This window comes from Schistocerca americana, chromosome 1 (assembly GCF_021461395.2).
Source record: "Schistocerca americana isolate TAMUIC-IGC-003095 chromosome 1, iqSchAmer2.1, whole genome shotgun sequence".
Lineage (NCBI taxonomy): Eukaryota > Metazoa > Arthropoda > Insecta > Orthoptera > Acrididae > Schistocerca > Schistocerca americana.
This window is the reverse complement of record NC_060119.1, coordinates 1,144,951,645-1,145,023,733: the sequence shown is the minus strand read 5'-3', so window position 1 is coordinate 1,145,023,733 and position 72,089 is coordinate 1,144,951,645.

Genomic DNA, 72,089 nt, shown 5'->3' with positions numbered 1-72,089 from the left:
GACAGCAGCTAAAACACCTACTTGGACATCATCATTTGTTGCAGGTCGTGGTTGACGTTTCACATGTGGAACACTTCCTGTTTCCTTAAATAACGTAACTATCCGGCGAGTGGTCCGTACACTTGGATAATGTAATCCAGGATACCGAGCAGCATACATAGCACACGCCCGCTGGGCATGTTGATCACAACAGCCATACATCAACACGATATCGACCTTTTCCGCATTTGGTAAACGGTCCATTTTAGCATGGGTAATGTATCACGAAGCAGATAACGTCCGCATTGGCGGAATGTTACGTGATACCACGTACTTATGGGTTTGTGACTATTACAGCGCCATCTATCACAAAGCGTAAAAAGTGGTCCAACTGAAACATTCATATTTCTTTACTTACTACACGAATATGTAATAAAAAATGGGGATTCCTATTTTAAAAAACGCAGTTGATATCCGTTTGACCTATGGCAGCGCCATCAAGCGGGCCAACCACAGCGCCATCTGGTTTCCCCCTTCAAGCCAGGCGAGTTTCGTTCTTTGTAGTTTTTTCGTTTGATGCTTGTTTCGTGAGATATTTGGCCCGGTCACTATCAATGGACCACCCTGTATATTTGCTGTGCCTTTTGAAATCATATTGTATGATTAACTACAGTTAATAGCAAGGCATATGACTACGTAAATACTCGTATGCACATACACACTGTTTGTACGCGTTACCGTAATACATGTAGTTCGGAATTTCCAGATTGTGGTTTGAAAATGGGCATGCCAGGCCGCAAGCGTTAGCACTGTAGCTGAATTTTGTTTCTATAGATCTGACACGGACGAAATAAATTATCAACTTCCCTCACAACTGGCAGTGGTGCTGTAACTCTTTTCTTCCAATGGTGTAAACGCCATTTGTACACTGAGATGACGAAAGTTATGGGGCAGCGGCATTCACGGATACACGAGGCTATAGTACAGCGTACACAAGGTAGAAACGTGCTGTACAGTGGCACAAATGTAATTTGTACACAGTTGATTCATGTTAAAAGATTTCCGACGTGATTATAGCCGCACGACGAGAATTACCAGAGTTTGAATACGGGATTTTCATTCGAGCCAGATGCATGGGACATCGAATTTCAGAAATGGTTAGTGAATTCAATATCCCAACATCGACAGTGTCAAAGGGGGGCCGATTTCAGGAATTGGCTCTCACCACGGACAACGCCGTGGTCGACGGTCTTCACATAACGAGCGAGGGCAGTGGCGTTTGCGTAGAGTTGTCAGTGCTAACAGTCATGTAACGCTGTGTGAAATAACCACAGAAATCAATGTGGAGCGTAAGACGAACGTATCTGTTAGAACGGTACGGCGAAATCTGACGTTAATGAGCTATGGCAGCAGACGACTGACGCGAGTGGCTTTGCTAAGAGCTCGACATCGCTTGCAGTGTGTCTCTTGCACTCGTGAACATATCGGTTGGACCCTATACGACTGGTTAACCGTGGCCTGGTCAGGTGAGTCGCGAGTTCAGTTGGCAAGAGCTGACGGTAGGATTCGATTGTGGGACAGGCCCCAGGAAGCCGTGGACACAAATTGCCAACAAGACAATGTACAAGCTGGTCGTGGCTCCATAGTGGAGTGGGCTGTGTCTAGAATGGTCCACCTGAAATGATTTCAGCTACTTATAGACCATTCGCAGCTATTCATGTACTTGAGGTCCACGGTGACGACGGAATTTTTATTGGTTCAAATGGCTCTGAGCACTATGGCACTATGGGACTTAACATCTGAGGTCATCAGTCCCCTAGAAAAAAATGGTTCAAATGGCTCTGAGCACTATGGGACTTAACATCTGAGGTCATCAGTCCCCTAGAACTTAGAACTTCTTAAACCTAACTAACCTAAGGACATCACACACATCCATGCCCGAGGCAGGATTCGAACCTGCGACCGTAGCAGTCGCGCGGTTTCGGACTGTAGCGCCTAGAACCGCTCGGCCACCGAGGCCGGCTTTTATTGGTGGGAATGCGCTATGTCTTTGGCCCAAAGTTGTTTACAGTTGGTTTGAACATCATTCTGGACAACTGAAGGGTCTGATTTGGCCACCCACGCGGCCCAACGAAAATCCCATCGAACATTTATGGAACATCATCCAGTGGTCAGTTCGTGCACAAAATTCTGTACCGGCAGCAATTTTGACATTATGGACGGCTATAAAGGCAACAAGGCTCAGTATCGAGAGTGAAATTTTCACTCTGCAGCGTAGTGTGCGCTGATATGAAACTTTCTGGCAGATTAAAACTGTGTGCCGGACCGAGACTCGAACTCGGGACCTTTGCCTTTTGCGGGTAAGTGCTCTACCAACTAAGCTACCCAAGTACGACTCACGCCCCGTCTCCTGCAAGGTATGCAGGAGAGCTTCTGCGAAGTATGGAAGGTAGGACTCGAGGTACTGGTGGAATTAAAGCTGTGAGGATGGGGCGTGAGTCGTGCTTGGGTAGCTCAGTTGGTAGAGCACTTGCCCGCTAAAGGCAAAGGTCCCGAGTTTGAGTCTAGTTCTGGCACACAGTTTTAATCTGCCAGGAAGTTTCATATAAGGCACAGTATTCTTGCAGGGGACTTCCAATGACGTGTTGAGTCCATGCCACGTCGAGTGACTGTACTGTGCTGAGCAATAGGAAGTCGGACACGATGTTAGGACGTATTCCATGACATTTGTCTCCTCAGTGTCCTTCAGCTATTGATGACAGTGTTTGTGCGTTTATTTGGTATGAAGCATATTTGTTCTTACTAACAACACGGTAAACATTCTGCAGTTTTGTAATACTGTGTTAGTTTTTTGCTGGTGATCTAGTAAACGTAGATATATCCACATAAAATAAAAACTAAAAATTCTGCCCAAACTGTCCTTGAAGGCTCAATGGTACCGACCGGCCGCCCTGTCATCCTCAGCCCACAGGCGTCACCGGATGCGGTTGTGGACGGGTATGTGTTCAGCACAACACTCTCCCGGCTGTATGTCAGTTTACAAGACAGGAGTCGCTACTTCTCAATCAAGTAGCTCCTTAGTTTGCCTCAAAAGGGCTGAGTGTACCCTTCAACTTTTATAGTCCTGTCTTCCTCAGTTGCGTGTAATATTACGGTATATTAATAATTTTTACTTACGGACCGTTTGACAGCAACTGAATAAAACACAATTTTAGTGCCATACGCGTTTCGCCTTTATTTTCTGCAAGGTATCATCAGTGGCAGGTTGCGTGGACAGTTTGCTACATATTACCCTCCTGTTGCATTTTTGGTGTTGTTCTTCTTCTTATGAACGCCAATTTGCGGTTTTTTTCCCCATTCCACAACACTATGCACTGAACGCCAAGCGTTCAGCCAAGCGTGTTTAAAACAAGCATTCAGCGCATAGTGTTGTGGAATGGGGAAAAAACCGCAAATTGGCGTTCATAAGAAGAAGAACAACACCAAAAATGCAACAGGATCGTAATATGTAGGAAATTATCCACGCAACCTGCCACTGATGATGCCTTGCAGAAAATAAAGGCGAAACGCGTATGGCACTAAAATTGTGTTTTATTCAGTTGCTGTTAGATGGTCCATAAGTAAAAATTATTAATATACCGTAATGAGTGCACCCTGTTTGCCAACAGCGCTCCGCTGACTGGGTGGTCACCCATCCGAGTGCTAGCCCAGGCCGACAGCGCTTAACTACACTGATCTGACGGGAACCGGTTTTACCACTGCGGCAAGGCCGTTGGCATATACATAAACTGGCTAAAGAAAATAAAGCACCCTGAAGAAATGTTCAGATGTAAATGTAACTTCGTGCAGGTACACACCATCAGTTTGTATGTACGTTATCAGAGCTGCAAGTATCTGTGATATGTGGAATGACCACATTAGTGTTAGTAATAGGCTGGGTAGGGTATATCAGTGGCATGAACAGAGTCAGATGCTGAGTGATCGATGTGAAGGATGCGGAGGTATCGCATACAGCGTTATCAGCACCTGACAGCGTTTTGAAGGGGCCTTCTTGTGAGTCTCCATTTGGTCAGCTGGCTGAATGATGCGGTTATCAATTTTGTGCGGCATTCAGATGTTCCAGTGGCCCCAAGTCGACCTGCATGGAGATGTGACGCCAGGCATACTCGCTGTTAAGGTTCCAGCCAAACAGTGCGCAGCTCGTGGTCTCGCAGTCGCGTTCTCTCTTCCCGAGAACGGGGTCTTGGGTTCGATTCCCGGCGGGGCCAGGGATTTTCACCAGCCTCGAGACGACTGGGTGTTTGTGTTGTCCTCATAATTTCATCTTCATTCATGAAAGTAGCGAAGTTGGACAGAGCAAAGTTTGGGAATTTGAACAGGCGCTGATAACTGCGCAGTTGAGCGCTCCACAAATCAAACATCATCATCATCATCATCATCATCATCATCCAGCCAAACACGTCTGACCACTATCAGGGAGGATCGCCATATTGTGCACCAAGCGCATTGTAACTCTTTACATCTAAGCCTGTAACATTCTGTGTCATTCCACATCAACGATCGGAGACTAGCAGCAGTAGAACTAGGGAATAACCATCCTATGAACAGACTGCCGCTGTTAATACCACAACATTAATGGCTGTGTTTGGAGTGGTGATGTGACTGGGAAGCAAGGACTGCTGATGAGTGTTGTCACATTGTTGGTCAGTGTAATGTTTCGTATATTTTCAAGGTGCGCTCATCAGCCACCTAGAAGTGCTACGAGGTAAGAAGTAGTTGATGTATGGCTGAACGCTAGCAGCCTTGGGGCTCGGGGAAGACCACAGCATACACTCTAGTCCAGCCTTCGGCCAAGACTGAATGTATGTAAATCTATACAGAGTGGAGCTGGACAAAGGTCACTTGCTTAGCAGAATGCGGAATGACCAGCAATGATTGGCTCTGAGACAAACTGAGAGATGGCTTCTTACTGCTCTTCAAGAGTCTATAAGAACTTACAACCAAATGTTACTGTAAATCTGAATACATCAGTAATCCCAGAAAAATGAAGAGCATCCAATGAAAAAACACTATTACAATATCTTAAAAACTACAAAAGTTCATATTTCACAGTAAACAATCATTTAGGCAAGCCGATATGGCCGAGCGCTTCTAGTCGCTTCAGTCTGGAACCGTGCGAGCGCTACGGTCGCAGGTCCGACTCCTGCCTCGGACATGGATGTGTGTGATGTCCTTAGGTTAGTTAGGTTTAAGTAGTTCTAAGTGCTAGGGGACTGATGACTCTGATGTTAAGTCCCATAGTGCTCAGAGCCATTTGAACCGTTTACACAATGAACCTCTGAATTAACAACTTTTAAACGCTTCATGCGACATCAACATACAATATCTCGGTGATAGCGTTAGACTATAGTTATTATCCCTGAAAGCTACGTATCAGTGTCTATTTTATTTATTGATTTACGATGTCTTTTATTGCTTTTTCATTATGCTAATATTTGTCACAAGATCATATTATCCACATTTACACAGCTAACGAATACAGTATGAATACCTCACATATTGTTACACTTCTCTTTTTATTTAATGGACAGTTTACTATTTTCCCAGTAAATGTATTTAAATGTTGACTGCAGATGCTATTAAACAAAAGTGTGATAATTTAAAAGTGGTGAATTGCATATGTAAGCTGACGCCACAGTTGAAAAGAGAGCTAGAAGACACTTCTGTCAAGAAGGTATAAATAATTGTTTGGATAATATATAACGGCATCTGTTGCCATTTATCGTGAGTGCACGTGCGCAAAAATACTGGCTTATTTATGGACAAATCTTTATTTAAAAATACTGTAAATTATCTGAGTGTGAGAGAATGTTTATAACAGTTTTATTTACATATTGTTCTAATAGTTCAGTACAGGAGAGTAGTCAAGTTTAAATAAATCCTATCTGCAGAGCTTAAGAACGATTAATTTTTGGTGGGGACAGCATTCAACCAATGGAGAATCAGGCAGTAGCACAAATCTACGGGAGTCAAGTGGAGACTGGTTCTTTTCGAGTGAAGAGCTGAAGGTGCTCCTTTACGATTGTTCTTGAAGAAGGCAGACCTGCCTGTGATATAGTGCTTTATTCAGTTGTGTGGCTGATAGATTCTGGGTGGTGAACAGCCACTACGAGACTGTAACTTTTACATTACATCTCGAGGATGTAGGGAACTTTATGTTGAGTTACTGAAGAAGGCAGACCGGCCTGAGGTAACGTGTTTGATTCAGTCATATAGTTGTTGGATTGTCGTTGGTAACTGGCCATTTCCATACCTTAGCTTCTGAAGGGACTGTATTTCGAGACGTCTGAAAGTGCTCCAGAGTAGGACTAGCTTTTTCCGCTTGTACTACAGAACTGGGGATAGAAACAGTATGGGTGATTATTCTTTGCATTGTGTAGGTTAATTTGTAAATCATCATGTTGAACTCAGAAGTATTGTGCGCTGGTGAATACTACGTGTCTTGTGATTGGGAAATGATCCAAATTCTTGCGTATCTTTGATGACTATTTAATTTGGGGATTTTTCTACCTTTCTCTTAAAGCTCACAGCGTAACTTAATTGCATTTCATAAGGGTATTTCCTGTGTGTATTTTAAATCAATTTCATAGGACCACTTTCTGTTTATTCGAGATGTTCTTTTTTGTTTATTCGGGATGTCCTTTTTTGAATGAGCATTATTCGACACAGTTCTCTGTCGCCTATGTCAAATACAGGTGTTAGAGTAGAGCCCTTGTTATTAAATTATTCATTCAAGTTTTATTTTGTGTTTTTATGTATTTTATTAATTCGCAATTCTAGCCAATGCATAGACTATTTGACCACAGGATCACAGCTAGTGGTAATTATTCGCAGTAAATTAGCTGCAAGGCATGAAAGCGGGCACGTGTGGCTCAACCCTATGACTACATGGAGCTATTCTTTTTACAGTGCCATGCATAGCCAAAGTACCTAAAGTACGAGTAACTTGTGTGCGTGTATTGGATGCTGGATGGAAGAGCAACTAAACCTGCCGTAACCGTTAGGTACCGTCACATCAGGGATTACTAACTGAGCTACAGTCAGGGGCAGCCCAAGTCGTAATGTCTGTTAATAACGTGTCACATTGTGCCCAGTGATGAATGCTGGTTCTACATTATCCGACAAGCCCGTCGGCGACGGTTATGGCGGCGACCTGGGCGTATATCCCACTCTTCCTATGTTTTGGAGAGACACAGCGATGTTATTCTTGGCGTCATGACGTGACGAGGCATGAGGTATGACTTCAGGTGGTGATGATAGTGGTTCGGGGCCCAACAATACATCACCGGCATCATGCATCCACATCTGCAACAGTGTAATGTGCTGCGAATACATAGAAAGATAGATCCCTTATCATTTAGCTACAAAATAGCGGGTCAGCAAATGGAAGCAGTTAATTCCATAAATTATCTGGGAGTACGCATTAGGAGTGATTTAAAATGGAATGATCATATAAAGTTGATCGTCGGTAAAGCAGATGCCAGACTGAGATTCATTGGAAGAATCCTAAGGATATGCAATCCGAAAACAAATGAAGTAGGTTACAGTACGCTTTTTCGCCCACTGCTTGAATACTGCTCAGCAGTGTGGGATCCGTACCAGATAGGGTTGATAGAAGAGATAGAGAAGATCCAACGGAGAGCAACGCGCTTCGTTACAGGATCATTTAGTAATCGCGAAAGCGTTACGGAGATGATAGATAAACTCCAGTGGAAGACTCTGCAGGAGAGACGCTCAGTAGCTCGGTACGGGCTTTTGTTAAAGTTTCGAGAACATACCTTCACCGAAGAGTCAAGCAGTATATTTCTCCCTCCTACGTATATCTCGCGAAGAGACCATGAGGATAAAATCAGAGAGATTAGAGCCCACACAGAAGCATACCGACAATCCTTCTTTCCACGAACAATTCGAGACTGGAATAAAAGGGAGAACCGATAGAGGTACTCAGGGTACCCTCCGCCACACACCGACAGATGGCTTGAGGAGTATGGATGTAGATGTAGATCATTCGATATTATTATGGCGCAATTTTTCAACTGGATAATGCTCGACCACACAGCCAAGTGTGTGTATATGAACTGTCTGCGTGTTGTTGAGGTACTCCTAAGAACTGCAAGATTCCCAGATCTCTCCTCAGTAGAACATGTGTGAGAGGTGCTGTCCTTTTACCAGTATCCAGGATATCAAGAACCAGTTATAACAGTTGTGGTGGATCTGGCCTTAGGAGAGGATTTTTTTTTTGAATAATCAGTCTTCTGACTGGTTTGATGCGGCTGGCCACGAATTTTTCTTTTGCGCCCTTAAAACACACGTCATAAACAATTTAGTGGATGTATTCCAATCTCTGTCTTCCTCTACAGTTTTTTTTTGCCCTCTACAGCTCCCTTTAGTACCATGGAAGTCAGTCCCTGATCTTTTAACACATGTCCTATCATCCTGTCCCTTCTCCTTGTCAGTGTTTTCCACATATTTCTTTCTTCTCTGATTCTGCGCAGAACCTCCTCATTACAATGTTGTGCTCCAAACGTACACCCTCAGAAGCTTCTTCCTCAAATTAAGGCCTATGATTGATACTAGTAGACTTTTCTTGGCCAGGAATGCTCATTTTCCCAGTGCTAGTCTGCTTTTAATGGCTTCCTTGCTCCGTCCGTCATTGGTTATGTTGCTGTCTAGGTAGCAGAATTCCTTGACTTCATCTACTTCGTAACCTTCAATACTGATGTTAAGTTTATCGCTGTTCTCATTTCTACTACTTCCCATTACTCTCGTTTTTCTCCGATTCACTCTTGCCTGTGCGATAATTCTCCCACTTGTCAGCTGTTGCAGCCTTCGGAATTGGGCGCATGATACTTTTCCGAAAGTCAGATACTATGTGGCCAGAGTCATACATTCTACACACCAAAGTAAATAGTAGTTTTGCTGCCACTTCCCCCAATGATTTTAGAAATTCTGATGGAATGTTATCTATTCTTTCTGCCTTATTTTAAGTCCTCCAAAGCTCTATTAAATTCTAATTCTAATACTGGATTCCCTGTATCTTCCTCTACAGTACCAGACAAATCTTCCCCTTTGTAGAAGTCTTCAATGTGCTATTTCCACCTATCCTCTCTCTCCTCTGGATTTAACAGTGAGATTTCCATTGCACTCTTAATGTTACCATTCTTGCTCTTAATTTCACTGAAGGTTGTTTTCAATTTCCTATATGCTGAGTCAGTTCATTTCACAATCATTTATTTTGCAGTTTTTTCAGATTTTACATGCAGCCATTTCACCTTAGCTAATTATTTCATTCCTCAATGACTAGTATTTCTGTACTTCTGAATTTCGCGGAACATTTCTGTAGGATGCGTCGACTTTATGAAAGTCTTCGCAAATGAATGAATGCATCCAGGGGGGCAGCTAACAGGGACACTTTGCACCGAGGTATCAATCTGTCCACGTCAGTCAAACGCCTGCGTGCACTGTGCCTGGGATGACGTCAGAGCTAGGCACCTATCAAAAGCGTTTTCAATGAAAGTAGGAAGAGAACTCTAAAGGACTTAACACCGTGCTGGATCGCTTAGATTTCATGAACTAGCTGTCTGTGTGCCGACCGTAATATCGACAACACCGTGAGCACGTGAAGAGATTATTTTTCATTTTCAAGGAAAGCAATTAGCTTATGGTGATTTGAAGTCAGGGAGATTGACCATTTTACCTGGAACTTCCCGTAGAGGTCGCCTCTGTACTGTTAATAGTGCTGTTTCTGTCTATTAGGAATAATATTGTATTTTGTGCGTGTGAACATTTACTGTATATACCAAGGAATGAAAACTCAAAACTTTTATTCATACTCATTGTTCCTGATCCCGCCGATAAAACAGAAAGTATTAACATTTTCTTTCGCTGAGCATGATGAGTAATGTGGATTTGCAGGCTGAAAATTATGGTCAGTATGTAATCCATCGCTTGCTGGCTGAAAGTAAAATAGTTTTCAGGCTCTTATAAACGGTGAAAGTAGGTGTAAAGCAATCACAGACAACTTAAGTGTTTTCATTAATGACGTAACAGAAGTAGCAACCGTCTGATTATTTACCTGTCGCCTCAAATGTGAAGTTCCTTGTACGTTTCGTCCTCTCCTTCTGGTTGCTCCACTTTCTTTGTCAGACTGTGTATTTTCGGCTTACTTCGTCTCGCTGCGTGTCAGATGTTACTTGCATACGCCAATCTAAATACAACAGTTTATAATCAGGCAGAAAATTTTTCTCACCAAAAATAGAAACTTTATAAATGACAACGACGTAATTTGAGAGACTGAGTTACTAATGATTGGAACTGTAGAGGTACAGAGGAGTTAGGCTCAGCAACGGCGTTGGGAAATGCGTCTTATAGTATTCCAATGTAAACGAAGTGCAAGAGCAGTATCATGTGCAGGAAAGCAAACAGTCAACACAAGCATCTCTTTCGCTGTGTCTATAAGTAAATGTCCGTCTTCCTTTTTTGCGTAGCTTACATACGGCTGGCAAGAGGACTCTCACATACTTATGAGCTGAAAAGTAAAACTCGCTGATATTTTCCGTGTTTTTTTTTCTTCTTTTTTTCCCGAGAAAAGCAGTGTTTGTAGTTCTAGTCGAAATAACGAAGTATCAAAAGGAAAGAAGGAAGTCTGACTTTCCGGGAAGCCAGCTAACTGCGAAAACCAGCCATCTCCTGCAAAGAGCAACTCCGAGCGTTGAATAAACAGCTGGAAATCTCTGCTGAGGGCAACGAAAAGACGACACTGTGCTTGCGTGTTTTCTACTGCACTTAAGCACGAAACGGGGACGTTGTAAAGGAAAGAGAAAAAGTGAAGGGCACTTAGGCAGAACAGAACCACGTAGTGTGAAGAAACCTAAATGGACGCAAAGTGTCCACGGTCGAAAATTACTGTAATGAGCGAGCATTACGACAGAAAGTTATGTGAGTTCAAATCATTACCTATGATAGTTAGGTTTGGCGTCCAGTGACGATGACGAACTATGATACTACATAAAATAAGGATTGTTATAATTTCATAATACAGTCTCTGTTCTTATATAAATTGAAGCATAATTCAGGGTGTTTATAAATTGGTTGTACAAAAGTATCCGTTCATTGTGAGAAGGATAAAAACTCAGGGAACTGTTTTATACAGCACTGTTAATTCCTAACGTTCCAGCTAGGTGGCATGCGCGAATGAGTTGTATACTGAAGAGCCAAAGAAACTGGTAGATCTGCCTAATATCGTGTAGGGCCCCCTCGAGCATGCAGTAGATCAGCAACACGACGTGGCATGGACTCGACTAACGTCTGAAGTAGCGCTGGAAAGAACTGACACCATGAATCCTCCAGGGCTGTACATAAATCAGTAAGAATACGAGAGGGTGGAGATCTCTTCTGAACAGCACGTTGCAAGGCATCCCAGATATGTTCAATAACGTTCACGTCTGGGGAGTTTGGTGGCCAGGGTAAGTGTTGAAACTCAGAAAAGTGTTTATCAAGCCACTCTGTAGCAATTCTGGACGTGTGGGGTGTGTCATTGTCCTGCTGGACATGCTCAAGACCGTCGGAATGCACAATGGACATGAATGGATGCAGGTGATCAGACAGGATGCTTACGAACGTGTCATCTATCAGAGTCGTATCTAGAGGTGTCTGGGGTCCATATTAATCCAACTGCATATGTCTCACATCTTTACAGAGCCTCCACCAGCTTGAACATTCCCGTACTGCAAGCACGTTCCATGGATTCATGAGATTGTCTCCATGCCCGTAAAAGTCCATCCGCTCGACATCCATCCGCTCGATACAATTTGAAAAGAGACTTGTCCGACTAGGCAACATGTTTCCAGTCATCAACAGACCAATGTCGGTGTTGACGGGCCCAGGCGAGGCGAGAAGCTTTGTGTCACGCTATCAAGGGTACACGAGTGGGCCTTCAGCTCCGAAAGCCCATATCGATGACGTTTCGTTGACTGCTTTGCACGCTGGCACTTGTTGATGGCCCATTATTGAAATCTGCAGCAGTTTGCCAAAGGATTACACTTCCGTCAAGTTCAAAGATTCTCCTCCAGTTCTTGCAGGATCTTTTTCCGGGTGCAGCGATGTCGGAAATATTATGTTTTACCAGATTCCTGATATTCACGGTACACTCGTGAAATAGCCGTACTGGAAAATCCGCATTTCATATCTACCTCAGAGATGCTGTCCCATCGCTCATGTGAAGATTGTAACACCACATTCATATTCACTTAAATCTTGATAACCTTCCATTATAGCAGCAGTAACTGGCCTGACAAATGCGTTGTCAACCGCAGCACCGTGTTCTATCTTTACATATCTCTGTACTTGAATACGTATACCTATACTAGTTTGTTTGGTGCTTCAGTATATAACGTTGCAGAGCTCACGCAGCATTGTTTATGGTTTCATGAATCCAAATCCTCTACTACAGATCAGAGAAAATTCAGGACTAAATATCGCAAGCCACAAAATCAAAGACGAACTGTTACTAATCGGTAAAATCATTTCACGAAAACCAGCTGCATATCGCATAGCACGCCGGTACAGCGTCGGCCAGCAGTATTGGATGCAGCAATTGAACCAGTTCGGCAGACTTACATTCTTAGTCCGGGTAAATCAAAGAGACGTGGATGGTATTACAGAAACGCCTGTCATTCAAACCCTTCAAATTGGATCTATTGCAAGCCTCAAGAGAAAATTACAAAGAAAAACGAGATAGGTTTTGTGTAGAAATTATTGACAAAATGCAGACTGAAGATGATTTAGTTAATAAAATTGTGTTTAGTGACGAAGCCGCCTTCCATACCTACGGTAAAATGAATCGGCATCGAGTTCAGGTATGGGGTGAGCAGAAAGAACTTCACGCAATCGATCATATGCGAGACTCGCCTAAGGTAATATTTTTTTGTGCTGTAATCTTTATCAAGATGTACCGTCCTTCTTTTTTGCCGAGTCATCCGTAACTCTTATATCGTTCTTGGACATGATTAAACATTATCTAAAGTCTGAGTTACAACGCGATACAAACTTATTTCAAGGCAAGAAGACGTGTCACCACATTATCATCGAGAGGTTGTCGCGCATTTCTGTAGGCATGTGTCGATTTGATTGGACGTGATGGAACAATGCCATAGCCTCCATGATCAGGTGATTTAACCCGAATGGACTTCTGAGTATGGGATAACATTAAAGACAATATTCCTTCACTTCTGGAAAACGTCGACTAGCCGCGACGACGGATAACACAAGCAGTTCCCACAGTACTTCTAGATCTGCGTCACAGGATTTGGCAGGAAGTTGATTACAGATGAGACATTTTTCGTGTTACAAAAGGTAGCCACACTGAACATTGGTAAATGAAACTTGAAGATGTATCAAAAAATTTCTGTAAGTTATTTACCTTTTTCAGAACTGAAGGTTACTTTTGTACAACTAATTTACAAACACCCTGTAATTTACTCGTGTGTAGTCGATGAGGCGTAGCTGCGAGTTGCGATGACGCAGCTGCCCATGTAGGAGGGGGATATGGTGTGCGACCCTGCTACTGCCCATCTTAGAAATGTTATGATGTCAAAGAGCACAGACCTCTGTGTAAGACTATAGTGTGTTCAAAACTGCTTTAGGATTCAGACGTACGGAGCAAGTAGTAGGATGAGAATCGCGGAGTAGACACGGCACAACACGCATTGAGTCACTCAGAAGAGGCCTGTAACCGCAACAACCACTCGCGGTCCACCACCACCACAACTCTTGCCGCTTGTTTGTGCTGTGGGACTGTCCGTTGCGCACTGATGTTTTCTTTTCATTTCTTATAACAGAGGGTCTAATAAACTCATGCACAAAAATTAAGGTCACAAGTAATTTACATTACTGGATTAGGCAAATAATTGCGATCTTCAAAGGATATCATGTGACGATATGTACATTCGCTATGTTAAATGACATTATTATGTTGAAAGTGCTTAACTGTGTTTGTTTGTCTGTACGAATGTCTTTGTACATTAAGCACATCTGAAGATAGAATTATTTGCCGAAACCAGCAATGTGAATATTTTTTTATGTATCTAAGGCATCAATGACGTAATAAATTGTTACACGAACGTAACGTACGTCGTATACTTCCATTTGGCAATATGTCTTCATTACGGTGTTGTTGATGAGTGACCTGCCACGGGAAACCTCTCTCCAGACAGTTCTCAATCCATATCACGAACCCAGCATTCCATTTAACACGTCATGTAATTTTTCTTATCTTTGACTAAGGATGGCAGAGTCATCAGCAAATCTTATAATTCATATCATTTCACCCTGAATTGCAATTGTACTCTTGAATGTTCTTTTCCGACCTTGTTTCTTCGGTATATAGACTAAACACTAGGGAGGAAAGATTGCACCCCTGTCACACTTTCCTTAATCTTATTTTTCCGTCTTGGTTCCTGTAGATACTGTACTTTGTCACTCTTTCCCACTAGCTTACAATAATGTTGTGGAACTTGAGACTGTGGAACATCTTACACAATTTTGATCTATCGGTATTTAGACAACTATAGAAGGGAATGACTGTTGCCTCTAGGAATAGTTGACACTTTGTTTTCGAGTCGGTGTTTATAAACAGTATTCCTTGTTGTTGTTCGCTCATGTGGAAGACGAGCAGGGCTCGGATGAAAAAGCTGCTCATCTGGGAGGAGGCGGCTCCCAGGGGCGTGAATCTTTAATGCTGCGTCACGAGGCGGTCTGAGGGGGGGGGGGGGGGAGGGAGGGGGAGTGCCTGCTCTAAAGGTCACACAGCGCTGACGCGGCGAGCAGCGCGCCCGGCGTTCAATTTAGCCTGCACCACGTCATCGTCACAGGCCGAGCGAGTCTGCAGCACCTCAACCACGACAGGTAGCGACTACAGCAACATACCTTGCACCAAGAACTACGAATTTATGATTCTATCCATACAACGGTGTTTCGATTCTTTGCAGGCGCAAAACTGACGTTCCCATCTTCGATGATGATTCAGTTCTCACGTTTCCCGCAAAATGTGGACTAGCTGTTGCACTCTTCCCACACTATGTTGCTTACACTATATTGTTTGTGGTGTCCGCCCCCGGTAGCTGAGTAGTCAGCGCGACAGAATGTCAATCATAAGGGCCGGGTTCGATTCCCGGCTGGGTCGGAGATTTTCTCCGCGCACGGACTGGGTGTTGTGTTGTCCTAATCATCATCATTTCCTCCCCAACGACGCGTAAGTCGCCGAAGTGGCGTCAAATCGAAAGACTTGCACCAGGCGAACGGTCTACCCGACGGGAGGTCCTAGTTACACGAATTTGGTTTTATTTTGATGCTGTACTTGTGCAATGTGTGCAAATGTTGCTTCTAGTTGCCTCCACCCTTCACAACCACGGGCGTCCTTCGAAGGGTGGAATACAAGACAAAAGTGTCTGATAAAGACATCCTTTCCAGGGAACTGGGGAAATGTATAATCCACGTTCTACGAAAATAGATGCTTTCTAGGCAGGCCAGTCCATTTCAGGGATTGTATTGTCTACAACCATCGTCTCGCAGATATTCTTTTATTACAGGATGCATTGTCTGGCTGATACAATTAGTCATCTTCTTTGAACTAAACCTCTACCACATTCATTACAAAATGCTATACAATGTGTTTTTACCTCTAAAAATTTAGAGTTTTCTGAAGCTCAACAAGAGGATCTAACCGTAACTACGACAAGCACCGCTATACCACAGCACCACCTACTCTGAATTTCATTCGCACCTTCATGCTGTCTCTCTACCGTTCCACTCTCGAACGGCACTCGGGAAAAACGAGCACTTAAATTTTTTTGTGCGAGTCCGGATTTCTCTCATTTTATCGTGATGATCATTTCTCCCTGTGTAGGTGGATGCCAACCTAATGTTTTCGCAATCGGAGGAGAAAACCGGTGATTGAAATTTCATGAGAAGATTCCGTCGCAACGAAAAACGCCCATGTTTAAATGATTGCCACTCCAATTCACGTATCATGTCTGTAACACTATCTCCCCTATATCGCGATAATACGGAACGAGCTGTCTTTCTTTGTACTTTTTCGATGTCATCCATCAGTCCCACTAAATGCAGATCCCACACTGCACAGCAGTACTCCAGAATAGGGCTGACAAGCGTAGTGTAAGCAGTCTCTTTGGCAGACCTGTTGCATCTTCTACGTGTTTTGCCAGTGAATCGCAGTCTTTGGTTTGCTCTACCCACAATATTATCTATGCCATCGTTCTAATTTAGATTATTTGTAATTATAATCCCTAAGTTTTTAGTTCAATTTACAGCCCACAGATTTGTGTGACTTATTGTGTAATCGAAATTTAGCTGATTTCTTTTAGTACTCATGTCAATAACTTCACACTTTTCTTTATTCAGGGTTAACTGCCATTTTCGCAGCATACAGATTTACACGGTAAATGACAACATCATTTGCAAAAATGTGCCGCGCGGGATTAACCGAGCGGTCTCGGGGCGCTGCAGTCATGGACTGTACGGCTGATCCCGGCGGAGGTTCGAGTCCTCCCTCGGGCATGTGTGTGTGTGTGTGTGTGTGTTTGTTCTTAGGATAATTTAGGTTAAATAGTGTGTAAGCTTAGGGACTGATGACCTTAGCAGTTAAGTCCCATAAGATTTCACACACATGTGACCATTTTTTTTTTTTTTTTTTTGCAAATGTGTGGCTTATGAGAGACTATTCGAGGTTTTAATTATTAGTTTGGTTGGTTGGCTGGAGAACGCCGCAGCTGTTTTGTTGTAGGAAATTCGGTTTGTTTGTAATTATTCTCTGCAGAACGCCTTGACACACCAGCTACCAGCACAACATAACCGTCAGGCAGGTCCCGGATTGAGTAGAGGCCAGTCTGGCGGACATCAAGAAGAAACCAAGCCAAGTCGGCAGCCACCATGAAGCATGAGATACGCCGCTAGAGGTCCGACGTACACGAACTAGATTATTACACACAGATACCTGACTTAAAATAGTGCGTCGAGCATTTTGCTGCGGGCAGCCCATTTGAGGCCGCGTACAGACTACAGAAGGCAATCTTCACCAAGTAATCCACTGGGCCAGACGCTGAGAACAAAAGCTGTTCCACAATCGCAGCTTATTCCGGTGCATCCAGGAAGATGTGTCGTAGCCCACCGCCAGATACGTCACCGAGTCGTCCTCCCGGGGGAACCGCAACGTTCCAGACCATTAGCAGTCGACATGTGGCCTACGACGCCGTGTCAAGAGTTTGGACTAGTAATTAATGCTGTTTATTAACTTTGGCTACACTCGTCGAACTCACTATCTGCGATTGGTGTTCAGAAACAGTAATTGGCTTGCTTGTCAGTATCTGAGAATACCTTGACAGCCGTTAACCTAATTTCTATTGTTTTAAATTTTTTTCAATGCCGGCCTTCCACCACCACTCATCAATTGATGTAATAACTGTTGTTGTTATTAAAACTGGCTTCCTACCAAAACGTTATTTTGTGGTCTGGGCATTTAGACAGAAATTATATGTTCTGGTTGTTGCTAGCTCACAAGAAGGGTTGGGTTAATATTAAGGAAAAACGCATCCAAGATGAATGTTCAAATGTGTCTAAGCACTATGGGACTTAACATCTGAGGTCATCAGTCCCATAAACTTAGAAAAAACTTAAACCTAACTAACCTAAGGACATCACACACATCCACGCCCGAGGCAGGATTCGAACCTGCGATCGTAGAAGCAGCGTGGTTCCCAACTGAAGGTGACCCACATATTTCGTCATTTGTCATTTCATGAAATACATTTTATTGCTTAACAATAATAGTTACGATTACAAATTAAAAAACTTGTTAAAATGAGTGACAACGCTCACAATAATTTAAGGAACTTGAACATGATCGATTCATTAATAAAAAACTTTGACAATTTTTACCATTACAGGGCTTAAATCCAGGAATACACGTAAGTCACTAAATACGAGTAAGAAGTCACAACAACTGGGTTTGACTGCAAGCTGATTCAACAAACAAAGTTATATCAGTGAAATGAGTTACAAATGACTTCCACTAAAAGTACTAACATTTCCCAAGAATGGATAAAACTTTAAAGAAATAGACAACACCCACTCAAAATACAGAAACGATAAAGAGTTATGCCACTGATTGTGGCTGTTGGAAATCTCTTAACAAATTATAAACTTAATAAAATCCTATAAGAAATGCAATACATAGTCCTCCTAAATACAAGAAAAGCTGCGAAGGTATACAACTTAAATGTGACTCCCAGTTGGTATACACCAGCACACGTTCCAGAACTAGCTAATAGGGCCTGAAGTTTAAACGGTAGTAAAGGGCAAATAAATTCACAAGGAACTTCGAACTTGCAGAACACTCTTTAAGGCTTGTGTGCTTTCTCAACTCTCAATATTTGAATAGATCAAAGGTCCCGAAATTAATTGGCCGATGCTCCGCCGTGTCACGTACAAAAACGATCGAATTTTTTACTTAACTGGCGATAACGTGAGGCAGCTGACAGAGGTGCCTGGTTGTGGGCAAACTTTGACGCTACGCGACGACGGAAGTGTCGCCGCAGCAGCAAGAAAACCCGTCTCTTCGCCGGGCCCAGGAAACAGGGACGCGTCGTCCTGTGCCAGAACTACCCTGCAAATATGCATCAGAAAGAAAACAGTAATCTGCCCAAATAACGCTACAAACGACAATATCTCAGATACACTCCTGGAAATGGAAAAAAGAACACATTGACACCGGTGTGTCAGACCCACCATACTTGCTTCGGACACTGCGAGAGGGCTGTACAAGCAATGATCACACGCACGGCACAGCGGACACACCAGGAACCGCGGTGTTGGCCGTCGAATGGCACTAGCTGCGCAGCATTTGTGCACCGCCGCCGTCAGTGTCAGCCAGTTTGCCGTGGCATACGGAGCTCCATCGCAATCTTTAACACTGGTAGCATGCCGCGACAGAGTGGACGTGAACCGTATGTGCAGTTGACGGACTTTGAGCGAGGACATATAGTGGGCATGCGGGAGGCCGGGTGGACGTACCGATGAATTGCTCAACACGTGGGGCGTGAGGTCTCCACAGTACATCGATGTTGTCGCCAGTGGTCGGCGGAAGGTGCACGTGCCCGTCGACCTGGGACCGGACCGCAGCGACGCACGGATGCACGCCAAGGCCGTAGGATCCTACGCAGTGCCGTAGGGGACCGCACCGCCACTTCCCAGCAAATTAGGGACACTGTTGCTCCTGGGGTATCGGCGAGGACCATTCGCAACCGTCTCCATGAAGCTGGGCTACGGTCCCGCACACCGTTAGGCCGTCTTCCGCTCACGCCCCAACATCGTGCAGCCCGCCTCCAGTGGTGTCGCGACAGGCATGAATGGAGGGACGAATGGAGACGTGTCGTCTTCAGCGATGAGAGTCGCTTCTGCCTTGGTGCCAATGATGGTCGTATGCGTGTTTGGCGCCGTGCAGGTGAGCGCCACAATCAGGACTGCATACGAACGAGGCACACAGGGCCAACACCCGGCATCATGGTGTGGGGAGCGATCTCCTACACTGGCCGTACACCACTGGTGATCGTCGAGGGGACACTGAATAGTGCACGGTACATCCAAACCGTCATCGAACCCATCGTTCTACCATTCCTAGACCGGCAAGGGAACTTGCTGTTCCAACAGAACAATGCACGTCCGCATGTACCCCGTGCCACCAAACGTGCTCTAGAAGGTGTAAGTCAACTACCCTGGCCAGCAAGATCTCCGGATCTGTCCCCCATTGAGCATGTTTGGGACTGGATGAAGCGTCGTCTCACGCGGTCTGCACGTCCAGCACGAACGCTGGTCCAACTGAGGCGCCAGGTGGAAATGGCATGGCAAGCCGTTCCACAGGACTACATCCAGCATCTCTACGATCGTCTCCATGGGAGAATAGCAGCCTGCATTGCTGTGAAAGGTGGATATACACTGTACTAGTGCCGACATTGTGCATGCTCTGTTGCCTGTGTCTATGTGCCTGTGGTTCTGTCAGTGTGATCATGTGATGTATCTGACCCCAGGAATGTGTCAATAAAGTTTCCCCTTCCTGGGACAATGAATTCACGGTGTTCTTATTTCAATTTCCAGGAGTGTATATGAAATATTAACATATTGCAGAAGTGGCTGCACATACAAGTCACGAGCTCAGAAGCTCCTTAATATTTCTTACAAATTGACGACGAGATCTACCATTACCTGCAAATCCACATACCACGGCAGACCCTCTTTTAATAGTCTCCGACACAGACTTTATTGCAGTCCCACTTACAGCAACCCAATTTACATCAGAGAGCATGTGTATACTTGCAATGAATATGATCTGGAACACACAGATTAAAATCAGTTTCACTGACCGGTGACCATCCAGACAGTCACTCAGAGGCGTAATGAACATTCAGCATTAACACAGACGTGGGCCTACGATAGCAAGTACCAATAAAGATCAACACGTAACTCCACTCATGTGCGAAGGAATCATGACTTCCAGCATTCCAAGCTGGGGTATCTTTGCAGGTCATTTACAGGTGTCGTATTGTTTACGCCTCCAGAGCTGGCCCGGTGCTTGCTGACCAGGTTGCACATGGCGTCAGCTGTCCTTCCAGTAACTCGCCGCTATTAATACTTAATCCAGCCGGAAAACTTTGGCTGAGACCAATTTAACAATTCGCGACTTCACGGGCTCCACGCCCGGACAGCAGGAGTATCCGCAAAAACCAACTTGCCAGCCATGTGGCCTCCCGCTCATTGCGAGTACCATGATCTACCAAACCCAATAACACACCTTTCGACCAAAGACCCTAGCCGTAGCATATGACCAGGATCGATATCGGTTGTACAGCCACAGTCATTCTTCTAGCTGGAGTGCTGATTACAGTTTGGAAATCAGGATTGGTTTCTTCCACTGATTTCATGCAATTTCTTACAATAACCCTCCACAATGCTCGACGCACCGTCAGAGCTAGAGGTCTGGCTGGATACATGAACTGTTAAGCTGATTGTGCAATAATTCTCTCACTTGTCGAGTCTTGAAATCTTCGGAATTGTGTGATTGATGTTTTCCCCAAAGTCTGAGGGTATACTTCCAGCTCTTCCAAAGCTATTATCCATTGTAATACTGGGTCATCTATCTCATCACTCTCGACTTCTATTTCGTCTTCTATCGCGTAATCGGACAAGTCTTTCCCCTTGCCTTGAATGTACTCTTTCTACCTATCCCTCTCTCCCCTGCATTTAACAGCAATTTGCGACTGCCCGAATTATTTCCCACAGTCGAGCTTTTTTGGTCTTAACTGAGTGACCTTTATTACGCCATCCGCTTAGTCGATCAATTGACTTACACTGATCAGATCATTATGATCACCGACCTACTGTCGATGTAAACCAGTCCAGGCGAGAGCACCGTAACCTGGCGAGGAATTACTGTTAGTCACGCACACACACGGCTTACGTAGTATCAGTGAGCGTGCTGTCCGTGTGTAGAATGGGGAAGGTGGGCGATTTTTCTTAGTTGACCGAGGGCAAAGTCTCATGACCCGGAGGCTCAACCTCAGCATTTCGGAAATTGCACGACTCGTTTAGTGTTAGAGGACTACTTTTGTGAGTGTCCTCAACACGTGGCGAAACTGAGGGGAAACTAAGCTCAGACGTCAAGGGGTTGGGCGGCCACCTCACATTACAGGTATCGGACGTCGTAAGCGGGCAGACTGGTAAAAGAGGACAGGCGGCAAACTGTGGCGGAACTAAAATCAGACTTTAATGCCGGGCAGAGTACAAGTGAGTTTGAACGCGTAGTGCAGCGAATACTCCTAAAGATGGGGCTCCGTAGCCGATTATTAACTGCATGACATCGGCAACTACAACTGAAATGGTCACGTGACCATCGGCATTGGACATTGGTGCAGTGACAGAGCGTTGCATGGTCTGATATCTTCTTCATCAAGCCGATGGGAGGGTGCGAGTCTATCCTCTTCCAATGGAACAGCTCTTGACACGAGCACTGCGGGACGGAGACAAGCTGGCAGTGGCTTCATTATGCTCTGGGGAACATTCACTTGGGCGTCGTTGGTCCAGTAGCGCTCGTGCAAGGTACCATGATGGCCAAGGGGTAGCGTGTACTGGTTTCAGACTCCCTTCACCTCTTCACGACGATCATGTATCTCGACGGCAGTAACATTTTTCAACAAGATAATGCGCCATGTCACAAGTTCAGTAGTGTGATGGAGTGGTTCGAGGAACATAATGGCTATTTCCAATTGATGTGCTAAGTACCCCAATTCTGCAGATCTGAACCCGATGAAACACACCTGGGATGTAATTGATCGAGGTGTAACAGCTCATCGCCCCCTCCCCAAAATTTACGGGAACTAGGAGACTTGTATTTGAAGACGTGGCGACAGCGCCCTCCAGCGACGTAGAAAGGACACATTGCTTACATTTTATGACGGGTCGCCCTTATTATCCGTGAAGAATGCTGACATACCGGCTGTTGGGTAGGTGGTCGTGATATTCTGGCTGATAAGTGTAGAGACCTTGTGATTCCATGAGGCAACAGACTAACGATGACTTCATCGAGGTGAGAGGAATTTGCAGTGCTAAATAACTGATTTACTGGCTAAGCCGTGTGTGCCTGCAACGCATCTGACACTGGTTCAAATGGCTCTGAGCACTATGCGACTTAACTTCTGAGGTCATCAGTCGCCTAGAACTTAGAACTAATTAAACCTAACTAACCTAAGGACATGACACACATCCATGCCCGAGGCAGGATTCGAACCTGCGACCGTAGCTGTCGCTCGGTTCCAGACTGTAGCGCCTAGAACCGCACGGCCAGTCATGCCGGCCATCGGACACTCCTAGAGAACACAGACGAGTGGGGTGGCAGCCGAGGTCCAGCGCTTAATAACGACGGAGCATTCAAACGCAGAAGGAGTACTTTGTTTTGTTGACAGTGTACTCACTATCCCTCTTCAACGTTTTGTGTACAGCCTGCTGCATATACCACAAATAGTTTTCTTGTGGAAATCAATGGATGCCGTGGAGGACAGCATCCTTTCCTTTACGTGGACGTTTTATGTACTTCCCTGTGCACCAAAACGGTTCTCAATAGTATATTCGTCCGCAAAAACTGGATAAAGGTCATAATATGTCCAGTCATATTGATTTAAAAAACTTATTTAACAAATGTTATAATGTAACAGACCGCGATTCACCTAATTTAGTGTATGGTACATAAGTGCTGTAAACAACACAATGAACTGTATTGAGTATTATCTTATGCTTCGTGCTTGCAGAACCCTGCCTTGGTCAACGACATTGCCCGACTCTCCCCAATAGAGAACGTTCGGAGCATTAAGGGCAGGGACCTGCAAATATCTTGGCATTTTCAAGCTCTAACGCGCCAATTGGACAGAATGAGGCACCATAGCCCTCAGTAGGAAATCCAAGAACTGTATCAATGAATGCCAAGGCGAATCACTGCTTGCATGAGGACCAGGGCTGGAATAGCATGTAACTGACGTGCTCAATTTGAGAAGCTCTTTCTCTTGAATAAAACATCCAGTTCATCTGCAATTGTAATCATTTGTTTGTCTGTACACATACATCACATCATTGACTTCCATCCCATTTGGATAATTCATCGCGCCGTTTGATTGGTCCATTCTTCTCTGAGCGTACCGCAACTCGTGAGGTATATCTTCATGCGCTGCCAACATTGATTTTACCTGCCATCCGAGAGGTGTTTGGAAATGAAAGGTTTTACCTACAACAAGATGACGCTCCACCTCACTACGACAGAGATGTCAATTTGGATGAAAATCTACCCGGACGATGGATAGGTTGAAGAGGAGTACCCACTAAGGTCTCCAGACCTTACACCTCTTGACTTTTAGCTATGGGTGACCTTGTAAAATGTTTACCAATAGAAGCCAGCTTCACTGAACGAGTTGCGAGAAACCATTGAGGTATTCTGTGCGACTGTCACACCGGCGACACTACTAGCCATATTGCGGTCAACAGTTCAGCGGAATAGACGTTGTTTTGGTGCTAATAGGGGTCACTTTGAACACATGAAATGACATTCCCCACGTGCAAGAATAGTCATTTTGTTCCGTTAATATTATCAAAGGGTACGTATGTTATCCTGGACTCCTTCTTTGCCATTCAAAGCTACCATCACTAGCTAAACTTTCGGCGTTTCCTGATCTGTCAGAATCTGACAGCGGAGATTTACCTATCATCTGAGAGGTGTTTGGAAATGATTACCAAGATCTCTGAGTGTCAGTACAAAATTGATTCAGATATCTGTGCGCTGCGTACGTGTTTGTTACCTACTACATTCTGGAAAGGACTGCTGTCACTAGATCCCACACCACGATATTATAGTTCTCAGGAAGAGGTACAAAGTCAGACCTACTTCACCTTGTCTTATGCCGACCAATCAAATTAGGTGGTGTAAACAGGGAGACAGTAAGTCAGTGACCCGAATCTTTAGCATCTTCCAGTATCATTTTAACTGAGCGACACTGATTTTGTGCAAGGATCTGCCACCCTAACTCAAAGTCATCTATCGCTACGCGTACTGGTACTCAATACCAATGATGTAATGCATCGTGAATAGTTTATTTTCCCACCAGAGAGCGTTTGAAGCGGTCGCATCACATTTCTGCAAGTGGTTTCCATTTTCTGCACATGTACTGAGTTTAAGTAATTTGTGACAACAAGCTGATGACTGAATGTCTCCATGTCAGTGCGAAAATGTTTCCCAAATTACCGATGACTTACTCACCTTAACTTCCTGTGTTCGACTCTGCGTGGCACATCACAGAGAGGTCAGTTTATGTGTAAATGTGTGCAAATTTTTCTAAACACAAGTGGTGTTTTAGAGATCTATATCTATAAGCATACTCTGCAAACCAATGTGAAGTGCATGGCAGTAGGCGGTTCCCACCGTATCAATCGTTAGGGCTTCGTCTCGTTTCATTCACGTGTGGAAAGCGGGAAGACAGATTGCTTAAATACTTAAATACCCTGTGTGTGGCATACTTAATCTAATCTTGTCCTAGAAGATTCCTGTGGGAGCCGTACAAAGGAGGTTGTAGGTAATCCTAAATTTATCACTTAAGGCTGGTTCTTGATACTTTGTAAGGAGGTTTTCAGGGGGTGTAAAAGCCTTTAAGCAGCCAAGATTGCTTAAAATACTTCTTTATTCAAGACAACCGGTTTCAACAAACTTTGCTGTCATTTACAGGTCTGAAAATCTTTTTGTTGTAAAACATGTTCATTTTACGTTGAACCTCATGCACAAAATGTAAAACGGATGGAAATCAGCACCTTATCCATTTGACATCCTGTGCGTGAGGTTCAGCCTAAAATGAACATGTTTTAGAACCAAAAAAAATTAAGACCTGAAGTTGACAGCAAAGTCTGTTGAAACCGTTTGTTCAAAATGGCTCTGAGCACTATGGGACTCCACTGCTGTGGTCATCAGTCCCCTAGAACTTAGAACTACTTATACCTAACTAACCTATGGACATCACACACATCATTGCCCGAGGCAGGATTCGAACCTGCGACCGTAGCAGTCGCACGGTTCCAGACTGCGCGCCTAGAACAGCGAAACCGTTTGTCTTAAATAATGAAATATGTTATGCAATCTCGGATGTTGAATGGCTTTTTACGGTTAAAACTAACTCTCAAAATGAGAAAATTACATGGGATGGTTTGCACCTGTCTTCGAGTATCAGTCAATCCATTTTTTCAGCCGCACTGTGACGCCCTCCAGCGGATATAATGGATCTCACTCGTAATGTCACAGAGACGTACACATGTCAACCAGAAGATCTAAGACCATTTGCACAACCAAAGAAGACACAGGAATGTCGTTAGAAACAAGAAGACTTCGTAAGTGTCTACTTGTTTTACTACGTGCCCTTTATTATTTTAATTAATTTTCATCATCCACCCTGAGGGGGAGGGGGCATTTCGAGTAAAGACCCATGGTAGAGTCAGAAAGATTTTCTCGTTTCTGCTAGATCTAGGATTTCCGTATAAAAATTTTACTTGTGCGTAACATGGAAAAACACAAATCGTGTCTGCAAAATAAATAGCCGTCAGAGAATGAAAAATTACTACGTATGAAGTAATCTGTTATATTTTACTCTTTAGCTACACACTGGAAGAGTATGCAAACTTTGGAAATGCCAGAAGTACTGTAAAATTTGTATTACGGTTTCATGTAGCCTAAGACGCGGAGAACGTCCATCTTAACATTCATATTACCTATACGACTTTTTACGGTGTAGTTGAACAGCAAAGTGACGTCATACAGTCCAGTAGCATAACTTCAAGGCGATCGCCAATTATCTCTATTCCTGCCGATGTCTAATGAAGTCGAACTCTTGTCTTGTCGGCTCAGCCTCCTGCCAAGGTTTCATTATCGTAATTACCAACTTGCGACGGCCGTCACCGACCCGCGCGCAGCCAGTAAGAGGTCAGCTTAATTTCACTTTGCGGTCAAACAAACTAAGTTATCGGCGTAATTTCCAGAAGGAGAAAGTGGCAAAGTATTTAATTAAATACGAGTAGCTGGCTGGATTTAATTAACCCCTACAGAGCCTATGGAGTTGGCGTATATTATAATCTGGAGGAGCAATATCGCTTTTCATCGCCAAATATCCGCTCCAACTTCGTAGCAAGAACGGGGAAACTCTGCGGTTCTCCTCAAATTATACTCGCTGACGTCATCAAGGATATGCGATGCGGTAGAATGATTTCGTCCATTTCATTTGCTTGATTGTGTTTCACTTACGACAGAACATGGTTATAAAATGTTCGATTAATATGCCTACGCCAGCACACATTCCGCTAACAAAGCTAGCTCTTTTGTCAGATGACATCCTGAAAACGCTGAATGAAGGTAGTGAGACAGATAAGGTATTTCTTGACTTACGAAAAGCATTTTACCCAAGACCACAGACACGCTTGTTATCGAAAACACGATCGTATGCGTTACTAGGCGAAGTTTGTGACCGGGTTGAGGAGTTATTGGCAGGCTCTCAGAGTGTTATGTATGAAGGTAAAAGTAACTTGGGATGTGCTGCAGACAGGCGTGTTGGGAACTTTGCTGTTCACATTGTACACTGTGGTGGCAAAAGTCATGGGATATTTCTGCTCGCAATCCTTTCGGTCATGGTCCACGATGCTCTTCTCTTCCTAACGTTTCGCCCAGGCCTGCTCTGGACATCATCAGAGAGGTTGCTTCGTTGAGTCGGACGTCTGAGAGCGACATATACTACAGAAAAACGGCGTGATAAGCAGAGTCGGCAGGCAGTTTTGTCCCTTTTAGCCATGTATTCACATTTCTCTTGGTTGTTCTAATATGAACTTCACCACACGTACACGGAATTTCATATGCGCCACACGTTAACAGAGGAGAGTGTTTATCCTTTGCAGATTGGAGTGCTTGACCTATTTTATTTGTTGGTCTAAAAACCGGTTTAATGTCGTGATTCTGTAAAATCTCTACGATCTGATCTGTAACATTTTTAATAAAAGGGAGAGATACTGTATGCTTCCATGGCAGTTTTTCCTGCTTGTCCTTTGGCTTTCCATTATTTAGTGTTATAATTCTGTTTACTTCTCTCTCTGAGTAGTCACAAAGCCTTTTGGCTCTATCGACATGACTTTTAATGACACCTCTCTTTTGTTGTGGACGGTGATTAAGTATTTTGTGTAAATATCTGTCCGTGTGCTTTACCTTTCGAAAAACCTTTACGTTACAAACAACCAAGAGAAGTGTGAATACACGGCTAAAGGAACACAAAAGTGTCTGCCGACTAGGGAAAATACACATTTCGACTGTAGCAGAGCATGATCTTCAGTCAGGAAGTTATAAAGTGAAGTTTTCTGAAACAAAAGTGTTATCTGCGACGACGAACTGCATCCACGGCTATGTAGAGAATCCATTGAAATACATACAGGCGTGCTTTTAATAGGAAGGAAAAGAGTATGAAACTTAGCGACATATGGACAGTAGGTCTGCAGAATCGCTAAACAGTTTTTTATCTTTGACAAGACGACAATCGATAGTCAAGTTTCATCTTTCACAAGAATTATCTCTGCTTATCATGCTGAAACATTTGGTCGGTATATGAAGTGGAACGATGACATAGACTGAGTTGTAAGTAAAGTAGATTGCAGAATTCGGTTCGTTGGAGAAAATTAGGGAAATGGAATAAATGTCCAGAGTAGATTGCCTAAAGTGGTGCGTGCGGCCCATACTAGAATATTGCTCAAGTATGTGGGACCATAAACCAAATAACACTAACAGGGGATATCGAAACATGTAAAAATATGTCTGCTTGAATGGTCACAAACTTTTTTGACCCTTGGGAGAGGCTACCACAGATGCTGAAAGAATTGAGCTGTCAAATGGTTGAAGCTAGGCACAGATTATCGTATGGAAGCCGACTTCGTTAAGAACCATCATGAATCTAGGAATATACCAGGATCATCCATGAACTTGTGACAAAATAAAAGATCCACGCCCTCCTTGTGAATTTATTTTATTCAACGCGTTCTCCGCCGAACCACTACAGCACAACCTATGGAGATAGATGAAATCACGGGGGAGGAGGTAGGCACTGCGTTTATTCCATATACAGGCGCACTCTCGGGGAAAATCGCCCGCATTTTGAAAAAACACCGGGTCGGGACTGTGGTTTGTCCTCCGAATAAAACTCGTGCACTGGTGGGGAGCGCCTAAGATGACCTCGGTTTGAGGAAGGCCGTCGTGTACCAGATTCCGTGTCAGTGTGGCAAGTCGTATATTGGTCAGACGATGCGTACCGTCGAGGATCGATGCCGTGAACACCAGAGGCACACTCGACTGATGTATCCGAGCAAGTCGGCGGTCGCTGAACATTGTTTGTCGGAAAATCACGCTATGGAGTATGAACGCACGAGGATTCTGGTACAGACGTCGAGATACTGGGGCAGCGTTGTTAGAGAGGCAATCGAAATTCGCACCAATGACGACCTCATAAACCGTGACTGTGGCTATAATCTTAGCAAGGCTTGGGAACCAGCGATTGGGTTAATCGAGAGTAAATCGAGCAAACGTATAGTTGTGACGACCACGGCGGACAGAGCCATCACACCGACGTCATCTCAGACGCCGTCGCAATCTGTTCCACCGCGCTACCGTGGCGCGGGGCGCGGACGGCGGAGTGAGCGCGCCGCGGGCGGAGGGTATTTAAATCGGCCGCCGCCGCGACCGAATCCAGTTCCCCCGAGCAGTCATAGCGTACGGATCTCCGTGCAGACACGTTCACAGGAGCTCAGTCCGTCAGTTCACCTGATGATGGCGACATGTATGATCGTCGAAATATTGTGCCCGTTGGACACTGTAGACCGGCAGTACACCCGTGGATATTTTGATTATCAAAGTAATTTTGATTGGCGTCTGATTTGATAGTTATAAGCTTCATCGTTCACTATTTTAGAGGGCACCTTAATATTTTTGGATTTGCATTTTTGGTGACGTCTGCCTAGGATTCGTTCATCAGCTATCGCCTGACACAGCAGTCAGATTCGCGGATCTTAGAATTAACAGAAAGGTGTACGTTACTACCTTAAGAATAATTCAATTCTCAAAATAAAAAAATAGTTCTAAGTCCTAGCACATAACCATTTATGTACTTTTTCAGTGAATTAGGGGAGTATCTGTCCATCGTTGTCGAGCTGAAGTATCGCCATTGTAATTCTGGAGATGATTGTATTTATTATGTGTAAATGTCTATTGTACATTACGAGGGGAACGAATTTTAGTGCATGTGAGAAGATTGAGGAATTTAATGTTAGATTGATTAGCTTAGTTTTAAATGTCAGGTGCGTTTGTAATTTAATTTTTGTGCTAATCTCAAGGTTTACGAGAGGGAGGGCGAGAGTTTTAGCATTAATGAGTGAAACGGAGAGGGAAATTCAAATAATTCAGAAACGTTTAATGGATATTCGGATATGGAAGTGCCGAATGAAAGCACTGAGGATTAAATAACAGTGAACCATACGAAATAATATCTCAAGACGAAACCAACATCGTTGACGAACTAGATCAGGGATGAGGTAGTGACGAGATTTTGGAGATGAACAGAAATGTTAGAGTAGTAAGAAGCTTCATCTGCGGAAGAAAACGTAGAAATTACAGAACGTGAAAGAGCAGCACAGAATGAAGCTTGTCCTGAACACAAACCACACCTTCTGCGGAACTTGCTAATTTAAAACGGCTAATGAACAATTTAAGAAAAGCGGAGTGTTACTTAAAGAGAGTAACGAAAGAGATATAAGGAAAGCGAGCGAAAATGGGACACAATTTGAGAAAAATGAGCCACAATTCAAAAAAATAGAGAACGTTATAAACAAGTAGGAGCCGTAAACTATAAATTAGATGATGACATCATGAAATAAGAAGACCAGGGAAAAGCTTTAAATAAGAATTAAATTCAAGGGTGGAGACATTAACGCAGGACGCTAAAAGTATAAGCAATGTAGTAAGAAAAGATATAAATGCCAATAAAAAGGACACTGAAAGAATGAAATTATAGAGGGAAGAACAGATAGACACCACTGAGAACGTAGAAGAATGAAGTGCTAACCACAACAGTGAAGCAGTTATCAAACTGTAATGAAAAAACTTCTGACAGAGCAGTACCTGCAAATCTTACAACACGCCAAAATAAGGGAGTTGGTACAGTTTAAGACTGCACAAGAAACCATAAACCATAGCCACAAGGAGACATTTGACGCACTACCAAAAAGAAAGAGGGTAGTAGATTTTCAATAAGGTATAGCGGAAGAGAGAACGTGGCGAGTCAGGGAAAAGTAGAACACAACAGACAAGAAGAAGAGACTAACGATTTGACTGAAAGGTTATGCCGCTTCAGAGGAGTGTCGACGTACAATGATTCGCCAATAATTACCACTATGACTGTAGAAATAATTTCTTGCGTCATGGAAGAAGAGGAGTGTTGGAAGCAGTTCGTATCGGTACAGAAGTTTTCACCGTTTACGAACACCAAAAACCATCTACATCTGAACATGTGGACTGAAGCATTCCGTGAGACGTTACCAAAATCATAGCTACTGTTCTGAAAATCAGATTTTTATGTGCTTACTGCAGAGAGGAAGCAGCGTCGAAAACGTGAGAAATAATGGGACAATACAGGACATATGCACCCCGGAAAGAAAAGTGACATAAGTAAAAAAAAAAAAAAAAAAGCACTTTTTAGTTTTGTCACTGCAAACTGTGTGTGAAGTGTCCCAACGTGCCGTGAAAAATGTAATGGAATTTACTGCCAACACTAATTACTTTAAATTTAATAGAAGCTTTATAGAACTTATAATTTACGTCGTGATTTTCCAAGTAATGTATGTTTGAGACGTGACACTGTTCTTGCGGAGGTGCGAGACGAATTTACGCGCGTATTCTCGGAAGAGTGATGGTGCAAAGGAAAACGAGATCAAGTAAAACTAGGACTCACGATGATCGAGAACTATGCAGAACCAAGGTGTCATAAGTCACTGCAATATTTCAAAGTTATGATAGTGAAAAACCGATTTTTAGACGTGGTGTTTGAACTATGAGAAATAATAATACTTTACTTGATGAAGCTTCCACGTTAGGTTCAGAAGGAAATAAGGATCGCTTGCAGAAATATGCACGATGTTAAAGGATTCCATAAGATACAGGGTGAGTTAGCATGCGAGAGAATTTGAGAAGCAATAGAACTGGTGCATTTCCTGCTGGCAGACTTCCAGAGAATTAACAGATAAGGAACTAGAGAACTGAAGGGAGAGACACCGACCAGGAAGAAACTAAAATGGATGGAAAAGCAGAAATAACAGCCGTCGCTGGGGACCATAGTATCTGCCAGGCGGCTGCGGAAATAATTGGACACACAACGATGGAAGGAATAATGACGAGAGAATGATAGGTGAAAGGGAATAATGGAGATTGTGGAAGTGCATGGGCACACCCAAGTAAAAACCATAGGAATAAAGACAGAGATGACGCGCCACAAAGCTGACTTGTTGAAGACGCTCTGGCAACACAGCTAGTAATGGCCAGCTTATTGATGGCATTGTTCATGGATAGTACGGAGCTGAAATACACATTAGATGAAGAAACCAAGGAATTTCAAAAAACGGTAGATGACAGATATCCGACTTTAAGAGAATCCATGGTACGAAAAGAGATGCAATGTGTACTCGACTCAAGCAGTCAAATCTCGTCATTGGACAAGGAATCGTATGATTTGTGTCACCAGGATAAGCAGTGGCAATCATTCAAAAGGCACGGGATGGAAATACAAAGTGCAAAGTACGGCAAGTGACCAGAAATTAAGGAACAGGTACGGATAGACTTAAAATGTCACACTGAGGCTTGTGTGATGCCTGCACACGTAACAACAGTTTTTGGTGACTTTCTTATAGCACAGTAATTCGATGCATGTCGTAAAAGTCTGTTTCACTTCTGCCAGACTTTCGTGAATGTGCTATGACACGTGCATTAGATAACCTAGTTTAATATATTTTGACGATGATTTCGTTTATAGATGTGTAAGCATGTCCAACATTGCAGTATTTGAAATTGGTCAAGGCCGAAATCATGAGTGTAGAGTAGAACAAACGATCTGCCAGTTAAATGGCAGAATTTTCATTAAATAAGTACTTCTTCAAATGGCTCTGAGCACTATGGGACTTAACATCTGTGGTCGTCAGTCCCCTAGAACTTAGAGCTACTTAAACCTAACTAACCTAAGGAGATCACTGACATCCATGCCCGAGGCAGGATTCGAACCTGCGACCATAGCAGTCGCGCGGATCCGGACTGAAGTGCCTAGAACCGCTCGGCCACTCCGGCCGGTGGAGTACTTCTTCCTTATTTGTGGTGAGTCCTTATAAACAAACTTCGTGTTTTTCTTACTTATTCTGAAATTATTAGATGTAGAAAAATGTGTTTGGTCTTAAAGGAACTGGAAGAAAAAGAGCATTTATTAAAATTAAATGTAAATATTGTAATGTGATTATTTTTCGAGTGGTGCTCCATTTTTATGTATTATTAAGTACAACTTCATTGTAGAATTTGGTGGAGGGGAAAGCGAAATCTTCAAAGGGCATGCAAACAGTAGCTACTGGAAATTCTACATCTAATGGTCAGTCTGTGTAGATCAGTCGTGAGGTAGCACGTTGCTGAGCTGATAGTGATGTATCGGACTATTAAAAGTGACAGAATTTGTGAAGCCAGCACTGCGCGAATACTTCAAATATTTGTTCGTACTTATAATCGTTGTGACTCAAGTGAGACTTACAATCTGAGAACTCACTGGAAACTTAACATTTAGCGGGGATTAAACGATGGTCTAGATGAAACATTAACTTACTTCGGCTGCAATTTTAGACTTAATGCTGGAGAGAATACGAGTATCTACTCGAGAATTCATGTGTGCTAATTTGTTGGTTGCTATAAACGGACTTTAAGTGAATTGCTGAAGAAATTGTGTTTAGTTTAACAGATTGGGAATCTGTTTTGCACCTAGCACTGATGTTAAAATAGTATTTGTGGAGTCTGCAACCATTCTAATTACACATTTACGCACGCGTAACTGCTTTTAGGCACCGTCAAATCATACGTAAGGATTAACATTATTTTATTTCACATTTAAACGCTGTACTTGAGAGCCATCATTCTTAGCAGTTTCTACATTCGACTAACTGAATAAATCAATTCATTCAGTTTAAGCCCTTTGGCGTTGTCTACTTAAATTATTCAGTAGCATACAATGCTTTTATCAAATATTGCTAATGTTATTCAACTTGTTTACTTAGTATTTCGTATTACACGCCAGTGATAATTGAACTGCAGGATCACAGGTTAGTACCACTTTTTGCTAACAGTTTGGCTTATGGGCACGGAAGCAACCACGTACGGCTCGTCCCCGTGACTACAATGTGTCACAATCTTAAATACTGGTATGTATTTCCCAAGAATCAAGAATGAAGGTACAGTCGTACGCTGTCGGTGCTCCACCATTTAGATTAATTACTTTGTTTAACCGCCACTGTGCCTACTATAAGGCCAGTTTAATTAATAATTCAGTTCACTTAACTCAGTCTTTCACTTAGCAGTCCAGGCCAGGATTTGTAACTAAGACATAAGTACTAATCAGAAACATGTCTTTCACTTGGCAGCTCTTGCGGGGGTTTAAAATAATCACGCTACGTAGAAGAAAAAAACGCCTTTAATGTTAATAGTAATATTCGAGAAAACGTGTGTATTTTTGGTTATCTGTTCAGTTCCATGTCTTCTTTAGACTGAGTAATTGGAAGATTGTTGTTTATTACACTGTGATTGGGCCCTATTCCTTACTTTACTCTAAGAACTAACCTGTTTTACTCACCGAAAAGAAGAAGCGTATCTCCAGTGTGAATGATTTATAGAGATGTAGGTGCTCATGAAACTGTTTAGTTCTCTGAATATCCTTTCACAAGGGTTGGCAGAAGAAGAAAATTTTGAGATGAAAATGCGTTTAATGTTGTTGTCTTTCAAAAACTGTTTCCATTCTGAACTTACGTTTGGACAGAAAGGTAATACACAAAATTGATAGGTACGACCAGCAAAGATAAAAGCAGTATACTTCTTAGACTCAGGTGTGAGGAGTACCTGCCAAAATGAATTGGTCATGTCACGTAAAGAAACGTACTTTGAGTTCAAAAAATCGTTGTAGCTGTTCCTCTAAATTCTCAGGTTGTGTTCTGGCTGGTAATATTATCTGGTCAATAACTCTGGCCTCAAGTACCAGGTGTATTCTTGCATTAGGTTTTCTCACTACGTGTGACGGCCTAGAATAGGGTGAAGTGGATGGATCTATAATTCCTCATGTTAGAATTTGCTTTGACTCATGCCAAACTGCAAGTCGTAGAGATACAAGTACGTTATAAGACTTATGGAAATATATCTGGTGAGGCTTTACTTCGATGGTGTACGTGTAAGGTTTGATCACACAGGGTATTTTTGTAAATACATTCATATTTTTCAGTCGAATATCCTTTAGTTGTGACTTTTCCTCTTCATCGACCGCCGTGCATTCTTAAAGTTTAGAATTAATTTGTGTTAGTATGGCCTTGCATTCATACTCTGACTGTGACGCAGGTGTAGGTCTGCAGTGTTGATCAGTCTCGTGTATCATTTGCAGTTCATATCGAGTGCAGTGTTTGCCATGTTCAACTGTTCTCGTGTCTAATTTCACACAGATCTCACTTTCACTTAAAAAATAACGTATACCTTTAGACAAGTCTATAGTGGAGTCCTTCTCACACAAAAATCTATAACTAAAGTACAGTTTGTAGATACGTGTGCAACGACAAGGAATGGCCATTGAATAGTCCCATTGCCTATTGCCAACTTCACAAACACTTGTTTACGTACCCTAGACTTATTACCTAATGCAATGAGTATCTGAAAATTCTGAACAGGAAAGTCTGCAACTTTGGTTACTTCGTTCAGCTTCACATAAAAATTCTGTGATACTACATTAACTGCAGCACCTGTATCAATGACAATGGTAGTGGGTGCTCCTCTTACTGTACCTGTAGTGGATGGCAGCACAACTTGTTTCTTCTTGGATCGACACTGTGTGTTGTCACTCGTGACGTCAAGAGCCAAGTTTCTTGTTCGTTGTATCTTTAGAATAGTATGTGTGATTCATGTGGCGTGGATCTGATCGCATTACTGTGTGGTGTGTTAGAGTTTGGTGTGTCAAATAGTAATTGTGTGTCCAATCTGACCCCAAGCACTCCTCAGCCACGCCCTGGGGCACGGTAATTACTGCGGCTAGTTTAAGTCTTGGGTAGTTAAATTTTTTGTGTCAGTGTTAGGTGGAGGTAGCGTTTCGCTTTACATTACAATTATATTTACCTGTGGGTATTGGCGTCGCCATTCTCCGGGTTGATTTTGGTGTTGCTGTTGTGTATGAGATGGTGTCGGCATGTTGTTTCGATTTGCATAACTGTTCTGTTGTATCGGCAGCAGCGCTTTCTGCCAGTGTTGATTGTAGTGAAATTGATTACGTGGATAAGAGTTTTGGTTTTGCATGTGGTTTCGTGGTGCCGGGTCACTCGTATTATGTACCTGCCAATGTTTTCTGTTTGAAGGTTGTCCATTACGGAAGTTGTTACCGTTTTGTCTGTATTGGTTATGATTTGGTCTCTGAACTTATTAAATTTTCGTTTTTTGTATGGATTGTCCCTGCATATAGTTGTTTTGATGACTATAGTTATTTGCATTGTATTGTAGTGGTGAGTTTTGTAAATAGTTCTGTGACTTCTGTGGCTGCACGAAAGAAACGTTTGAGTGCGCGCCTGAGTTGGGTTGGCTAGCCTGCAAGTTCGGCATAGCCACTACGTAAATGTTATGATTTCTTTCCCGGGACTGGCGTTGTTGGTTCTCTTCGTAGAGTAAATCAATAGCGTCAAGTCTTTCTAAAAAGTATTCTGCGCCGTCGTCAAGGAGATAGACTAATTTTTCTTTTATATGAAATGGCCATTTGGATTTGAGTGAACGGATTGTGTCACGAGGTGCGACTGGTTGGTCGAGGAAGTGGATATGTTGCGATATTTCTCAAAGTGTCGTCTCAGGTTTCCGTTTTTTGGGTTGAAGAGCTCAGGTTTCATTACTTGTTTCCTAACGCGTTTCTGAATAGATATTCAGGAATGCATTTTCGAGTTGATCATATGCGTTAATTTGTCACTCTCTTTGTATGCCCAGACGGCAGCTTCGCCATGAATGTAATCATCAATGTGGGAAATGTTCTTTCTAACACTCCAAGAGCAAGAAAAGGCGTTTTTGAATGCCTTGAGGAATATCACAGGGTATAAAGTATTCTTTCCTGGAATAAAGGGTTGGAACTTTTGTGTTTAAACATGCTTTCTTCTTCCTTATAGGCATTGCGTCTGTTGCGATCTGAGAACGTGTAGTGTTCTTATGGCTGTTGTGAAACTGTCTTCTGAGCAGTAATTGTATTGTATTCTGGTGTCTTGTGTCGGTTGGTGTCACTGTTCATGTTCGGTGTTCCTGTGTGCTGTGTTTCATGACGATAAAATTGTTCGTTACCAAATCTTGTGCTGTGTAGGTGAAGGATTATACGTGTGTGTACATTGTACTGTGTGTGGTACATTGTACTGTGTGGTCGATCATCTGTTTGTTTTTCGATTTATAATCAATCACTGTGTCTTGCACTATGGCTGACAATTTCTCATTCAAATTTTTATCCTTCTGTGCTGTCCAAGTCAGAAATTGTTCATTGCAGTTTGAAAAGTATGTGTCAGTTTCTTTCTGTACACTGTCGTGTATATGTGAGTGTACCTCATTGAGCTTACATTCAATATCCTTCACTCTGGTGTGTATTTCCTCGTTTTTATGGTTATTGGTCTTAATCAGAGTAACCATATTTTCACAGACTGTGTCTATGTCTTTTATCTGCATTCACATCTGATACTGTCTGATCGTGCTGCAAAGTAAGCTCTGAGAATGTGTCCGACAAGTCGTTTATTTGCTTACTCAAACGAGTGTTAATGTTGTCAAGTAATCGCGTCAGTCTTTCTTCGGTCTTTGTTAGATTGGTTGCATTGTCTTTCACTAATTGCGAAATGCGTTCGTGATTCTTTGTGTTTTCCATTTAGGTTGGAAATGTCTTTCATGATTGTGCTCGATATTGCGATAAAATTTGTGTTAGACAATGGCGCTGCCCCCACCGCGTTATGAGCTGAGGCGTGCAAGCGTAAGTTTGGTTCGTAATTTGATCATTCTGAAGTTACAGCAAGGAAATGAAATTATTTCCTGTCACTATCTGATTTGGTATTTGGTTACTCATGGTATTGTTGTAGGTGTCGGTGTTGGTGTGTGTATCGGTATTCACGTTATCTAATTGTTGTTCCATTTTGTATTGTTTTCTGGTTTTGATCGTAATGAAAAAAGCGAAAAGAAAGTAATTAAATGCGTAAGTATGTAAAATGTGTGGGTAATCCCTGTATTAAAGTCACTGATCCTGTTAATACGAATAAATGGAACCAAATCTTGACAGGCAAAATTTAAATCTTGCTGGCTTATCGCCATGTTCCAGAGGTTGTCCCTCAGTCTGCAAGATCCGAGCGGTCGCAGAGGGTGGGCTTACTGCTAGTTGAGACCACCAACGTCAGGCGCGTAATGGGGCCCCTTAGGGATATGGCTGCAAGAGAGGGGAAGAAAACCAAAGTGCACTCCGTGTGCATACCGGGTGGAGTCATTCCACATGTGGAAAGGGTCCTTCCGGATGCTATGAAGGGTACAGGGTGCACCCATCTGCAGGTGGTCGCTCATGTCGGCACCAATGATGTGTGTCGCTATGGATCGGAGGAAATCCTCTCTGGCTTCCGGGGGCTATCTGATTTGGTGAAGACTGCCAGTCTCGCCAGGGGGTTGAAAGCAGAGCTCACCATCTGCAGCATCGTCGACTGGACTGACTGCGGCCCTTGGGTACAGAGTGGAGTGGAGGATCTGAATCAAAGGCTGAGACGGTTCTGCGACCGTGTGGGCTGCAGATTCCTCGACTTGCGCCATAGGGTGGTGGGGTTTCGGGTTCCGCTCGATAGGTCAGGAGTCCACTACACACAGCAGGAGGCTACACGGGTAACAGGGGTTGTGTGGCGTGGACTGGGCGGTTTTTTAGGTTAGATGGCCTCGGGCAACTACAGAAAGGGCAACAGCCTCAAAGGGTGCGGAGCAAAGTCAGGACATGCGGGGACCAAGCAGCAATCGGTATTGTAATTGTAAACTGTCGAAGTTGGGTTGGTAAAGTGCCGGAACTTCAAGCGCTGATAGAAAGCACTGACGATAAAATCGTTATACATACGGAAAGCTGGCTGAAGCCAGAGATAAATTCTGCCGCAATTTTTGCAAAGGCACAACGGTGTTTAGAAAGGATAGATTGCATGCAACCGGTGGTGGCGTGTTTGTCACTGTTAGTAGTAGTTTACCCTCTAGTGTAATAGAAGTGGATAGTTCCTGTGACTTATTATGGGTGGGGGTTATACTCAACAACCGAGCTAGGTTAATAATTGGCTCCTTTTACCGACCTCCCGACTCATCAGCGTTAGTGGCAGAACAACTGAGAGAAAATCTGGAATACACTTCACATAAATTTCCTTAACATGTTATAGTCTTAGGTGGAGATTTCAATTTACCAGATATAGACCGGGACACTCAGATGTTTACGGCGGGTGGTAGGGGCAGAACATCGAGTGGCATTATACTGAGCGTACTATCCGAAAATTACCTCTAGCAATTAAACAGAGAACCGACTCGTGGAAATAACATCTTGGACCTACTGTTAACAAACAGACTCGAACTTTTCGACTCTGTAAGCACAGAACAGGGAATCAGTGATCATAAGGCCGTTGCAGCATCCCTGAATATGGAAGTAAATAGGAATATAAAAAAAGGGAGGAAGGTTTATCTGTTTATCAAGAGTAATAGGAGGCAGATTTCAGACTACCTAACAGATCAAAACGAAAATTTCTGTTCCGACACTGACAATGTTGAGTGTTTATGGAAAAAGTTCAAGGCAATCGTAAAATGAGTTTTAGACAGGTACGTCCCGAGCAAAACTGTGAGGGGCGGGAAAAACCCACCGTGGTTCAACAACAAAGTTAGAAAACTACTGCGAAAGCAAAGAGAGCTTCACTGCAAGTTTAAACGCGGCCAAAACCTCTCAGACAAACAGAAGCTAAACGATGTCAAAGTTAGCGTAAGGAGGGCTATGCGTGAAGCATTCAGTGAATTTGAATGTAAAGTTCCATGTACCGACTTGACAGAAAATCCTAGCCGGCCGAAGTGGCCGTGCAGTTCTAGGCGCTGCAGTCTGGAACCGCGAGACCGCTACGGTCGCAGGTTCGAATCCTGCCTCGGGCATGAATGTGTGTGATGTCCTTAGGTTCGTTAGGTTTAACTAGTTCTAAGTTCTAGGGCACTAATGACCTCAGACGTTGAGTCCCATAGTGCTCAGAGCCATTTGAACCATTTTTTTGAACAGAAAATCCTAGGAAGTTCTGGTCTTACCTTAAATCAGTAAGTGGATCGAAACAGCATACCCACACTCTGGGATGATGATGGCATTGAAACAGAGGATGACACACGTAAAGCTGAAATAACAAACACCTTTTTCCAAAGCAGTTTCACAGAGGAAGACCGCACTGCAGTTCCTTCTCTAAATACTCGCACGAACGAAAAAAATGGCTGACATCGAAATAAGTGTCCAAGGAATAGAAAAGTAACTGAAATCACTCAACAGAGGAAAGTCCACTGGACCTGACGGGATACCAGTTCGATTCCACACAGAGCACGCGAAAGAACTTGCCCAATTTCTAACAGCTGTGTACCGCAAGTCTCTAGGTTCCAAATGATTGGAAAAGAGCACAGGTAGTCCTAGTTTTCAAGAAGGGCCGTCGAGCAGATGGGCAAAACTGTGGGCCTATATCTCTGACATCGATCTGTTGTAGAATTTTAGAACATGTTTTTCGCTCACGTATCATGTCATTTCTGGAAACCCAGAATCTACTCTGTAGGAATCAACATGGCTTCCGGAAACAGCGATCGTGTGAGACCCAACTCGCTTTATTTGTTCATGAGACCCAGAAAATATTAGATACGGGCTGCCAGGTAGATGCCATTTTCCTTGACTTCCAGAAGGCGTTCGATACAGTTCCGCACTGTCGCCTGATAAACAAAGTAAGAGCCTACGGAATATCAGACCAGCTGTGTGGCTGGATTGAAGAGTTTTTAGCAAACGGAACACAGCATGTTGTTCTCAATGTAGAGACGTTAAAGTAACCTCTGGCGTACAGCAGGTGAGTGTTATGGGACCATTGCTTTTCACAATATATATATATATATAAATGACCTAGTAGATAGTGTCGGAAGTTCCATGCGGCTTTTCGCGAATGATATTGTAGTAAACAGAGAAGTTGCAGCATTAGAAAATTGCAGCGAAATGCAGGAAGATCTGTAGCGGATAGGCACTTGGTGCAGGGAGTGGGAACTGACCCTTAACATAGACAAATGTAATGTATTACGAATACATAGAAAGATGGAACCTTTATTGTATGATTATATGATAGCGGAACAAACACTGGTAGCAGTTACTTCCGTAAAATATCTGGGAGTATGTGTACGGAACGATTTGAAGTGGAATGATTATATAAAATTAATTGTTGGTAAGGCGGGTGCCAGGCTCAGATTCATTGGGAGAGTTCTTAGAAAATGTAGTCCATCAACAAAAGAGGTGGCTTACAAAACACTCGCTCGACCTATACTTGAGTAGTGCTCATCAGTGTGGGATTCGTACCAGTTCGGGTTGACGGAGGAGATTGAGAAGATCCAAAGAAGAGCGGCGCGTTTCGTCACAGGGTTATTTGGTAAACATGATAGCGTTACAGAGATGTTTAGCAAACTCTAGTGGCAGACTCTGCAAGAGAGGCGGTCTGCATCGTGGTGTAGCTTGCTGTCCAGGTTTCGAGATGGTGCGTTTCTGGATGAGGTATCGAATTTATTGCTTCCCCCTACTTATACGTCCTGAGGAGATCACGAATGTAAAATCAGAGAGTTTCGAGCGCGCACGGAGGCTTTCCAGCAGTTGTTCTTCCCGCAAAACATACGCCACTGGAACAGGAAAGGGAGGTAATGACAGTGGCACGTAAAGTGCCCTCCGCCACACACCGTTGGGTGGCTTGCGGAGTATAAATGTAGATGTAGATGTTATAAGAAATGAACTTGAATATGACCATTTTGTGTACTGAAAAGAACCTACTGTTTAAGCTGATAACTATTGTCGTAATTTAGATGCAGTCGCGAATTGTCAGAAACTTAAATAAAATGAAATGAAACCGAATTTTGAATGAATTTATCACTGAATCTAAAGATTGATTGTACACACTGTAAACCGAATGCAAATGCGCATACGCTGCGTCTTACTGTACGCTGGAATTTGGATCTGGAGATTGCAATTTCAGCGAGGTCATGTCCGGGATTTCATGATTGTTTTACAAATAATGGTTGGTAATTGTTCCTCCAGTTGTGGTTATTGTCATGGAAAAGAGAACAGATGGCATGATACATGTAACAAAGTCCTGTCACTGTCGTCAATATAAATAATAACATTGATATTTTGCTTCTGCGTGTGAGGATGAGAATACAGATCAGATAATCAATAATGTTTCAAAGTACATTGTATGGTGCGCAAACAATGCCATTTTTGGCTGAGATCGTGCGTTTGCTTAGTAGTTTTGCATTACCGTGTGAAATATTGGACTTCTTGCAGTAAAATTGCCTTGAAGATTGACTTATGGGTCTTTTACGTTAGGACTCGTTAATTTTCCATCAGACTGCACACAAACTTTTGCAATGTCGCAGCCGCTTAAATTATTTTTAAAACTACTAAAATAACAAAAAGACATAGAGATTAATAATGTATAGATTCACATATGCACATAAGTTATGAACAGACACTTATATATAAATGATAATTGTTGCTTGACAGTATATTAATATAAATGAGTACGTCGATACGCCTCTTCAAATCTGCCTGTGTTCAATATGTAACAAAATGTTACGGAGCAATGACAAGATGACTCCGTACAGAAACAAATTACCCCACAACTCCAAGTAGCGTGAGAGGAATCAGAGCTGAAATAAAATATTAAAACGTTTGCTGTTTTTTTCACCGCAACTACGTATTGTTTATCGATAGCGCTTCATATCATGTCTTTGACAGCGTGAAAAAATTATATTATCGCATGCTGATGTGCCCTTAAAACACCTGCGCCACTGTCACTACATGGTGGCGGCTAGAAGTTGTGTGTGTATGTGTGTATTGTAGCTTGTCAAGGATAACTTCTAGCCAGCACCATGCAGTGACATACGCGTGTGTACGCGCATGTCTGAGAGTGTGTGTGTGTATGTGTTTGTACTCTAGCCCATCAAAGAATAAGTTCGAAAGCTAACAAGTTTTCCTCCTTTTGTGTCTACCTACCGACAACTCAAGGTTTTCAATGCTTCTGCTTTTCAGTGAATGGTCCCCTTCAGCCCTAAACTATTTAAATTCTACAAGAACTTCCCTGCAACATTTAACCTGTATTACAGACACATAATATTCCTTCGCTTTGGCTGCGGCCAGCAGAATGATCGTGCTGAGAAACTCGTCAGCCGGTAGCAGTATTCGCTTTGCATCGCACTACAGTCCGCTCCGTTCGCTAGCTACGTAAGCCGCTGGCAGAGCCGGCCTGCTGAGTCGCCAGGAGGAGGGCAGCCGGCTCAGCTAGGGCCTAAGCTGGCTGGCCGCTGGCTGCTCCAGATGGCCGCTCCCGCCTGGCCCCTAATCTGCAGGCAACCACCGATAGCTGCTGAGCCCCTGCCGGAGCCGCTACTGACCCGCGGTCGGGCTGTTCTATCGATCTGGCCATGTCCTGGCAGGCGGAATGCCTCCTCCTGAGCCCATACTCGTACAGGGCGGGAGAAGTATAACTGAACGAGAAAATACGCTGGTGGGCCAAACTGTCTTTCCCATTATGTGTCACTAGAAACATAGTTCGATGAAACTTACACAAAGCGTAGAAAGAATTGCTACGACTATATTGTACAAGAGGTAAATGAAAGATATACCCGCCATTTGGATATACAACCGGTTTTATTCCACAATCTAGATTTCACTGTGAGGCAATTATCAAGTATTCACAACCACTACGCTTGACACAAGTCATTTTCAATTTTTTTCTTTCCTTTATTGCATTTTCAATTCTCTATTCAGGACGGGCTGGCAGCAGCATAGGCGCTGCTCTTCAGCTGAGAGACGTGTCAATTGTCCAGGAGGACATTTAAAACAATATAAAGAAGAAAAATGATGGAACACAGATATAAAAAGGTGGAACATAACGGAAGAAAGCAGACAAAAAGGAATGACTCTAAAAAGGAGATAATAATCTAAAAAATTATTCAACACAAAAAAGGACTCACTGTATGGATTAAAAGACACAAGGCAAAGTATGGCCAGACCATAAAAAGTCGCAGAACGATTAAAAGAGCGGCGAGAAGGGCGGCGTAGAACAGAACAATCATGGATGGCACAATTATATGCAAGTCGAGCAAATGATTAAAACCACATCACCTGAAAACACTGTAGAATGGCACCAAACACAACACTGATGCAGCACACTCGATGATGAAAAAGAAAACTGGGAGCATCTGCCATGGGTGGCGATACATGGGAAAAGAAAAAAAAAGGGGCTAGAAGGTGGGAAAGAAGGGGGATAGAGGGATAGGGTGGGGGCGTGCCAAAGGGGTCCAAGGAGGGAAGGACCGGAGTGGAAAACAGCCAAGGAAGGAGTGGAGAGAGTCAGGAGTGGTGAAGGAGTAAAGCCCACTCAGGGGGAAGGACAGGACGGTGAAGGTGGGCGCTGGGGAGGGGGGGAGGGAACAAGGCCAGGCTACAGTGGGTTAGAAGTGAAGACATCATAGCAAAGTTCATCATCTGAGGTGGGGGGGGAGGTGCTGGAAATTGCCCTGATGGAGCATATGGAGGGTGTGGAGGTGGAGAGAGGGTGTGGTACAGTGATAGAGAAGCGGCAATTGGTGGGAGATGGAGATGAATGAGGACACCAGGGGGTGGGGGGATCAAGCCTGTGGACAGTTTAAAGAAAACAGATTTGTTGGAGGAAAAGGAGGAGGTGGGGGAGGCGGGTGAGTTTGTACGGGAGCCATGTGGGGGACGGAAGGCAGATATGGAATCAAGGTGGGGCATGTGCCATTCAAGGCCTTTTGAAAGTGGGGGGGGGGGGAGTGCAGATATCCAGGCAACTCTGGCATTACAGAGGATGGGACAGAGGAGGGATTTGTAGATGTGGAGGATGGTGGAAGGATTCAGTCCACATGTCCGGCTAGACAGGAGTTTCAGGAGGTGGAGGCAGGTGTGAGGTTTCTGCTGGATGGCCAGGTGATGAGGGGTGCAGGTGAGGTGATGGTCGAGGGTGAGGCCAAGGTATCACAGGGTAGGGGTGAGCTGGATGGGTTGACCATGAATGGTTAGGTGAAAATCATGGAGATAGAAGGAGTGGGTAGTGTGGTGTATGATGATTGCCTCAGGTCTTTGAGGGGTTGATACGAAGGAACTGCTGGTTGCACCACATGGTGAACTGGTCAAGATGGGTTTAGAGGGTTCGTTGGGACTGTTGAAGGGTAGGGTAGAGAGCCAGGAAGACGGTGTCATCAGCATATTGGAAGAGGTATACATGTGGTAGTGGCTTGGGCATATCAGTGGTGTACAGGAGATAGAGAAGGGAGACGATGGAGCCTTGGGGACGCTGGCGTTGGAATAAAAGATATGGGAGTTTGTATCACAGATGGTGACGTAGGAAGGATGGTGTGAGAGGAAGGAAGTGACCAGATGGACAAAACTGATCGGCAGGACGTAGATTTGGAGTTTAAAGAGGAGACTGGGATGCCATCAGCGATAGTAAGTATTTTGAAGTTCGTGGGAAAAAAATGGCACAGCGACGGGAGGGAGAGAAGACGGACGAGGTTAAGGAGCTGGTCTTTGGCGAAGAAGGAGGGTCGCAAGGAACACTCGGTAAGGGGGACGAGGTGGTTTTGATTGAGGTGGTGATGAATATGATGGGAGAGGATGGATTTGAAGACCTACTGAAGATGAAGATGAGACAAATGGGACAATAGGAAGAGGCAGCAGAAGGGGTTTGTTGGGTTTGAGGAACAAGAGAATGAAGGAAATCTTTCACAGGTCGGGGTAAAGGCTGGTGGAGTGGAGAAAATTGTATAATTCGGCAAGGACAATCAGGAAGGAGAAGGGGCACTCTTTGAGGTGGAAGTAGGTGACACAATTGTGACCTGGGGCTAAGTCGCATTTTGACCAGTTGATAAGTTTAATGTCTTGAACTGTAATGGGAGCATTGATGTCAGAGGGGAGCGAGTGGAGCGACCGAGGTATCAGCGCATTCCATAATGGTGAGGAAAAGGGAAAATTCGTAGTGGGGATCATCAGGGATAGAGAAGACCTTGCAAAGGTGGGAAGGGAAGTGGTTGGCCTTACTGAGGTTGTCGGGAGGGGGGCGCCAGTCCCGGCGTTTCTATGCTGTAATGAGGTACCAAACACGTTGCTGTAGTTGCTGGTGGCAGTGGAGTGTATCCCTGTGACAAGTGTGTAGGAAGGAGCGATACGGGTGGCAAGATTCGCAGAGGTGGAGGATGGCCTGTGGACTGAGAGTGGGATGATGGTGGTGGATGGTTGTAGTAGGGGCCTCCACGGCAACAGTAATGGTCTTCTGAAGGACAAGGTGTGGGTGATGTCAGAACAGTGATAGGTAAGAGGGTGGCTTTCGACCTGTGTGGCATGATGGTAGTCATGGACTACCTTGGGAGGGGTTGCAGGCCAGGGAGCTGGATGTGGGCAGTGAGCAGATGTTATCGTGAGAAGGACAGGAAGGTGGTTGCTACCCATGGGGTCAAGCACATCTCTGGCTACATGCCCAAGGAGGTTGACAGATGCAGTGACTTCATCATGGGTGGTGTTGCTTGCAGAACAGATATGCTGAGGAAGAGGAAGGTCACCTTGGATCGTTGGGAGGAAGTGATGCCACCGCTGAAGAGCTGCAGGGTAATGGCTATGGATATTGATGTCGGCAGCAATCACATAGGTGAAGAAGGTGCAGTCTGTCTGTGAGATGAAGTCATAGGGAGTAGGAGCAGTGGAGTGGACATACAAGGTGATGGAGGCGACAGTGAGGCAGGGGAAAATGATGCTAAGGATGAGGTGTTCTGTTGGGTCATTGAGAAGGGACTGTGACCAGATGGGGATGTGCTTAAGGTAACAATGGTGAGTCCACCTTGTGCTTGGGGACCAGGATGATTTGTTTGGTGGAGGATATAGGGAGAGGTGCAGACAGTATGGTAGGGCTGGAGAAAGGTTTCATTCAGGAAGAAGGTGTCAATCTGGTGTTGGGAGAGGGTGTTCATGGTAAGTATTTGTTGGTGTGGACGGAGCAGGTGTTCTGGAAGAGGATGCGACACTCTTGACATGCCATGGTGGGGAGAAAGGGGGGTGAAGGGAGAGGAGGAGACCCTTAAACTAGGGTGTCCAGGTGGGTGACGGTGAAATGGGCTTGGTTGTGGGAGTAGGTGACGAAGGTGTTGAATTGGAAGACAGAGCAGGTGACAAGGGAGATCTGTTGGAAAGTAAAGGGGCATTGGAAAAGGTGGATTTCTTGGAGGACTTTGATTAGGAAATGGATGATGTCTTCAGGATACCTGGAGGGGTTGATACGAAGGAACCATGGTTGCACGAAGTGGTGAACTGGTCAAGGTACGTTTGGAGGGTAGGTTGGGACCGTTGAAAGGTAGGATAAAGGGCTAGGATGGCGGTGTCATCAGCAACTTGGAGTAGATGAAATGGTGGGGGAGATTTGGGCCAGCGGTGTACAGAAGATATAGGAGATGGGAAACAACGATGGAGACTTGTGACACGCTGGCAGAGGGATAAAAGGTATGGGAGTAGTGGCATAGGTGGCGCACCGGGAGAGGAATGCAGCAACAAGATGGACGAAATAGATAGGGAGAACATAGGTCTGGATTTTGAAGAGCAGCCCGGGATGCAGACTTGGTCATAGGCGTTCTGGAGGTAAAGGGAAACAAAGATAGTGGAGTAACAGGAGTTAAATTGGAGGGAAAGAGGATAGGTAAGGTTAAGCAGCTGGTCGTCAGCTGAAAAGGAAGGCCGGAAGCCACACTGGGTAAGGGAAGTAGGTGGTGCCGTTTAAGGTGGCGGAGAATATGGGCGGAGAGCTTGGCCACGAAGACCTTACTGAACATGGAGGTGAGGCAGATGGGACAATAGGAAGAGGTATCAGAGGGGGGTTTGTTGGGTTTAGGGAACAGCAGGACACAGGAAGTCTTCTACTGGTCGGGGTAAAAGCCAGGAGGATATTGTACAGGGTAGCAAGCACAGCCAGGAAGGATGGGTGGGGATTTCTTGAGTTGGCTGTAGGTGACGCCATCATGACCAGGGGTGGTGTTGCATTTGGAGTGGAGGACGAGTGTGATGTCGTGTGCAGTGATGGGAGTACTGATGTCTGAGGGGCATAACTGAGCCAAGTACTGGAAGCTATGGGCGAGCAGCGGGACAGAGGTATCAGCGTGGTCAAGGGTGGTGGGGAAGAGGGAGTAATCAAAATGGGGATCGTCAGGAATGGAGAAGATCTCAGAGAGGTGGGAAGCAGAATGGTTACCCTTACTGATGTTGTCAGGGAAAGGGCGATCGTCATGGAGGGTAGGGTAATGTGGGGTCGTATGGCTACTAGTAAGATGGTGGAAGGCTGACCAGTACTTGGAGGAGTTGCCAGGGAGTCTAGAGTTGAGGTGTGTGCATGTTTGGCACCAGCCTCGGCGTTTCTTTGTTGTAAGGAGGTTCCGGATGTGTTGCTGTAATTACTCGTGGCAGATGAGTGTATCCTGGTCACAGGTGTTGAGGAAGAAGTAGTAGAGCCCGCAGGTTTCATAAAGAAGAAGGACGGCCTGCAGAGGAAGTGTAGGGGTGGTAGGGACATGGGCCTCCACCGCATCAGTGATGGTCTTCCGAAGGAAGGAAGAGGCACGGGTGATGTGAGTGGGATGGTGAAAGTGAGTATGTGGCTTTCGGCCTATGACTCAATAGTTTTCCGGTACACATCCCAGTCGGTGCAGTGGTACTCATGGCTAGACTTTGGAGGGGCAGTTTGGATGGTGGCTGCAGGGGGCCACTGGCAGAGGAGACAGTGAGAAAGACAGGGAGGTGGTCACTACCAATAAGATTGAGGATGTCCATGGTGATATGACCAAGGAGGTTGAAGCAAGCGAGGATAACATTGGGGGTGGAGTTATTTTCAGGATGGGTGTGTTGTGGGAGAGGGACAAGGTCACCATGGAGAGTGGCAAGGAACTGATGCCACCACCAAAGGGTGGCAGAGTCATGGCTGTGGATGTTGAGTTCAGCAGAAATCACATAGGTGGAGAAGATAACATGAGAAATTAAGTATTAGGGGAGAGGAGCTGCAGGATGGGTAGAGATTGTGGCACTGGTGATGGTGAGGGAGGGAAAAAAAGATGCTGAGGAGAAGGTGTTCATTTGGATCACTGAGGAGAGGTTGTGCCAGACAGGGAGATGCTTGAGGTGGGCAATAGCGACCCCACTTCGGGGGAGGGGAGGGGGATTGTCAGTGTGGTGATGGACTAAAGATTGTTCTAGCCCCAGACTGAAACGTACTTTGGTAAGTGTTGGACATTGTATTTCAAGAGAACAGTTTGGTAATTAGTGTATCATGTGATCCTTTCATAGTCTACGACAGTTATAAATTATCAAGCACTGCTACGGCAAAGGATTGTATCAAGTTAAGTAAATCCTTTTATCACTCGTGTAATAAAGTGAACTAACCTTTCAAATGTTGTAAGTAAGATGAGCCCTCTTCCAGAGCAGTCAAAGATCACACAGTTGTGGCCCCACGATTGTAGTTTCGTCTGGTCATAATAGGCACTCCTTCTCCTTGTGAGTTTGTGAGGGGTGCGTTCAGTCCTAACTTTATTGTTACGGATGACAAAGCGAGACCGCATCGAAGCGCAGATGTAGAAGCGCTTTGAACGACAGCATAGTCGGGGGATAGATTGGCATACCCACCCCCTACGATTTATATTCCTTTGAGCACCTGTGGGTGCGTTGGAGAGACGTACTATAGCACTTCCGCATGCACCGATGTCCTTCTAGCAGTTGGCGAACGCGCTGGTGGAGGAACGGAACTCCTTAACACAAGAATTCCTTACGGAAGATCGGGGCAGCATAGGAGCACGATGAAGAGCAAACATTACCGCCCATGGTGATCACACACCTTATTAATAAGCGTCCAAGGGACCATGATGAATCGCGGTTACTTCGTTGTACAGTAGTTACTGTCTCTTACGAAAGATGTCAGTTCTGTTCGTATCGTTGCGTATTTCTTTCAGTTTACTTTCTTTACAAAGGTACTATATACTATACCGTAGCTTTACAGGGCTATTACAAATGATTGAAGCGATTTCATAAATTCACTGTAGCTCCATTTATTGACATATGGTCACGACAGATACGTAGAAAAACTCATAAAGTTTTGTTCGGCTGAAGCCGCACTTCAGGTTTCTGCCGCTAGAGCGCTCGAGAGCGCAGTGAGACAAAATGGCGACAGGAGCCGAGAAAGCGCATGTCGTGCTTGAAATGCACTCACATCAGTCAGTCATAACAGTGCAACGACACTTCAGGACGAAGTTCAACAAAGATCTACCAACTGCTAACCCCATTCGGCGATGGTATGCGCAGTTTAAAGCTTCTGGATGCCTCCGTAAGGGGAAATCAACGGGTCGGCCTGCAGTGAGCGAAGAAACGGTTGAACGCGTGCGGGCAAGTTTCACGCTTAGCCCGCGGAAGTCGACGAATAAAGCAAGCAGGGAGCTAAACGTACCACAGCCGACGGTTTGGAAAATCTTACGGAAAAGACTAAAGCAGAAGCCTTACCGTTTACCATTGCTACAAGCCCTGACAGCCGATGACAAAGTCAAACGCTTTGAATTTTCGGCGCGGTTGCAACAGCTCATGGAAGAGGATGCGTTCAGTGCGAAACTTGTTTTCAGTGATGAAGCAACATTTTTTCTTAATGGTGAAGTGAACAGACACAATGTGCGAATCTGGGCAGTAGAGAATCCTCACGCATTTGTGCAGCAAATTCGCAATTCACCAAAATGCTGCGCCGAGTGTGGGAGGAACTTGATTATCGGCTTGATGTCTGCCGAATCACTAAAGGGGCACATATCGAACATTTATGAATGCCTAAAAAAAACCTTTTGAGTTTTTGTATGTGTGTGCAAAGCATTATGAAAATTTCTCAAATAATAAAGTTATTGTAGAGCTGTGTAATCGCTTCAATCATTTGTAATAACCCTGTACTTTGCGTGTATGCCCCAAGTTTCGTCAAGCTGTGTTACTTCACGGTGTAACATAGTGCGAAGGTTACTTTCCTCCTAAAGTTTAGCATACCAGTATATGTGGTACACGTTAGGACAGGGAAACAAACTTACATCATCCACAACTGGTGCCTAAGATGTAAGTTACTTTCCCTGTGATAAGGTGCATGAAATATTGCGCGGAACAGTTTTATTTTACCAATCCTGTATATAAGAGTGTAGTTATATAGTCTCGACCATCACCTCAGGAATATCGAACTGACAGCATGACACTGGGTGGTGCTAGTCCTCTATATGTTCTCCGGTAAGTGCGAAATATTTTTCACAATGATGAATGATTTGAGAGAGACTTCGGTTGCAGAAGTCTGCGTTTCGGCTGCTTAAGAAAAGTGGCGCCTCGAGATTCACCTTGTCCTCATTCTGGGAATGTATGCCATATACTTGTTATTTCATCTGTTCTTGAGGAGGAAGGCATCGAGTCCAGTATGGACAATACGGGGTATGGGGCAAAGTTTGGTAGTCCAAGTCGTGTAGATACCGGATGAGTTAGTACTTATTCATGGAGCAAAAACTCCCCCTTGTACAGCCACTGGCGCCGTTTCCTCTGGATAGACTTTCAAAACCTCTTCAAGAAATGTCGGTTGTATGCTCCTGTGACAGTGTGTCCCTCAGGTGCATATTGTTTTGTTGTTATTGTTATGGTCTTCAGTCTGAACACCGTTTTGATGTAGCTCTCCACGCTACTCAATCTCCAGATAACTAAATCAACCCACGTACATTTGCCCTATCTCTGCAACTTTTACCCCCTACACTTCCCTCAACACAAAATTGACATTTCCCTGATGCCTCAGAATGTGTTCTATCAACCGAGCCCTTCATTTTCTCAAGTTATACCACAAAATCTCTTTTCTCCCCAATTGTGGTCAGTAAGTCCTCATTAGTTACAGATTATACTCACCTAATTTTAGCATTATTAAGTAAAAACACATTGAAAATGCTTAACACCACGCAATGGCAGTCGCTTAAAACACGCACGGCATCACCCTGCTCGATCATGTTATGGACTCGCCGTTTTCGGCGGTGGAGGAAACACTAGTGCCTGCACTGATCTTTCGTTCCTGGGCCATAGTGAGAGACGCAGCAGTCATCCGTGGTGATTGGGAAGCTGAAGTTGTAACGTAGACTAAACTAACAGAGCTGCAACACACATCCACTGGTGGCTCGGTTCGGTGGGCGTTATAAATGAGATGAATGAGAGTGGGTGGTCTCGGAACCCAATATACGGTGACCTTTGTTATGTTCAAAATGTCCTGCAAGACTTTGAAAACATATCTGTGACTGATTTTTACTTTATCAGCTGTTGTGTCGAATATATTATGCCGGTATTCGATATCCAGGACCTCAGCTTCTCTTGTGGTTCTTCACGGAAGGGTGCTCCATTACTTGCTTTCTCGTCATTTAGACTTCTTTGACCACAATGGAAGCACCTGCACGACATTACCTCTGTGTCCTATGACGGCACATTCCTGCTGTACATTTCCAGTAACTGAACATGTGTTGCGGCAGCATTATTCTCCTTCATATGCAAAAAGCGAATTATCACAGGATACTCTATTTTACCAGAGGCCTGAGACATTTTGTTTTCCCTTCTCTACCAGCGTGCTGTCGTACTATGGGTTTACTGGAACTGCAGAAACTTGCCAGCAAAAATTAACAAAAAAGTGACGCTGAACGTGTATTTCGACGTTTGGAATCTGTAATTAGGTTATATTCTGTTGTGTTTTTCTGGAATAACACGGGTCCACGCGAGTGTCAATTTTTATTTTTATTCTGCTTTATTTCTTCTTTTCCGCGTGGCAGGGATCAGACAGTTCTAGACATAAAATGAACGATCGGCATCACATGTCTTCTGCATGTTGACAAACTCCCTATTTCCACTATGGTGTCCGTATTATTTCTAGAGTTAACAAAAGAAAAAGATCTCTTTTACAACATACGAAAAATCTACAGGTCTTGTTCAAATGGCTCTAAGCCATATGAGGTCATCAGTCCCCTAGACTTGGAACTACTTAAACCTAACTAACCTAAGGACATCACACAACCATGCCCGAGGCAGGATTCGAACCTGCAACCGTAGCAGCAGTGCGGTTCCAGGTTGATGCGCCTAGAACCGCTCGGCCACAGTGGCCGGCTACAGGTCTGAATACTACATTGTTTAGCAATATGGCATCTAACATTTTGTCGGACAGCACGACATACAGTTTCGTTTATGTCAACCTAAGAAAGTCAGAAGTCACACATACAGACATACATCTTCAAATAACTGAAGAGTTGCGAATTGAAGAGACTTTCAGACCGTTTATTTTTCCTAAAATAGGGAATCAAGTGACTGTTGACAATGTAATACAAGTCAGATAATTATTTACTCCATATATCGCCAGGTGTTTTGAGCGTTCTATGACTGAGATTCCGCTATGAGGATTACGTATCCGACGTTCGGAAAATAAATCATTTTAGCAGCGGAACCTGGTCTTCCTCACTCGCTCTAAACTCCCACACCTTACCCTTCTTGTCGTTTTATTGTGACCGTCGCAGCAGATAAATACACTTCATTTGGTTAACATATTCGAGGTCGAAAAGTAACATTGTTGCCATATTAGAGGACTGGTACCTGTCATTGCCAGTATGGTTCTCACTGATAGCGATGAACGTTTTAAGTCACATATATGCCGATTTATGAACCTGTTGCACTCAATAACCTAATTTTTCTGATTCTACGCCTGGTGCAAGTCTTTCGATTTGACGCCAGTGCGGCGACTTGCGCGTCGATGGGGATGAAATGGTGATGATTAGGACAACACAACACCCAGTCCCTGAGCGGAGAAATTCTCCGATCCAGCCGGGAATCGAACCCGGGCGCTTAGGATTGACAGTCCGTCGCGCTGACCACTTAGCTACCGGGGGCGGACCGCTTGTTGCTGGCTTGGGTTGCGTGCTGCTAGTTTCGGACACTGCTGTCTACGGTCCTCCGCTGCCTTATTGTCGCCTGCTGTACCCGACGCAAGCCATATAGGACGTCAAGCGAAAAGTTAAGTGAATTTGTCCGTGATATGTGACTACAGATTTGTCAGCATTGCCGTAGCGCTTAAAATATATCGAACATTTTTCATTTGGCTTATGGTATAATAAACTTACTGTGGTGTGAATGCATTCTGTGGATCCACTATTGGGTGTATTGCTGAAACCTTGGGTGTATAAGTTCTGAATACGTTTAGAGTGACATGCTATGTAATAATCCTTGTATGTAGGAATCATTTATTTAGTGACGTGTGTAATTCTTCTTTTACCATCAAATATGTATACTTCATTATATTGCCACAATTAATCCAAGATTCAGTATTTTTCATTCAAAATAGATGCACATATTTGTTAAAACTGATTTTGTGCCTTCATCTGTCAGCTAAAAGATAAGACCTGCCGTACAGTGTATTTATATTTGGAAGTTGAATAGCTGTGTCTGCATGGTCGTCATTCCAGAGGAGAAATCTTATAAATGTTAATTGAAACATTAAACACTTGATTTTAAAGAAGGCAGTGTGCCGTTTTATTAGTGAATAATTTAACTTGTTATTTAATATCCTTTGGTGGTTGTTGACATTGTCCCTGCTGAGCTGCTCTGTGTGCTTGTTAAATGTTACAGGACTTAGGTCTGAGATACCTGACGCACTCTCCCTTGTTCTAAATTTAGAACTGCCTCATCAACGTCAAATAGCAATGTCTAAGGATTTGTCGTTGACAGAAACATATTAGAATATTATTGAATTCCATATTACAGAGGTCGATATAGCTTCTCTGTGTTTAGTTTTGTAATGTTAAGACGAATTCATGGCTGCTCCTCTCTACAAAGTCAGAACTAGCTGACATACATAATGCACTGTGACTCATTTCTAATGCTAATATTTAACACAAGTAGGATATTTAAAGCCCATACGAGATCTCACTCACTCAGTGCTTACGTTATACTGAAGTATGTATTATTAAGAAGTAACTGAACTGAAGCACTTGATATTGAGCAATAGCCGTGTTAGGAACTTCGGTCTGTTAACTGGTTTACACAATGGGTTCACACTGATTGTGACCTGATAATAGAGGAGACGTTACACCTGTGAAGGAAATAAAATATTGCTTTGTAGTCCCTTCGTCCAAATACTGGATTCAATATGTGCTTATTAGTTAGAAGACGAGTGGAATGCATATCGAACTCTTATTCAAACGGACAGTCCTTGACCTTCCCATCCAAGTGAATGATAAATAAGATTTGCTTCGTGTTCTATGAGCAAACCATCCCTACTTTCTAAAAAAAATCGTCAGGTTGTATCAGTGTAATACAACTCCAGTGATTAATTTTGCATTTAATATTGCGATTTAGTTTAGTAGGAGAAACGCTTTATCCATTCCGTACACGACAGATGGAGTACAAATTCTTTTGCTGTGACATAATTCCGTAAGTCAATAAACCTACTCGAAAGTGATATTAGTTTTTAAGTAGCGTTAAAGAAAAACATCACGTATTTCGTCGTTTCGTGATGGATTTGATGTACAATACAAAAATATTCCTCGCGAATGCACACGATGGACTTCATTAATAGAGAATCCTACATAAATACTCAGCGTTTATGTAATAAAGTAATTGTAACGTAGCTACATTGCCTGAAAAGCAACAAAAATTTACTTGGTGGTTTGGGATAATTAGCGGTATTAAAACAAATGAATAAATTGGGAAAATAGTTCCATTTTCCTTTATTAGTATCTGAGAGCCACTATAACATAACGCAGAGATGATCTCCCTCGCTGAAACCGTGTTTTATAAAACCAACAAAGGATCATCCATAGCACAGTTTCAGATCGAATGAGGTATACATTAGAAAACTCGACTGAATATCTAGGTCGTCGCTGAGTCAGTATTTAACTGACTGTAGTGAAGTTTTCGTTCTCCACGAGGGAGGAAGAAACTAGAACACTGCTTGCAGACGTCAATCACTACCTTTAGATTATTTCGGATAGGAAACGGCTACATTACACATGTTAGTTTCTGTCTGTCTATCTGATCTTGCACATAATTCTTAGTGTTCCCCGAAAATTGTTGTGTCTGTAAATTCTGTGCTTTACTGTAAGTCAGGAATTCAAGATAAAACTAAGATCCAAATGAGACGACATGCGAAATCAAGAACAAATGCTTAATTTATTTTTTTAACAACTCTATAAATAAATTTTTCAGAGAAATTGTCATCGGGATAATAGCTGTCACTTTTGGTGTTATTCTACCTCTGCAAGAAATTTATTTCTCTCTGTAAACGACGTTACCCCGCTGTGTTTCTAAGCTGTTAAGCTGCAAATGATTTTACTCTTGTCAGTTCAGTAATTACATTAGGAATTTGCTCTACAGGTTCAGACCAGCTGATTTCGTAAAACATTATTTCGCTGCTGCTCGTTCCAGACTTAAAAGCAGTTCTCAAGTTTAATTGGATCGCAGATTTCTCTGCGCAACTTCTTCCCCAGGCAAACCGGCACCACAGCTTGTGCATCTTACTAATGGAAAAGTGGTAGATCACAATATGTGAGTTCGAAGAATCTTCCGAAAACTGTAATTATGATTTCAGATAGAGATTTAGGTATCGCTGTTATTTTTATTCTTCAGTATTCTAAAACATGAGGGTTAAGTGTAAATATAGTTTTATTTAAGTGGTAGAAGTGTAGAACAAGGAGGCTGAAAGCTTAGAGGTTAATGTCTTGTGGAGGTTTACACCAGCAGAGATAGAACCCAAAATTAATCAGGGAATACTTTGGGACGGATTAGGGCGTGCTGTTCGACAGGATCAGACCCCATTAGCCCTAATCGATTAACGGAAACCACAGGTGACATCAATCTCGAGGTCTCATGATACATCTGAGCATCTACCTTACCAAATTTGACGATCACTGTTTTAACGTCACTTATCCCAGGTTCAGCATAGTGAATTGCTGCAAGTGCGTAATATGAACCTGATATCAGGCTACTGATGTCAGAATATTATGGTGTAGTAGTTAAAATTTAATTTTGAGATTCTGATGTAGCCTTATTTCCAAGAGTTACGAATAGTTGACGTCATAGTACAATTTTTCAAGAAAGAAGATTATCGATTTTCGTAAACACTTCGGATTAGTACGTGAAATTCAAATTACAACCAGAATATCTCCGACGGCAAAATTATTTTTTCTTGGTGTGTTAATCCAACAGAAAATTTAAACAGAAATATAAATGAGCTAACCAACTGAAATGATATTTTGCAAGATCTTATTCAAAAGTATAGTCTCTCAAGATTATTGTATATATATTACTGAAACCCAACTTGCGTATTCGCTAATTCTTTGTTTGATACCATTTGTTTCTTATATTTTATTTTAATACAGTAAAGGTAAATAAATAAGAACGATGAATAACAATTTTCATACTGAAGTTGCTGTCAGTTTTTTGTTTGAGATCAAACTTTCCTCGACACTGAGGAGAAAGATAAAGCACCAGTTGAGCGGATATGAAGCACGTACACCAAACTGATTTTTGCCCTTCCTGATTTAACGTCAACAACAATTTAATTTGGTTTAGTTGCAAATAGAGATAGTAACAATCGGGAATGAGGTAGCACAGTCTTTAGGCACTGACTATGAAAGCCTTAATTACATTGTTATATAAAATTGCTTGGATCGATAAACTAATATTGCTACTCTCAATGAGGGCTACTGTTTCCATGTTAGATTTTTTTTTTGATTGGTCAGTGATAGAAAACTTACTTTAAAACTCCCGTTTAAATGTTAAATTAACATTTTGAATAAAGGCGATCCTACAAAGAATTTTGATTGCTCAAAAACATTATAGTCAGGAAATATAGATTTTGCAACTCTGAGTTTGCACTATGTAAAGTAGTACATTATTTTTAAACCCAAAGGGAGATAGTCGGCAACTTTCATTTACATGTCTACTCACGTGTAATTTCAGCACAGCTCTAAGACCTCGAAATATCGTCACATGTTGTTGTTGTAGTGCGCAAGTATGGTCAACACTGTAATACATAGGCCGGTATGGCTGATGCAAACGTGTTGATTGGAACTATATATTTAAACATTAAACTTTTGATAAAAACAGATACTCAGATACTTTCGTCACTAATTGTTATAATTACACCGATTTACTCATGGAGGTAAAGACACATACAGGCGATAATATTTTCAATCCACCACATCTCCTTACGCCATCACAAGAACGACATGACTTACTGAGCGGCAACAATACCATTCACCTAGCGAATTCACCGCTCGCCAATCGACATTGTACCTACTCACCATCTGTATTAGCAAGTTGTGATTATTCCTGAGAAAGGGATGGTGTATCCGTTACAATACCTCCAAGTGAAACGATGAAGATCATACTCTTATTGAAACAGAAGTCAAAGGAACATCGACCATATGAATTTTTACATTTAAATGACACGGTCACGTTACAGATTGGAGGGGTACCTGCAACTGAAATTGGAAGAAAAAGGTGATCGAAACGCCTCTACATACAGGACTTGTATCTCTATTGCACAGTACTGTATCAGACTTCTACAACTACAGTGCTTGTAAAGTTTAAAACTGTCCAGAGATATTTTTCGAAGAAACTAAAAAAAAATTTAATAGCGACTGAACGAATTGTACACAAGTGAGACTACCGCAGTGATATATTCGAGCTGAAACTTCATCAAGGAAAAAACAGATAAGCAGTGATCATCATCTACAATAGAACTAACGATTTCAAGAGATAGACTGCAGTCATTCAAGCGTATAAGTCGATGATGACGAAATAAGCACAGAAATCAAGGAAACGAGACAGTTAGCCAAGATTTGTAATACGTGTCGTACTGGTAACAGCTACCTTAAAGCTTTACCGCAGCACGTGGTGGCCGCGCGGTCTTGGGGGCTTTGTCACGGTTCGCGCGGCTACCCCCTTCGGAGGTTCGATTGCTCCCTCGGGCATGGGTGTGTGTGTTGTCCTTAACGTAAATTAGTTTAAGTTAGTGTGTAAGCCTAGGGACCTATGACCTCAGCAGTTTGGTCCCACAGGAACTTACCACTAATTTCAATTCAATTTAAAGCTTTTCCAGGAGCAGTTGCCTCGCACTACACTTCAAAGGGTCTTTTAATCACACTGTGAGAAACTTCTGCACGAGCATAATACTAAATTCGAAGTTTTAACGAACGACGACTGTACTGTACAACAGTACGGGAAGACGGAAAGTTGTCGAGTTCATTCAGTTCAATTCAGAGGTTTGGGTGCCTCAAACTGGTTTTACAGGACTTTCGGGAATGCTTTCCGCGACGCCGAACTGCGATACAGAAAATTAACTTCGTTATCGGTTTTCTGAAAGCCGAAGCAGCGTCTTGTGATCAGTAAAAGAAAGCCTCTGTCAATAAAAGCATACACTTTCAAAAAGAGTAAAAAGAATTGGTCTAGAGATACTACGTTATTATAAATGAATATTACAAAGACAAAAAAAAAAATATCCGAGTACCTTTCCCAAGCCTTAAGAAGACGATGTTGACTCGGTAAATAGAGCAAAAAAATGCTTACGGCACGCCGCCAGATGTTGTGCATATATTAACTTGCAGAAAAAGACAAGAAGCGTACTCGACAGAGTGACTTGAAAGTATGTTTTTCATTGTCATCGTTCCATTACGCAGGTGATGGTTGTCCGTATTCGCAACTGCGAATACGTTTCATGTTGTACATATACACTATTGTAGAAAGCATACATGACTATATTTGTAGATGATTTGGGAGAACAGGAATGTCATTTCACAAATTTTGTACCATTGCCGTACCTGTTAGAATGAAAGTAATAGTATTACTAGTATAATTTCACTGAAGTTCACATCGTTTTCTCTCTAGTGCTACAGCGGATACTGAGTTTATATGGAATTAAATAACAGCACCAGCTGAACATTTACTTTCGATCTCCACGATCGGCGTCAGCCTCCAAGATCAGTTTCAAATATTTATGTGTAAAATATAAAAAAACGCGGTGCAGTGCAGTACGTTGTATGAAGACAATTGCAACAATACATATCGGTAACCACGGACATAGTAAAATAGTAATACATACATATTATAAAAATGGATATACATATGTGCATATGTATGAACACATGTTTCACATCTCCTCCTAAAACAATGGACCGATTTCTACAACACTTGTTATACATATCACTTACTGTTTTGGTCAATCACTATCAGTGTAATAATCTACCGATCAAAGGGATTGGAGCTGAAGGCGAAAGGGAAGTGCGTCACATCACGCACGAATACACACACTTATTCACCCAGTATTTGAGCATGTGAGCACTTAGTGACCTGCAAAAATCTTTGAACATAATCTGGAACATTTGTGAAACTTTCTCGCAAATATAACCCCTCAAAATAATCAAAGGAAAAGAAGTTTATTGCTTACAAAATTTTCGTTGTTCATGCAGTAAAACTGCCGCATCGGGCAGGAACTTTTAATTTATTACTTATTTTCTACTACCTGTTCACGCCACAAACTTTGCAGACAGTATTCATATGTAACACTGAATGTACCTGCAACATTACATCGTTGTACGAGACACAGTTCAGGAGACATGGCATCATAAACACTGAGATGAGTGAAAAACTGCCACCTCATGAATGAAATTTAAATTTATTACTTCTTTGCTTCTAACTCTATTAGCAACGTATTTCGCAGACAGTATCCACATACGATGCGAAATGCACCTAAAACGTAATATCACTGCGAAACATATAGTTCAGCAGATATGACGTCTTAAACATTGAGCTGCATAAAAACGAAGCTGCACGGTGAAATTCGCTAGAGATACAGGTAAAATATGTGCACAGATATCTGTGAAATACGTTAAATATATGTGACATTTGAACATGTTGACAAAAGTCGTGGATAAAAATCTCCTCCTAAATTCCTGAATCGATTTCAGTTAAACGTGGTACACATGCTGCACACTATCTGGAAAGAAATTCTGTGTGGTAAAAACACGCAACCTCCTATTTGTGTGGTGGTGATGACTTGGAGAGAGAAGATGAGGAAGAGATGGAAAGACAGAGAGGGGGAAGTAGGAGGTGGCCACAGATTTCCAGGAGGAGGAGATGGACAGAGAGAGGGAAAGGGGGAGATGGACAGAGAAAGAAAAGAGGGGGAGATTGACAGAGAGAGGGGGAGGAGTAGATGGACTGAGTGACAGAGGAGGAGGACATGACGGAGGAGATGGACATAGAACGGGAAGAGGAGATTGGCAGAGGGAATTAGAGGAGGAGGTGGTCAGGGAGACGGAGGAAGAGACAGACAGAGAGAGGGGTGAGGAGGAGATGACCAGAGAGGGGTGATGGAAGGAGGAGATAAAAGGGGCGAGGAAGACATAGAGAGGGCAGGGATGAAGAGGAGAGGGAAAGAGGGGGGAAGGAGCAGATGGACAGAGAGAGAGGAGCAAATGGACAGAGAGAATGAAGAGGAGCAGATGGGTGGAGACAGGAGCAGGAGGAGATGGACGGAGGGTGGAGGAGGTGAAAAACAAGAGTGGGAGAAGACGATTGACAGAGGGGGCATGGAAGAGAAATACAAAGAGAGGAGCAAGGAGAAGATGGACTAATAAAATGGCAAGAATTTCATATGTGACCATTGCTGGGTACTCAGCTACTGTTTTATAAAAACTCGTTCACAAATGTGATCCAAATAAGATAATAAACTAAGTAATCTTATATAGAAACTTGGCTGCAAATTGTGAAAGTAAAATATGTAACTTCTTAGCCTTTCGTCGTGGAGGGGGGGGGGGGCAGAGGGGAGGGGGTACACAGAGGAAGACTCGTGAGAGATGTTTGTGAAAAATTTCTCAAATAGGGGAGTGGCTTGTTACAAGGAGAGCTTGTAAAGGGCAGGGAAGAGGACTGACAGAAACAAATAATAATAAGGACACAAATACAATAACTTGAAACTGTAGCAATAAAATAAATGGCTCTGAAAAGATTGAGACAGACAGATAAGGGAAAGCATCGTAAGAAGGAGTAATATGAAAGAAGTAAAGACAACAGACGACGCACAGATAGCCAAAACCGAAAGATTAAATCAGTGTTGCGCCATTTTGCATCCAAAAATGGCATTCATTACCCCACAGTTAGTGAAATGCGCGCGTTCTTCAGGTGGCTGCCCACAAATACAGTGATGACCCTACAGAGAATTTAGAATTTGTATTTTTCCATTTTTTTCATAAGCTCAGTGCATCGTTCCACATGTTCATTGGTAGAATTGATTTCAGGGCTGCTAAGACACTATGTCAGCTACGTACTAATAATAATAAAACAAGCAACAAGTTTGCTACTGCAGCTGTGTATATAATCTAATGTGATGACTGCAGGCTTTTTTACATCAGCCAGAAAGGCAGAAACTTCAAATCTTATTACAGGAACTTACAGAAACATGAAGAGGAACCCTTCCCACACTGTCACAGAAGTGTGCACTGTTACTAATATTAACAATAATCACACGATTTTGCACAAAATGGAGAAGGGTACTCCTACGGAGATCGTGAAAGAGATAGAAATTTATAACAATTTCGATAACAACAGGAAAAAATTACTGACGAAGAAAAAAATTTAAAGACATTGCTTTATTTGATGCTTTTCAGCGTGTATTCGATATGTTGCAATGTGAATAGAACGCCGTCACCTATCGTTACACAGAATGTGTGTCTCACTTTTAGACTTCATGTCGTGTGAGAATCTAGTTTACGTACAGAGATGCATTTGCTGATTCCACTTACTTACCAACGCTAACTTTTCAAGCTGTTGCTTTTACTTTTTTATATTACTAGTTTCTGCTCTGGATTCCCTTACGCGTCTTTCTAAATCTTTTAAATACCGCCTCTTTCTGTGTTTTGTTGTACTTTTAAAGCACTGTACTTATGTCCTTATTCGCTTCATACTGTCCATCTTTCCTGTCCTGTAACTCGCCTCGCCAGCATTTAATTATTGTCTCTTCACTAGTCTGACCAGTCTGTATGCTTACTCCGATGACGCTGGACTTGTGAATTCGTGTTATACATGTTACGTTCTTAAAATGTGGACAAGTTGCTATAGAACATTATTTATTTTATTATTCTGTTTTGAAGATGTGGACGATTTGTTGTACAACGTTATTTACATTATTATGCTTGTTTCGAAAATATATTTTTTTTTAGTTTCTTTTTTTTATAACTTACGTCACTGTCGCGGTTCAGAGCTGTTGCAGTGTACGACAGTCAGCATTCAGAGGCTCTTCAGAGTATTGTCGGAAAACATCTGTTTATAGTTAGAAAGTTCTCCAACATTGGTTGAAGGAACTCTGATATTTTACTTTAGTTTCAAAACCAAATCTAAGAAATGAGCACATTAAGTTCTTGACATCTTCAAAAGGACAAATTGTTCTCTCATTATAGATGGACATAAAGCACAATCAAATGAAACAGAAGTGAAATCTTAAATACGACATCATATTTGAAAAATTATATACAGGTCGATACCTATATGACGAAAAATTAAAAATTAAGTTTCCATTTCTATAACCGGAACATTTTGGGTTTTAGTACTTATGAACAATGCGTAGCTCATAAGTAAAGAAGGATTAAATGTCAACAAACTCTATGCATTACTAACAAGGAATAATAAAGTTAAATTAAACTGCCCATTGGCTGAGTGACGAAACTATTATAGGTGTGCGCAGTCTCATTGAGAAGGATGTCCATGGTGACTGTTTAGTCTCTGGGAAAAAGAAACAGATTCTCGACAAAACACACGCGATAAAAGTTTATTACTTCAAAATTCAGATAGTGATTAACAGCTGTCACATACCAATTTAAAGTAGCTGATTCTGTTACATTTTCTTCAGGAGAGTTCATTTGTACTGTGGCTGCTGATCGGAGCTTCGCGGTAAACGTAGCAAGTTGTAGTCATAGGAACTGCTGCCAACCTATAGGATCTAGCATTAGGTGCCGCTCGTTCAGTAATTTTTGCACAGCTGCGTTCATGTATCTCTTTCTATAATCACTACTGCAAATAAGCACCGCATTAGAGCGTGTATGTCTGTACAATGCGCCTTTACAAACAAAACCCAGGTGATCAGTATAGCGGGAGAGTGTTGACGGTAATGAATGGAGTTATCGCTTCATTTTTCCGTAGTCAACAGTGAACTGTGAGCAGTGCTGTGTGAATGTGGTTTACAATTTTGTGTATTATGAGGCATAAAAGTCCAGAGAAGAGAGAGAGAAATGTCTGATATTCGTAAGTTTGTTGTACCTCACAAATGATTGAAAAGCGAGGAAATCGAAAAAGATACTACCTGGGATGAAATATCACTAGAAAACCGTAAGTCAGAATCAAATATTGCTATTAAAATTCCCAGTAATTGTACTGATTGAGAAAATATGGGATTAGACAGTACCACCGAGCGTTGTGGCGCAGTGGTTAGCACACTGGACTCGCATTCGGGAGGACGACGGTTCAATCCCGCGTCAGGCCATCCTGATTTAGGTTTTCGTGATTTCCCTAAATCGCTCCAGGCAAATGCCGGGATGGTTCCTTTGAAAGGGCACGGCCGACTTCCTTCCCCTGCCTTCCCTAATACGATGAGACCGATGACCTCGCTGTTTGGTCTCTTCCCCCAAAACAACCCAACCCAACCCAACCCAGTACCATTGCCGGTTTCAAGTGCTTTAATAAAAAGGCTAGTAGTCTCATGGTCACTATGTGCCATGTCTGAAATTACCTTGCTAGAAAGGAAATTCCCTAAAGTGTAAAATTTTATTAAACCTATGGCAACCTGACAAAAATCGCCATTTAGAGAATTACATAGAAGACATCAAGAGGAAGTTTCGATTGTACTGATTGTCGATATATCCACGGTTGATTTATTCTGAAGCAGTTAAGGAGCACTTGTAAGTCGTGTGTCCTTTTCCGGCCGCATATAATATTCAGCAGTCATCATGGCGCATTCTTAATTCACCCACTCACTGATTTCAAAACGTTTCATGAATATTCAGTGATAATGCACTGAAAATGGCATAATGATGCAGAAGGAGCAATTTTGTTAATGTAGTGACAAACAAACCTAAGGGTTTACCGAAATCATAATGAATTTTTTTTCTTCTGTCATGTTTTGTGAAATGATATATCTGAAAGTAGGAAATAAAACAGACTATCTTTTTCCACATGGCTTATCCTGCATAATTTAGAGACATATATTGCACATATCTCTTCCCCTTTCTATGTCCACCTCTTCTTCCTTACACTGTTGGGGTGTTTTGTCGCCTTGCTCCATGGTCCATTTGACATGTGTATCAATCTCCTCCGTCCCATCTCTCTGTCCATCTCTCCCTTAAGCATCCCTCTTTCTATGTGCTCTTCCCCATTTCTCATTGAATATCTCCCCTATATTTGTACTCATCTTCCCCGTCTCTCTGAGCTTCTCTTCCTCACATCTTTCTGTTCACCTCCACCTCTCCACTTTCTCAGTTGACCTCCTCTTCTCCCCCTTTTCTGTCCATCTCCTCGTTTCTCTCTGACCATCTCCTCCCCTTCTCTCTGACCATCCCTCCTCTGCCTACTCTCTGGCCAGCTCCTCCTTCCCAATGGATCTCTCAACTTCCTCCTTCCCCATCTCTCAGCCCATCTTCTGCTGCCCAGTATCTGTCTTCCTCCTACACCTGTCTGTCTTCTCCTACTCTCTCTCTATCTGTCCACTTCCTCCTCCCAGTTTCCTCCTACCATCTCTATCAGCCCACATCATCCTCTCACATCTTCTTATTTCGTGCTCCTCACTCTCTCTGTCCATCTTCTCCTCCCCTCTCTCTATGTCCATTTCATGCTCTCCATATCTGCCCATCCTTGACTCTTCTCTTACTCTGTCCATTTCAACCTCTGCCTTTCTCACTATCCATCTCCTCCTCCCCTCCCTCTCCACATAGCATAGCCAAGCCTATCTGCACATGTAACCCCTGCTGTGCTTACCAAAACTGGTGTAGAATATGCTTGTTCTGCATGACATGTTATGACTAGAAAAAAAAAAAAATGTTTTTCGTCTGGATCTTTGTACTACTGCAACTACATGCTTGTAATCACCATAGTGCTGATTACCATCCAGTAATTAGTAAACATACCAAATTTCATTGTAATCGATCCAGTGATTTAGGGAGAGATGTTGGACCTTTATATGGATACAAGGATTGTAGAAACATTTGACACATCTTTGAATGATGACGGAAATCCAGTCTAGCAAATGACGTGCATCAAATGCTTCTGCAATCCATTTATTTCTAACTTTCGGACAATTCATTTCAATTACCATTTGACCGTTTTTCTTTCGAAAATTTATTTTTATTGTCAGGTTTTGCTCAGAAAGCGTGAAATATATTTGAATATCGATTGGTAGCCTGTTGTTATTAAGAATATGTAGAGCAAGAGAAAGAAGGAAATGTTCCATTTTACGGCATAGTTTGATATTTATTCTATTTTTTAACGTGAAAGAAAGTATTCCACAGACTCTACACCAACGTAATGTTTTATGTACAGAGTAGCTAGTCGCTGAAGGGATGAACTTTTTGACACTTTGCCAGGCATTTTATTCTGAATAGCGAAGCAATCACATAGATGTAGACATATAGATAACCACAGCTGTTAACGAAATTTTCAATTTTTCCTCAAAGCACTAATTACGTTTCCTTTAATTATGCTGATTACTTTAAAGAAATTACAATTTCCTCTCAAAACTAGACCTCATGTTGGTCAGTTTGATACCCCATTTGTCCTGTTACGATTTTTCATTTGGCTATGCAATTTTGTTTAAAAATCCATTATGTAATTTATAGAGAGTCTTGTTTTAGATTTCGTCAACCATTTGTCTGATGAGAATCTTGCGCCGGCCGTTGTGGACGAGCGGTTCTGGGCGCTTCAGTCTGGAACCGTGCGACCGCTACGGCCGGAGGTTCGAACCCTGCCTCTGGCATGGATGTGTGTGATGTCCTTACGTTGGTCAGGTTTAAGTAGTTCTAAGTTCTAGGGGACTGATGACCTCAGATGTTAAGTCCCATAGTGCTCAGAGCCATGTTGTCAATCTTGCGAAATTAATGCTAGCAGAAACTAATTCCGCCAAGTTGAAACCTATTACTTCTTTTGTATTGTTGTGTAGATAACATGACTTTCCAGTAAAAGAATGAGCCAATTCAAATGTTACTGTATGATTTATTGAAGTTGAAAGTACAGTGAAATTATGAAACATAATGGAAACATTTTGAAAAGGCCTCTAAAATGCCACATGTATTTTTCTCTTAGAATCCAAAATGATTTCACTTGGTGCTTGCTCCTATGTACTGAGAAATTATTTGATTAACCCCATTAATAATATCGTATAATTTTTATTTTTGTTACAAAATAAAAGATTTTGCAGGTACGAAAGAATAACGTGTGCATTATTGCTTGTAGCGTAAATCCAAGGAAGTCTTCTCTGAATATATTAGTTGCATGACCAAAATAACGTGCCTTAAGCGAAAGCGCAAAATGTGGGGAATGTTATCCATACGAATTTTTTAATGGACAGAAAAACAATTAATTTAATGAATACGGCTTACAGCAGGTGGAAATGCGGAAATGGCTAAAAAACGTAAAATCAGGCAATGTAAAAACAGGCTTTGTAATAATCATAGTGTTATTGATTGTGTTTATGGCTCTAACCGGGTACAAAAACGGCACTGGAGAGACTGATTTGAGAAAATGGTCAGCAGATAGAATATCCTCATAATTTGTAAATCAAATGGATGGAGAAAATGTCTTGCTCCTACTGACGTGAAAACCTGCAGTCACCCATGTACAGTTGCGCATCTTATATCATCATTTTGAACAGCGTGTGTAATATGCGTTAAGTATCTACTGTTACAGTTAATAACAGAATACTGAGGTGTCACCTGACAGAAGCCTACTGTGGGGAATAAAAGTGAACTGAGCAAAGATTGTGAACGAAAGGATTTAATTTTCGTGGACAAGTTTTTGAGCAGTCACAATTCCAGGTACGTGACATTCACTGATTAGCATTGACAGCACGACCAATATGACACATCGATTGAACTGAACTAGGATTTGTCAAAGCAGACTACTCGAAGTTAAACGAGCATGCCAAGGAAAGTAACAAATAGTAAGTCACGCTAGAATTTCTGTACTGCACATATTCCTTTCTGCTCACTTGTTTCTTTAAATATGTTTTAGCATGCATGTCATTGATCTCTCGGGGTTAAATATAGAAAGCTTGAATGGGTGTGAGTGAAAGCAAAATAATTTATGTAACCAACAGGACTTTTTTCATTACTGGGGAACATTTATTCATATAAAGTGAAAAGATTGGCGGCAGCAACTTATCTGAAATATATTCAGTACATTATATTCATAGTAAAACCACATAGATGTAATCATAATTGGATGATGTGATTGGGTCGCTTGAGTACACAGGTCTTTTGGCGGTGGGTAAATCCTTGGGTTACAGACATCACTTTTCAGCACTAAAGGGTAAAATTACATATTGACACATGCACTCATATAGTTAAAAAGAACAGGAAACAGTTTGTCCTACTAGTGAGCCAAGAAAAGAACGAATGTAGTGAGGCCACATCCAAGACAGATCATCATCTACAAATTTTTGAAATAGTCAAAAAAATACTCACCAGAGAGTAATTCAGGTTGCATGTGCAGTAGTCACTCAGTGGGGATTTTAACTTACTGCGTACTGCGAGATATTGCAGCTTACTGATTATGAAATCATGAACACGTGGGGTTCTACCAAACCAAAACCCACCCTAATAGTCTCCTAAAAAGACCATTGAAACAATATAAAATCATACACTAATTTCTCTACTCACCACACTAGTTACTGCTAACCAGAATTTAAGAAACAATAAACTTATAATGCTCGGGACATGGAATACATGAACACATATCGACGGCCTAAGCTTGCAAAAAGCAATGGCCATCAAATCACTCTCTACCACCAAAATTTAATATGGGTAACAGAATATAGGTTTTTGAATCTTTTCCCAGGTGGGGTGGGGGAGGGGGAAGAGACCCCATTCGGGCCAACCATGTGAAAAAATTAGATTGGCAATTGATCTATGCTAAATATGCAATACAGAATTTGAGAAATGGAGCTAATAAAGGGGCTTAGCGATAATGATTCTTACCATGCACCATTTGGAACATGTACAGGGAGGAGAGGGATTAGTTAATGGTACCAGAAGTATCCTCCACTAAACACTGTCACGTGGCTTGCGCCGTATGGATGTATATGTAGAAGCTCTTCTACTTGCGCATTTAAACATACCAATTCCAGATTCACTAATCTCCACTCACTCGCGACCAACGAACTTGAACACAGGGTCTGGAACTAATAATGTGGCACGTTCCTTCTCCAGACCAGGCTTAGCAAACGACAAAGCCTGGGAGAAGAATGTAAGGTATATGATAGGATAGAACTGCCTCGTGCTGTCGTCTGTCTGACCGAATATGACCTCTTCCTCCCACCTCTGAGATGAAAGTAGAGTCGTTCTTCTACGAGTCCGCTCTGTTGTCGGCTGAAAAGGTAATTGAGAACCAGAATAGCAGCTATGCAAGTAACGCAAAAATGCGTGAAATGTGAGACCAATGAAATGGCTTGAGGAATACTGTGCTATCTCACTCCAGTATCCCTTCGTTGCGCTACCAGCATTGCGTTATCGAGCTACACAGTCAGCAAAACACCGCACTGCCTCGAGGTCCGCAACATTAGTTGCACAGCGGCGTTGTTCTCGCACTGCGGCTAGCACCACAGCGAGGAGCGCGCGATCAAGTTTAACGCTTGTGCCACCCGCAAATATACTTCTGCCTACCCGGGGTCTGGGGTCTGCTGCTGCTGCGCTCTAAATCAGAGGCGTGGCCGCCGGGCAATAAATAGCGAGCGCTAAGCCCGCAGCCGGCTGTGCACTGGCCTCGCAAGCGTGAGATAAACACTGGCTGTGTGCCGCGCAGGGAAGCCGAGCGCGCCACCGTTAGGGGCTGGTCTGCGTGTTGCGCAGGGAAGCCTAACGCGCCGGGGCTAGGGCTGGGGGGGGGGGGGGGGGGTGAAGGGACCGAGCTGCGCAGGGAAGCCTAGGGGCCAGGCGGCCGCTTTGCGTGAGGCACCGTCCCCCCATTCTGTCTGGCCACCCACTCTGTCTGTGTCTGCTAGGCTCCCAGCAGACTACTCGCGGAAGAGAGGTCAGTGCTCCGGCGGCTTAACATGCGCAGGCTTTTGTGAGCTGAAGGCTCAAGCAGTGCTCGAGTCTCTAGAGAGTTCCTCTCTCTGGTCAAGGTATTTTAACATCCTTCGCGGCAAACCTCTCATACAGGCTTTACATCCTTTCATTCCGTAGTTTTGTGGCTCACAGGTCGTTTACCAGTGGTCGCCTGTCGAGGTAAACTAGAATTTTATGTGGAAGGATTTTCCGCTTTGGCATTATGTAAACGCAAGTATGGGACTTTTTCTTGAAGTGGTATCTTTTTGAATTTTGTGGCAAATCAGAAATTGCACTATGGGAAATTAATAAAACGTATCAATTTAAAAGGCCTCAAGCATAGCTAGCTGATTTTCTTTCTGAAGGTAAAACCACTTCAGCAGAAAATGCTTTATTTATAAGCATGATTGATTCTTCAGCATTTTACCTGCATCAGGTGCAACGAAATAAAATCATGTTCTGATCAGAAAAGAGAATGGATGACCAAACTTGATTTTATTGCACCTGATGGTGTAGCTAAAATGGTATGAATGCTTATAAACAAAGTACTTAATACTGAGGCGATTTTATCTTCAGAAAGGCATATCCAGGCTGTGGCTACCCTTAATACACATTCTTATACACAGATAGTTGAAATGAAGAAGTTTGAGATAAAAACTCTACATCTGGCATGAAGTTTTATTTTTTTGGCATCTTGACAACTTCACATTGTATAGCAAATGTGTAGCAAGGTGAAGACTTTACTTTGATGTAAGTAAACACCTAAAAGCCTCTTTCCCTTAAAGGGCGAACAGTCAAGGATTGATCAACAGCATGAGTATGCAAAAGGTAATAGAAACCATTGTATTAAAGGAACATACTGTATATCCAAGGTACATGTGATCTATAACTGGAAAAATGGTCTTGATGATCCCTCATTTGGATTTCCAGGGAGGGACTGCTAAGGAGGAAGTGACGATGAGAAAAAGATTTAGCAACCGACGAAAGATCAACGTTCTACGAGTCGGAGCGTAGAATGTCAGAAATTTGACTGTAGTAGGGAAGGTAGAACGCCAGAAAATGGAAATGATGATATCCAGTCTAGATATAGTGGGCATCAGTGAAGTTAAATGGAAAGAAGACAAGGATTTCTGGTCAGACGAGCATAGGTTACTAGCGATAGTAGCAGAAAATGGTATCATGGTGGTAGGATTTGTTATGAAGTGGAAGGTAGAACAGAAAGTGACTTAATGTGAACAGTTCAGTGATAGTGTGGTTCTCATCAGAATCGACTGAAAGTCACCAGACAACAATTGCTCAGGTACATGTGCCAACGTTGCTAGCATAAGATAAATATGTAGAAAAAGTACATGAGGATATAGAACGAATTATTCAGTATGTAAATGGAAGTGAAAATCTAATAGTAATGGAGGATGCAATGCGCATATAGAGGAAGTAGAAGAAGGAAGGGTTATTGGTGAATATGCGCTTGGTAGTAGGAATGAGA